This window comes from Miscanthus floridulus, chromosome 8 (assembly GCF_019320115.1).
Source record: "Miscanthus floridulus cultivar M001 chromosome 8, ASM1932011v1, whole genome shotgun sequence".
NCBI classification, from domain to species: domain Eukaryota; kingdom Viridiplantae; phylum Streptophyta; class Magnoliopsida; order Poales; family Poaceae; genus Miscanthus; species Miscanthus floridulus.
The window spans coordinates 217,256,207-217,327,196 of record NC_089587.1 but is presented as its reverse complement, the minus strand read 5'-3'; the positions used below and the strand labels follow the sequence as shown (position 1 = coordinate 217,327,196).

The window sequence follows — 70,990 nt, the reverse complement described above, 5'->3', positions numbered from 1 at the left end:
TACACATATGAGTCAAACTAGTTTAACTTTAACTGAGTTTATAATTGATATCTCTACCTAAGTTTATTATAAAAGTAAACTCCTCCCTACCCATGCATGGTTGACGCCCGTCTCAATCTGTAATGAGTCACTCCTCACGAGCAAGGTATGCAAACACTGAAGTTGCATCAGGCACAGTGATCTCTCCGGCCGCATGCATCACCCTCGCGAGCGAGTGGGCTTGTTTAGTTCGTTCCCAAACTTTAAGTCCTGTGATATTGAATGTCTCGACACATATATAGAATATTAAATATAGACTAAAAATAATTAATTATATAAATTTCGACTAGTTTACCGGACGATTTTTTTAAGCCTAATTAGTTAAGATTTGACAATATAGTGCTACAGTACATATATGATAATGACAAATTAATTAGCCTTAGTATACCATCCGACGTCCCGAAACTTTAAGGGTGCGTTTAGTTAGCAAAAATTTTTGGTTTTGGCAACTGTAGCACTTTCATTTGTATTTGACAATTAGTGTCTAATTATGGACTAATTAGGTTCGAAAGTTTCGTCTCGCGATTTCTCACCCAACTGTGCAATTAATTTTATTTTTTATCTACATTTAGTACTTCATACATATATCGTAAGATTCGATGTGACAGTTTGATGTGAAAATTTTTGGAATCTAAGGGCCTGTTTAGTTCCCTCCCAAAATGCTAAATTTTTCAAGATTCTCCGTCACATCGAATCTTTAGACGCATGCATGAAGTATTAAATATAAATAAAAAATAAAATTAATTACACAGTTTAGACGAAATCCACGAGACGAATCTTTTAAGCCTAATTAGACTATGATTGAACACTAATTGCCAAATAACAGTGAAAACTGCTACATTGTTATTTTGCAAAAAATTTCGGAACTAAACCGGCCCTAAACAGGGCCTATGTTAAGGTCCCGTTTAGTTCCGAAAATTTTTGGTTTTTGACTACTGTAGCACTTTCGTTTTTATTTGACAAAAATTGTCCAATTATGGACTATTTAGGCTTAAAAGATTCGTCTCACGATTTCTCGGCTAACTGTGTAATTAGTTTTTTTTCGTCTACATTTAGTACTCCATGCATATGCCGCAAGATTTGATATGATCAGGAATCTTAAAAATTTTTGGTTTTTGACTTGGAATTAAACTGGCCTAAACATCACCGAGAAGCAGACTACTCCTGCTCAAGGACTGATTTGACTGGGATGCTGCCGCTCCGACGAGACGCACGCGCTGACGCGCAGACGCACTCGCGGCTCGCCGCCCATACCTTGCCTAGTTGCCTGCACTGTACCCCGGCCCAGACGTACAGGCCGTGCAGCAGTGTGCTAATTGGGCGTTGCGGCGCGGCGAGAAAGACGCCGGAAACCGCATCAATCGGGAATTCGGGATCGGTCGAAACCTTCTTTCGCTCTCACTATTGCGTTTTTACGCTGCTCGTGTTTCTTTGCATAGGAACTGCAGGCTCGACGAGCCTAGTATTACTAGAGTTTACTATACGGTACTCCTACAGTGCAACACGTCATTTGGACTTCGGAGCATCTTCTTCAATGCCGTCTGGCTAAGGTACGTTTAGTTCACCCTAACTCCCAACTTTGACACTATACAAAAAGAAAATTCTTCATCACATCAAATTTGCGGTACATATATAGAGTACTAAATATTAATGAAATCAAAAACTAATTGCATAGTTTGGTTGTACTTTGCGAGACGAACGTTTTGAGCCTAATTAGTCAACGATTGAATAATTATTACCAAATACAAACGAAATGCTACAGTACATGCTACAGTGTCGAAAACTAAACATGGCCTAACTGAGTTCGGTGTCATTCAGGCCGCGCGCGGCCCGAACACGTACGTGCAGTGCAGGAAAAAAAAATGCTAGGCCTTGTTTAGATCATCTCCAAATTCCAAGTTTTTTCACTCTCTTTCTATCCCATCAATTTTTGGACGCATATATGGAGCATTAAATGTAGGTAAAAAAAATAACTAATTACACAGTTTGGTTGTAAATCACGAGACGAATCTTTTGAGCCTGGTTAATCCATGATCGGATAAAATTTATCAAATACAAACGAAACGTGCTACAGTGTTCAGATTACAAAATTTACCATCTAAACCAGGCCCTACTATAATTTGATGTCATGTCCTCGTATCCCCGAGCTTCTTTTTTTCATACGTCTGGTCTTTTCGCCGCAGAGGTCTGAAGCCTCTCGGATCCCATCTGGGCCATCTGGCACCTGCACGCCGGGCGTACGCTCGTCTAGCCGTAGGATGGAGATGATTTCGTTTGGTCTTAAATGATGGTGAATTATTTATTATTAATTAGTTTAATATAAGAGAAAAATACGCTACCTGCCAATGCAAATTGCAATACACTGAAACACGCTTCGTCCTACCTTACCAGTTACCACAAGTTGTGTACACCACGGTGTTCCGGTACTATGCCTCACATCTTTCTCTTCTTTTTTTCCTTTTGAGAAATGTATACGTATCTCACATCTGCTACACTATGGTTTCTACCAATGGTGTCAACCAATGTGTGTATGCCGTATGCGTGTTTTCTTTTGTAAAAGTAAAAAAAAAAAGATGAACGTGTGGAAGAGAAGTGTTTTCCTCATGCCTCAGCCCAGCCCACAGCCCACGGACACGGACAGGGCCCATGCAATACCTCCACACAACGGCCCTAACTTTCCTCAGGCCTCAGCCCAGCAATGGGATGGATTACTGGAGATTCAAGGCCACACCTTCCGTAGTTCTGTGCCATGAGAAGCCATGAGCTGTTGCTCAAAAAGAGAGAGAGAGAGAGAGAGAGAGAGAGAGAGAGAGAGAAGCCATGAGCTGGCCTGGCCTCATTACGGCTTCCTCACGAAGGCCGTGCACTACGAGCCGGTGCCACAATGCACTCTCGCTCCTTTACCCTTTGCCGGCTTGCCATCCACGAAGCCGTCATGTTGCACGATGACGTGAGGTGCCGGGTAACTTAGGCCTTGTTTAGATGCCAAAAAATTTGGCAAAATGCTATTGTAGCGGTTTTCGTTGTTATTTGGCAATTAGTGTTCAATCATAGTCTAATTAGGCTTAAAAGATTCGTCTCGTGGATTTCGTCTAAACTGTGTAATTAGTTTTATTTTTTATTTATATTTAATGCTTCATGCATGCGTTCAAAGATTCGATGTGACGGAAAATCTTGAAAAATTTTGCAAAATTTTTTGCAACTAAACTGGACCTTAGGTGGAGAGGAGGTGGAATGCATACTAATATGGGCTATAGTTTGGTTGTTCAATTGGTTTACTATGCAGACAGAGGAGTTGTACAACGATCAGTTAAAACTACACACATGGTGTGTCTGTATGTGTATAACAAACTACTCTCTTAGTTTCAGTTTATAGGTCGTTTTGACTTTCTTAGATACACAACTTTTATTATATATCTAGACATATAGTATATCTAGGTGCATAACAAAAGTTATGTACATAGAAAAACAAAAACAATCTATAATTTAGAACATAGGGCGATACTATGTAACTGACTTGTTAGCAAAAGAGTTGTGTATTCTTAGAAATTCTCAGCCATCATGTTGGCTCCGCTCCTGGACTTAACATTCGTCAAAAATGTTGTGATGGAACGATGACCCAACAATCTGCATTCATACACGACAATAATCTCATAAGTTATATAATATATATAGTGCGTATACGAATTTTTATAATATGGAAGAGAGAGAGGAAGGCGAGAAAGATATAACTATATCGCAGAGCAACCATCTCACAATCTAAAAAATATGTTTTTACTATTGATTTATTTTATATTATATTATTTATGATTATAAGCTTATCATCATCGGATAGTACATTTGATTACAAATATGATGATATTAAGTTTGTATTGCAATAGCTAAAAATAGTTGATAACATTATTGATAAATCTCTGCCTAATACTAAATAGCCAAAATTTCTGGGACTCCAATATTTTCGTCCTACCTAATCACCGATATTCGGTATCCTTTTTCTTTCCGTTTTGGTCCCTGTTCCTTCTCCCGCCGCTTTTTTTTTTTCTCCGGCTCGTGGGTTCCGTAAGTAGGGATGTCAGGGAGAGGGCACAGAAGAAGTCCAAATCAGAATTGCGAAAGGGATTCAATCTTTTTTCCAACCAGAAATCACATCCAATTAAAACTCCCTAAATTCATAGAGATCAAAATCATAGAGAGCATATGCGCTCCTGATGCGCGCGCCCGGGGCGCTCGGCGTGAGCACGGGCGCGCGCAGGAGACGAGCGTTGTCACCGGAACGGAGAAGGAGCCGCCGCGCGTGGCCGCCAAGGCAAGCGAGGGTGCAGCCACCGGGCATGGAGAAGCAACCGCTGGCCTGAGCGCGCGGGCCGTGGGGCGCAGGGGCGACCAAGCGGCGCGGCTTGCGGAAGCGGGAGCGGCGTGCCCGGCGGCCGGAGGTTGAAGAGAGACGCGGATAGCCGGCAGATACGCGGTCGCATGCGCCTGCGCTTCCACGAGTTCCCGGATAAGGTTGGGAAAGAAAGGAAAATAAAAGGAAGGAAGAGAAAATAAAAGAAAAATAAAAAGAAAAAAATAAAGGTACGATTTTTTCACCCACTCGGTTTTCTGGCTAGATTGTTGTTCGGCCGTTGGGTTTTTGGCCTGCTTATTTCTGCATGTTTCTCAAATCCCGTGGTGTTTTCTTTTCTTATATAAACAGCAAAAAAAAAAGACAGACACTTATAAACTATTTATCTTTCTCTAAAAACAAAAGATTTACACTATCAAATTATTGATGTAGTTTTGGGTAGAAACAAAATTTATACTTACTAAATGTAGATGGCCAATGGTCCAACTGGCGGGGGTAAGACAACCCCAGACATTATGCTTAATAAGAAGACCTTCTCACGTATGTCGAGAAAAACCCAGAACCGATGGGCAAAACTGCCAACTCAAAATCTTGAAGAGTCTATTGTGATTTTGAATAAATTATCCCAAATGTTGTGCGACAAATCTCTTCCCAACGTAATCATAGGAGGTCAAACCAATCCTTAATATATCAACAACTAACTCCTTGTCAACTTTAATGAGAGATTAGATTTACATATTATTGCCAACATTAACTTGTATTATGGTACTTAATTGTCTCGAACTCATGAGCTGTACTCATACGAGTTAGATAGCATATGTCCAATCAATGTACGGAGTCTATTCTAAAACGTATTAGAACAAATGGCACAAAGATATAAATCCCATTGCAACGCACGGATATATTTGCTAGTGATTATAAAGTTTAAATTTTGACATACACGAAATGCCTTATAAAATACTAGACATGAGGGAGGACTACACAAACCGTTGCCATACGACTTACTCCTACTACAAATTTTCCTTGAACAAATTTAGAATCCTGAAATTACACTAGAGTACGAGACAGCTAATACTCCGTATAAGCCAGCCCAACCAAGGGCAAGGGCGTGAAATCCGCAGAGATCACAAGGGAAAATCTACTCGGCCGTATCGTGGTGAGTGGTGACCCGGCACGACAGCAAAGGCAGACGTCGTCCACTCCTCCGGCCTGCCACTGCCACGCCCCATGCAGGCCGCCCAGACGCTCACATCAGCTGTGCCAGTGCCGCCGCTGCCTCCGCCGAACACCACAACCCGGCCCCGGCGGACCACCACCTGACCGTCTCTGTTCTCTCCCATTCCCAGGCTCCCAGCTAGGCTCCGCCGTGGCTCCGTCTGCCCTTCTCGCCGCCGACCGTTGCGTGGCTCCGTCCTCTTTTAAAAACAAACCAAATCCCTCTACCGACACACTACCCTCACAGTAACCGACATGTGGGTCCAGTAAACTTCCGGTCCCATCTGTCACTGGGCATCCTCGAAGACAACGAGTGGCCGCGGGAAAGACCTGCGGCCTCTGCTACCTTTCCCTCTTCCCCTAGCTTGGCACAGATTCCCAGCGCTGCCAAAAGCAAACAACGCCCTCCCCTCCCCTCCCGCCATTACTCACCGGACACCGACGCATCCTTTGCGACGTCTGGCTGGCGTGATGGCCCCACGTCTCCTCGCCCCCACACCAGCTTACATACGACGCCTCTCAGGTCTCACCTCTCTCATGCCCACAGAGGCGCAGAGTACTCTAGTAGTCACGAGCTCCACAGTCCAAGATCGCACTCGCGAGTGCTAGCAACTCTCGGGAATGGCGGAGCTGCGTGGCTTCGTGATGGCGGCGGCGGCTGTGATGGTGGTGGCCGTGCTGTCAGTGGCGCCACGCGGCGCGGAGGCGAAGACGACGATCGAGCCGTGCTCCGGGTCCGACTCCTGCACGGCGCTGCTGGGCTACACGCTCTACGCCGACATGAAGGTCTCCGAGGTGGCCGCGCTCTTCGCCGCCGACCCGGCGGCGCTGCTGGCCGCCAACGCACTCGACTTCGGGGCCCCCGGTGCGGCGCACCGTATCCTGCCCATGGGCCTCTTCGTGCACGTGCCCACCCGCTGCTCCTGCGTCGACGGCGTCCGCAAGTCCGTCTCCGTCCGCTACGCCGCGCGCCCGGCCGCCACGCTCGCCACCGTCGCCGACGTCGTCTTCGCGGGGCTCGCCTCCTCCGACCAGATCCGCAACGAGAACGGCCTCACCTCCACCGACCCCGACGCGCCGCTCGACGCCGGCCAGAAGCTCGTCATCCCGCTGCCCTGCGTCTGCTTCAACTCGTCTGACAACAACCTGCCCGCCGTGTACCTCTCCTACGTCGTGCAGGTCGGAGACACCGTGCCCGCCATCGCTGCAAGCTACGAGACCACCGTCACGGATGTCATGAATGTGAATGCCATGGGGAGTCCCGTCGCCGCGCCAGGCGACATTCTCGCCATCCCATTCCCAGGTAGGAGTACATACTAACCCCAGACGAATTATGTATGGTGAAATAGGCAACTCGATCATCTTCTGGATCTGTTTGTTTCAACTATTATAGCTCCTACCCCAGCAGTATGCACTCGATGTTGGAAGTGCATGCGAATTTACTGGAAATGCCCTCGTATACAATGTCTATCTGGTCTTTGGGAATTCTTCTGATGACATTGTGTAACTGAATACAATTGGTGTTAGGTAGTTCCAGGCTTCCAGCCTATTTCAGGTCGATGCAAGTCTGTGGACAAAATGGGAAAAGGAAGTTGTTGTGCACTGCATCGGATAGTTTTGGGCCATTTGCAAACAAGCCTGCTGGTGGTTCGGCCAGTGTGCTATGTTCTGAATAACTAATTAACGAGTAAAGTTACATGCTAACGTGGGTGACATAAGTATTTCAAGTTACAAATTGGTTGGTTTGAGGCATTAATAGTTGTGTTCGATTCATGTACATGTAGCCCAAATATATCTATTATGTCAATTATTTTGCTGCAGATCAAACCTGTTTCAAGAGTCCGTCTCAGATGGTTGTAAATAAATGTAATTAAACATTGTTCTTGAACATTACAATTAGCAAGTTAAAAAACTTTCACATTTCACATTTACGTAAGCATTTGTTGGAAACTTATCTTCAATTCTATTGTCACTCAATTCCAAAATGAAGGTGTCGTATCCTAGTGCCAGAAATCTTAGCAGCTTTAGTTTTGGAATTGGTTAGTTGGTAAGCTAGCATATTTAGCCCATTATTCTGAGTGCTGACATGTTTAGATGTTCCTTGTCCTTGTTATTCAGTTGTTGAGTTTCAGTGAAGTGTGCCCAGCACAAAAACATAAGCACCACATTGGTGAATGATCAGTTATTCAGTACATATCTGTTTGACTATTTTTTATCGACACTTGTGTTGAACTGATTATGCAATCACAGACCCTTTTTTTGTTCTTTTCTGAACATCAGCCTTTCGCAACAATTATTCTGATGATGGTTGTTTATTTCTGCATCAGCATGTGCATCTACATTTCCAAAATCTGCATTAGACCATGGACTGATTGTAGCAAATGGGACTTATGCGCTTACTGCTAGTAACTGTGTGCAGTGTAGCTGTGGACCTGGCAGTCTCAAGTAAATTTTAAACTAGTAACATTTCATTCATTCCAGTCCTTGGTTTTACTGCTGGATTAACTTCTGGAACCCGTTCTGTCAGTTTATATTGCACACCAACTTCATTATCGGGATCCTGTCCAAGTATGCAATGTCCTAACAGCAATGTGATGCTTGGCAATGTAAGCACCCATCCAACCAGTGCTGGATGCAATGTCTCTACTTGCAACTATAGAGGTTTTGTTAATGGAACTATAACTGCTTCGTAAGCAACGTGCTGCCCAATACTTTCCATTTTATTCCACCTACTAGTATTAAGGTTTCTTACCTTTTCTATGCAGGCTAAACGCAGGTCTCCAACCCAGATGCCCAGGTAATTATTGTTACTGTCCCTGCAGAATTGGGTTCCAAGGCAGTGGTAACTATAGACTCTACCTGTCACGGCAATCTATGTCTTGATATTCACTATCTGTTTTGCACCCCCTGATCATTTAAAAATCTAATCTTGAAGTAACTGATACATACTTTCTGAATGACTACATCAATAATTTAGCTATTCCATCTGTTTTCTTATGTATGACGTTGGTAATGTTGGTGAGCTCAAATTTGAACTAATCAACGCCAAGTATTGTTGGTAAGGTTGGTGCTCAAATTTGAACTAACCAATGCCAAGTATAGAAAATCATAGAGAGTACTTTAGTAAAATATCAGATTGTTCAATAATATACCTGTAGCATAATCTTTGAAGTTGAACTATGAAGAAATTGGCAAATTGACTGTAGTATATTTATCTCATGGTTCTGCTTATGATGATGTGCTATCTCATTTCAGTGTTTCTGAATGTTTCTTCATGCAGCACCACATCAGTTTCCTGCGCTGACAGATCCACCTACAACAGTGAGCCATGACTCAACGTATCTTCCTCCACTATCAGCGCCAGGACCAGCAGAAGCTGGTGGAGTCATGCCTGAACCAGGCTCTCCAGGCCCAGGCTCACCGGTGCAAGCAGGACCCTTCACGCTCCCGAAAGTCTCTACGGCCAAGGGCCCTGCTGGAAGCGTTTCAGCAGCTTCGTTGATGGATAGACCACTCCAAATTCTACCCGTTCTGGTCTCTTGCCTAGCTTTCTACTTGCAGCTGTGAATCACATCGTGATGAAATTCTTTAGTTGTGTCTTCTGTTGCATAGTAGTAAACTGGAAGGCAGGCGATTGGTGAGTGGTATCATGACGGCGATGCTTTTGAAGCACCAACCAGGGGACATCATTGATCATTCCCTGAGTTCTGACTTTCTTTCGCAAAATTTCCCGGCAATTGTGCCCTAAACAGCATCTCTGAAGATGTGTTTGTTGCTTTTGTACAAAGAGACATGGCCCTATTGTGATGTGTAAAGTGGTAACTGTTGTTCTTCTCCGCAACCGCAAGCCATCAAGGAACTGCGTTTTATCCTCTTTGATCACATGGGATGACCGACCGACCCTGGGTAGGCTGCTTTTTCTAGAACCTCTTCTTTGGCAGGTCCAGCTAGCAAAAGATATTCCTCGGTTACGGCTTTGCCTATGTGTGGTGTTGTCTAGAAATCCAAAGAGGGGCGGAAGAAAAGGGAGAAAAGGCAACAGCTAGCCTCAGTCTCAGAATGAAGCTCTCAGCTGACCACAATTTGTAGCGTTTGTCATGCGAGTATATAACTACGTACTTGGGCAGGAGCACGAGCATCACATTGTGATCTGCTTATCTGCATTTTTTTTCCATGACGTGTTTGACCAGTTCATGGTGCATTGCACATTCGTGCCAAGTGCCAGCCATCCATCGGCGCAGGACCATAGCAGCCAGGAGCATCCGAGGGCAGGACCGCAGGCGGGAGATGCCCTTTCGGCAACAGGTCACACGGCCCTAATTTTTTACAATTTGATCCTTTTTTTTAATAAAATTTACGTTTAATCCCTTGGGCGACGTAAGCTGATGTTTGGACCCTGGGGGTTGACGCCGTGGCTCTTGGCGCCGAGGTAACACGTCTCGGCGCCGAGATGCCTGGCCGAGAAAAACGGGGCATCCAAGTGGCGCTAACGTGGCAGGTAGGTCGGCGCCACGGATCCTGGCGCCGAGGTCGGAGCCACAAATATTGGCGCCGAGGTCGGAGCCACAAATATTGGCGCCGACCTCGGAGCCACAGATCTTGGCGCCGAGGTCTTATACCTATGACGCGCATCGTCTTCCTCTTTCTCTTCATCTTCCGGCCGCCGTGCGACCTCTCTCTCTCTCTCCATCGTTGTTCCAACCGCCGGCCGCGCCAGCACCTCCGTCCGCCCACGCCACCGCAATAGTCCGCGGCACCAGCTCCGAAGAGCTCCGCGCCCCTGTCCGCTCCCTCGGCCGCCCTTGTCGCCCCATCCTCCTCCGCGTGCACCGGCGGCGAGGGCGGCCCCCGCCTCTCCCTGACGTCCCCGCCGGCCGGCGCCCCCCCCCCCCCCCCACCGGCCGCCCTGTGAGGCCACCCCTCTCCCTCGGCCGGCCGTCAGCCTCAGGTAAGGTAATTTTTTTATTTTTTATAATTTTGTTTTACAATTTAGTTAGTTTAGATAGTTTAGTTAGCTAATTTAGTTATATAGTGATGTAATTTAGTTAGTTAGTTTAGGTATTTAGTGAGACAATTTAGTTACGTAGAGGTTATATATTTAGGTAATTTAGATAGTTTGTTTGATTGTTAGTTATTTATTAACTTTTGTAGGTAGTTAATTTAGTTATTTAATTTATTTGTAAGTTATATATAGGTAGTACTTGTAGTAACTGTAGTTAGTAAAATTACTTATATAGTTAGATAGATAGTTAGGTAGTTTAGATACTTATTTATTTAGGTAGACAGTGGGATATTTAATTATATATGTAATTTAGTTATACCCTTACGGGAAAATGGTGTTCTTGCCCCTTACACAGATATGCAATTGTGATTTTGCCCTCGTTTTTCTAACTTTGTGATTTTGCCCTTAACTGTTCACAAGTCAACGCGATTTTGCCCCTGGTTAACGCGAATTTGCCCCTGTTTTTTCCGTTGACCAGGGGCAAAATCGCGTTGACTTGTGAACAGTTAAGGGCAAAATCACAAAGTTAGAAAAACGAGGGCAAAATCACAATTGCACATCAAAGTAGGGGTAAGAACACAAGAGCCCCTACCCTTATTAGTTAAACCCATAATAACTTTGATGTTGTGCATACCAACTAGATGAACAACGTAGTCACCCTGTATCATGGAGAAAGTGTGGAGGAAGATGAGTTTGGAAATATCAGTTTTGTTGGAATGCAAAGGGTGCCTCTCATGTTCGATGATCGGCCGTTGTTTTCTGAATTGTTTGGTAGTGCTCGTGATGAGCTTCATTGCAATTCAAATGAGGAGGGCATCTCAGTTGAGGGGGTACTTCACTATGGTAAATCAGGCCGTATTTTAGGCGGTTGGTCCCAATTGCATCAGAGGCTCAGTGGGACAAATATGTCAAAACTGTCATGAAGAATGAGTTTCAATGTTTAGATTTGGTTGTGCGGAAGTTGTCCAATGATCCCACCCCTCATTGGTATTCACCTCCTAATGGGCATTCACCCCCTCGTGGGTTCTCTCTAGAACCGGAGAACCCGGCACCTTCTGACCCTCCGTTACCCAACCGCGAGGTGGATGTGGAAGATGTGGTTCTAGTGCCCGATTCTCAATCCGCCCTGAATGAGGTTGGAGTATGTCCTGATGTTCGTGCAGAATGTCGGTCCGATGATGGAGTTGTTGCCCCATCAGAAGATCCCTTTGACCTAGAATCATCCAAGTGATGTAGTAACACTTTCGCTTTCGTTATTCTTCCTTCATTCCATTCCTTTGTCTCAATTCTATCCATATTTGTGCTTTACATGCAGTAGACAATCCTGATAATGATGGTTGTCCTCCTGTGCCTCCATCAACCAACATGGACCCAGGGTTTATTGCCTCTAATAGTGTGGATGTTAATATTGTGGATGATGAGGAGTCTTATGGCACAACAAGAGCCGTTGATTCTGATGATGACCGTCCAGTTGCACCTTTGAGCGAACAAGAAATGAAGCTCATCAGATGTTTGTGTCCTAATCATGATCCACTAGTTCATGAATTCAACGACCTCAGTCATTCTCAACATGCTTATGGAGAAGGAAGAGATAATGAGCTGCTAGAGGCTCCTGAGGCTGGTGATAGTGTGGAAATTCAGAAGGGCATGGTCTTCAAGGACTTGCCCACCTTGAGAAGGTGGTTATAAGAATATTCTGTGAGACGTAAAAGACCATTCAAGGTGAGGCACTCCTATGTGGAGCGCCGTTACATAGTGGTGTGCGAGAATGTAGATTGCAATTGAAGGGTCTGTGCTCAGAAACAGAAGGCCACAGGGAAGTTTAAGATCACCAAAATTGTAGGTCCACACACTTGTGCCCAGAAAGATCTAAATCAGAAGCATCGACAGTTGACCTCTACCCTCATTGCCAGAAGGTTGTACACAACATTGAAGAGTCAGCCCAACTTGAAGGTCAGGACAATTATGGAGATAACTAAGGAGATATTTAAGTATAACATAAAGTATGAGAAAGCATGAAGGGCATAGCAACGGGTCTAGAAGATGATATATGGGGTCTGGGAGGAGGGTTACGAGCAGTTGCCTACAATGTTCAATGCAATGAAAGCAGCAAATCCAGGCATGCATTACGAGTACATTCCGAAGCCGAATGAATGGAAGGACGGAAGGCAGATATTATTCCATGTATTCCGGTGCTTTCCCTAGTGCGTCGAGGCAGACATACTAATTTGTTTTTGCAATGTAAGCACTAATTCACTAATAAATCATTCGCAGGTTACTTGGGAGCCGTACGACGACCAATAGTTCCAGCACATTGGGTTGAGCACCATGTGCAGCGAGGACAAAGACCTGTACCTGATGCGGTGCCCACTGATTTGTTTCTACGCGGTTGAGTTCCACCTGCCACACAGGGTTGCATGCCAGTTTGGGTTGAGGCAGGAGTGGCCCATGGAGCCATTCTCGACATCCATAGACTTGCACAAGTAAGCGTCTTCAAACTGTTCAAAAAATTATTTGCTTTTTAAGACATGCATAATGTTATCCTCTATAAGTTTATGGCCTGCTATTGATTTCATTTTGTTAAGATATCGTGTTTGGGCCTAAAAATTTACATATTCATTTATTTTACCTACAGGATCGATCGCCAGAAGCAGAAAAAGGAGTCGGACTTTGAGACCTTCCATCGTGAATATATCGACCAATGGGACCTCCTATATGAGAACTTGTACGTAAATGACTAGCCGCACACGAACAACAACTTCAGAGCGTACCTATCTTGGTACACACATGCAACAAGAACCAAGCTGAAGGGGCAATGGACCCAAGCAGACTACGCCGACATTGAGTCCTCGGATGATGAAGATACGTCCTACACTTTTTTCTTCAATTGTGGAAACCCCAGGACGCGAAGTAGTAGGATTGGTTCTCATAATTATCACATAATTTTCAAAAAAAAGGAATTTGTCGAATTTTTTTTTCTTGTTGAATAATGCCAAATCAAAAAAAATATCCAAAAATCCAAAAGTCAAAAGGAAATGAATTAGTTAATTCAATAAAAAAGAAAAGGGGACTCGCACTTGATTTTGTTGCCCAAGCGAATCCCATTCAATTGTTTACTTATGGAATGAGTCCGTTGGAAAGTTCAATCCATTTTTTTCATATAAATTTAGCCTTTTGTGAAGGATCTGTGCCTACTCTACTTTCCTATCGTATGACCTTGCAACGAGGGCAGGGACGTAGGTGGAGGCTGCACCGATCTTGGACCGAGTGGTAATGCCAACTCTAATCCCATCATTTAAATGCGAAGATAGCTATATTTTTAGAGATTTAGAACTTATTGGTAACCCATAAAGACCATGATATCTTTAATTTTAGCGAATCAACACTTAATACCAAGATAGCTATGTTTTTAGAGATTTAGAACTTATTGGTAACACATAAAGACCATGATATCTATAATTTTAGCGAATCAACACTTAATACCAAGATAGCTATGTTTTAAGAGATTTAGACCTTACTGGTACCACATAAAGACCATGATATCTATAGTTTTAGCGAATGAACACGTAATAGCAATGCATATAGACCATGGTTCCTCTAATTTTAGCGGTGTAACTGTTAATGTCGTTGTTTACAGGACAACACTTTGAAACAGTCCGTGATTGACATCGAACACTTCTAAAAAAATAGGCGTACACGATAGGGCAATGACACATAACTTTCTTATAGTAAGTTTGAACAGCAACATCCACTAGTTTGACATGCAAACCATATTGAATTGTGTGTGACTAATAAAATTTGGAACTCTAGAGGTTAGCACGTCGGCTAGGCCGTGCTGCTGCTCGTTGTGGTTGTGGGACTAGAGCGACAATGGAGGCACACGCACCAGCCACAGGACTCTCAAACACGAGTGTACGGCTCGGTACTTCTACTCACAGAGGTACTTCTTCGGGAGGCCAGAGCTCGTCCCACGCCACTGTGGATACTTTTCAGGGCCATGGAGGCGAGGACGTGGACAAGGATGAGGATGAGGACGAGGAGGAGCGTGGTTATGAGGATCTTGGACCGTCTCAGCTACAGGACACTCCGTCGACTCAACCTACGCAACCTACAGGCACTAGGCGATGCCGTCCACCTGACCCTTTCACTCTAGACACCGACGCTCTTGGCCACAAGGGTAAGGGTAAGACTAGGAGGCATTGAGGGCTTTTGGTAGACTTTGTGGTTGGCCAAGGGTAAGGATAAGACTAGGAGGCATTGAGGGCTTTTGGTAGACTTTGTAGTAGGCTTTTGTGGTAGATGTTATTATGGACTATTATGGACTTTTATTTTGAACTATTATGTGTTGTATGGACTATTATTATGGACTGTATGGACTACTATGGACTTTATAGACTATAATTATGGATTGTGTGCACTATTAATATGCTCATGTGTATGGTTTGAGATAAATGCAGTATATATTTGTATATCTGAACATGTTGTATTGAGATTATATATTGATGTCATATTTGTGTATGGATTGCATCAAAAAATAGAAGAAACTCCGCCGAAATTTTCTAGCTAAAGTACTGTGTGCCGTACACCTATAGCATCTAGTCTTTACAGTGATTTATCATGTCACCGTCGTATCGTACACAGACTTTTACAGACGCATTGATTGCGCATACGAATGTAGCCTTTTCAGTTGAGCTTTGAAATAGGCTTTTCAATCTGCCTTGAAACATTTATTGAAGTGTGAATTTGAATAGGATTTTTAGCCTGCCTTAAAACAATGATTGAAGTGTGAATTCGAATAGGTTTTTCAGTCAAGGAATCTAGGCTTTCTAGTGTCCTTCGATGTAGACTTTTCAGTGATTCTAAGTAGGCTTTCCAGGAACAGTTACAACACAATACAATGGATAGTAAACCTACCTCTATCTATATATATGTGTTGTAGGATGCATTGCTAACCAAAACCAAAACTAGTATTTGCTTTCATTGGAGTACGAATGTATGTTGGGTCGTCTAGAGGAAAGAGTTTCGACAGTGGGAGAGGAAAAGGGGGGACGAAGGGAACTCCCATAGTGTGGGAGGGGTCTCTTGGTCCTGATTCTTTGAGGAACCAGTTGATCAGTTTCCCCCCGAGAGCAAAAGTGATTTCACCAAAGAGTGCCCTCTCAGAGGATACGATAACCAAAAAAAAGATTGGCCCAAATGCATGCATGGTGAGGACTGCTTAGTGCAGATGTTCATCGAGGGGATGGATGGAGGCCGTCGTTTCTTCAAATACCCGCGAGCATGGGGAATTACTATTACTATTTGTTTGTTAAATATGTTTCTCGATTGCACTACAACTTACATGACATACTTATTGCAGTCTTCCGAGTCCAAAGAAAATTGTGGGTTCACTAGATGGGTCGATCCTCGTCCAATTTATCCACATCAGCAGTACATCTACTACCTGTAGGATCATATCTTTGAGCTAGAAAGGGAAGTTAGCAGCGGTTACAAGGACGACGAAGACGACGACAATAACAATGGTGGCGGTTCACAGGAGGCACTCTGCAATGATCCATACTACACCTACCCTAATCACAAGAACAAGGGGACTCCATCGTCACCCCCGCCACCACCACCACCAATAATGGGAGGATACTATAGAGAAGGTGCAACACAATTTGCTATGTGGCCACACTACTAGGAGGAACCTATCTTATTCACATGTCACATCTATGTGTTTATTGATTCCTTTAGTTACCTAAGGCATATTAGGTTTAGTCGAAGGACCTATGTACCCTTGTTTGGTACATGTTCTTACATACCATTTTATGTGCTTGTTGTTCGCTTCAATCACCTAAGGTATGTTAGGTTTAGTCGAGGACCTCTGTACCCTAGTTTGGCACATGTTCTCACATGCCATTTCATGTGTTGTGCGTGTCGAATTATGTAATGCACTACTTTGTTATGTTTTATTTGGAGTATGTGAACTCGTTTCACTACCTCCGCAATATAAAAATAAATATTATGACCACAAATAATGAAAACAACACAATGATAACAGAAGTAAATGCCGACAAACTAAATAACACAGTAAATAGCCTAAGTACGTCCATAATTAAAGTGCAGTACATGACAACACAATGAAAAGTCCAAGACTAGACAACATTGTTCATGAATAAACCATACAACTTGCAAGTCATGGAGACTACTGAGTGCAACGAGGACACTTTCCCTTCCTCAGGGCATCGGAATTCTCCCCCATCGCTGCTTTCGCTCGGCGCGCACGCTCAAGCTTCTTCTCCCTCTCCTCTATGTACGCAGTAACACGCCTCCTTTCCTCCTCTTCCTTGTGCTCCTTTTCTGCAGCCACCTCTTTGCTCTCCTCTTGATCAACTCCTTGTCCTCTGCCTCCCACCGCAAGAGTTTCTGCATCCACTCCTTGTCTTCTAGCTTGATCTTAGTGTCGATCCACTGCTCAAAATTACAGAGCGATGGAGGGGCCTGCAATACATTTAAATGTTACACACCAAATAAACTATGCATGACTTCATATGACACAAAATAATTATTACACAACATCAATTTCCCACCATCTTGTTAATGCGGGGCTGAAGAAGTGTAGGCTCAAAGGCAAAATTGGCACATTTCCAATACCTCTGCCTATACGTGTCCTCTTTATCGGACTTTGCTACCTTTGCAAAGATCACTGCAAAAGCACATGGGCACTTGAACACCACTAGGCAGGGGCAATGGGTCGAAGACATTTCCGGTCATCCGGCCATAACTACAAATGAACCAATTTCGTTCTAAGAACCGAAAGCAAGGACCATTAAACCATAAACCTAGGGTTTTTTATTTGTTGCACATAAATGAACCAATAATATAACACGATTGACAGAGATTACCTTGGTTTACTAGCTTCACCACGCCTTGGCATCCTACCGTTACATAATACAAAAAATTAATAATCACTTCAAACAATAAGTACTAACGTACTTAGGGTTGCAAAATACACATAATATATACCAAACCAATGTGTAAAAAATAAGGAGGGGAGAGAACATACCTTGCTCTCGAAGATCTATGGATCAAATCCAACCTTCCAAGGTCAAATTGCTCGATTCAAGAGATTGGGCGGTTTGGGGAGAGCAAAACCCCGAGAACAAGGAGGAAGAAATGAAAGGAGCCTCGGTCAGAAAAACCTTGGCGTGGGTTTTGAATCCGAGCTCGGCGCCATGGATCTTGACTCCAAGGTCGGCGCCGAGACCCATGGCTCCTAGGTCGGCGCCAAGATCTGTGGCTCCAAAGTCGGCGCCAGGGTTTGTGGCGCCGACCTACATACCACGTCAGCGTCACTTGGATGCCCCGTTTTGCCCGGCCAGGCATCTCGGCGCGACCCCCAGGGTCCAAAGATTAGTTTACGTCGCTTAGGGGGTTAAACTTAAATTCTTCTTCAAAAAAGGCAAAAATGCAAAAAAATTGGCTCACACGGACTCGCAAGTGCGCTCTTCATATGGCACATTTCGCATTGAGAGAATTACTTGTGTGGCCCTAAAAAAACTTGGTCTTTCTTTCTTGGCCTCTTTTTTTTTCGAACTTAGGCCTCAAAACTATTTTCGCTTCCTTGTATGACCTTTCCGTTAGTTTAGTTTGTCTGTTTTAAATTTGGAGCAATATTACGCATGCTGTTAAGTTTTTATAATTGCGTAAAATTAAAGATCTATTATTTTTGAACATGGAATAGTACATAATACACAGACATATTGCAAGAATTAGCTTATCAAATGCATAAAGTATATATTAGCTAGGTTCTGTCGGACATAAATAAGGTCACCAATGCATTTGTGCAATGCAGTTGTTCAGGTGCAGGTAGCTAGCCTCGATCCATGTCATTGGCTCATTGCTTGCGGCGATGCAGTGGTGCAGGTGCAGGTAGCTAGCCAGCAAGATCGAAGCCATTAGCGATGAAGGAGAAGAGACGCATGCATGACAAGGTCCAACAGTCAGCACTGGCCGTTCGACGATCTATTGCAAGACGAGACCGACATGAGCGGCCGCGTCCCGCCAGCCGAGGAAGCACGCGCCGCGGGCCTCCTTGGCGACGTACCCCTCCGATGGGTAGTGCAGCTGCACCTACGAAACCGCGAACCTCCAGGAGTTTTTGCCGACGCCACGTCGATCTCTCTGTGCCGAGGACCTCGCTCTCCACCAAGAGACGGTCAGCGCGCGCCCTGGATCCACCGCCGGGGCGGATCCGGCGCCGCTGCCGGGCAGCCCCCGAAGGCGCGGTCGTCGTCCATGGACGCAGTGGCTGCGCGCCCCCTTTTTTCCTAACCCGCGAGCTCCTGCGTGATGGATAGAAGAAAGGAAAGCAAGGACATTTCGCTTTCGCAAGCATCTGGGCTGGATTGGAACCGGTGACTCTTAGCGTGGCCCAAGATGCGCCTCTCCCATCTCAAGCGTCGCCGTGCTGAAGATAAGTTCTGAAGAATAACGCTACTGCTAGGACGGAGCACGTAACGCTACCACTGGCTGGCACGAATCGCTCCGCCGTAGAGAGTGATAAGCACGCTTTACGGCTTTAGCAAGTGCGTTTATGAGATCGAGATTCCGCCACACCACACGTGGTCGCTATCTAGATTTGGTGATGCTAGCGAACAACTTATCAACAACAAGGTGAAGCCTTCCTTCGCGGTTCTTTTTGGGTCTTCCTCTTCCTCTTCCGGCCGGTCGTTAACCTGCCAACCCTGCAATCCAAAGGTAGTACGGACGACGGCACTTGGAGGTGTCATCGGTGCGAGTTGCTTCGGATGGGACGCCTGCGTACTTGTCGACTTGCTGATGCGTTTCGTTCTCAACCGAATTTCTCTCGCAGATAGAGCGGCAGAGGGCAGGAGGCGCGTGCACGTGACGTTGAATATTCCAAAGATCGTCGCGAGTCCGTCACGAAAGGCAACACCACACACCTAGGACTAGGAGTACGTCCGGCGCCACTGCAGTCTACTACTACTACGCGTCGAAATGTAACCTAACCTACATACGTACGGCGACAGCGATTTAGTACGGAAAATGGTTTCGATTCCTTTGGTTTCTGGTTAACCTTGCCGACATAAACTCCTACTGCGGTATTGTCTGTTGTATACCATGTGCAGAGCAGTGCATAGTACTGTTTAAAGAAGTGGAAATGGCATTGGAGGTCACTGAACTTGCCCTGTATGTGCAAATAGGTTACACGCAAGAGGCTGCCAAACATTATTATAAGACAAGAACTAAAAGATTGTTGTAATGCAATGTCCATATCAGCGTGTACGGAATATCATGGCGAGATACGTGGACTGATGAAGAACTGCAACTGTAGTTAACTCTGCTGCGCGGTAGTAATCATACACCGATCCATCTGTTAATTCTATAGTATAGTACATGCGCCTTCGAAATCAAACGCAGAAAAAGAGAAGGCCAAAGAGTCAAAACTGGAAATCAAGGAGGAAGCACGCACCCCCCCGGGCTAGCTAATCTACGACTACTGCCTCTTTCCCCTCACTCTACACACCTCCAGACAAACATGGGCTCCTTCCTCACGGTCGCCGCGCGCGCGTAGGAATAAACACCTCCAGACCTGACTAGGCAGGCCGGCAGGCCGGCCGTGACCGACTGACAGTGATTGATCATGACTCATGAGGTGACCTTGGCGCGGGTGCACGGGGAGAGGGAGTAGTGTCCGTGCGACCCGCCGCCGGCGTGCACGCGGTGGTGCGAGGACGACGAGGCAGGCGCCGCCGCCTGCGTGTCCCGCTCCACGAGCGCGCGCAGGCGGAGGAACTCGTCGACGGAGCAGGGCAGGCGCAGTGGCCCCGCGGAGTAGTCGTAGCCGTAGGCGTCGCGCGCGGCCTCCAGCAGGCGGCGGAACAGCGGGTGGTACAGGTACGCGATGGGGATGACGAACCGCTGGAAGCCGCCCTCGTCGCCCTCCGCCCCGACGCGCACCGCCAGCCACCCTTTCTTCACCTTCCCCTTCTTCTCCTCGCCGCCGTGCAGCATGGCTCTTGGCTTCGGGCTCCCTCTTGCTCCCTACGACGACGGTCCTTGGCTCCGATCGATCCTTCTTGCAACCGGCGCGACAACGATCGATCGATACTACAGCCGCCGTCCTTGTATGCACACGGCGCGCCCGGCTTCTTGGCTTCTTGGCAGTGCAGGACCGGTGCAGTGCAGGCTAAGTACGGCGTTCGTACTAGCAGCGAGCGAGCACTTGGAGCGCCCAAGCAAGCAAAGCAAAGCAGTTTTTCTTTAATCCCTCGGTATGGTGCGAGGTGTTTCGTGGCACTCGTGGTGGTTTTTATAGGGGGGACTCGATATGCTGGGTGCGGTGGTGCCTAGCTAGTGGCCGGGGTGCGAGTGCACGTACTAGTACGTCCTTTGTGTTACGGAAAGGAAAGGCGGCCTCGCTTGCCCCTCCTCTGTCAGACACTCTGACCTCAGCTCCGGGTGAGACAGATCGCACTAAGCTATTTGTTCCATCCGCTAGCTAGCAGTGAACAGACGGCCGGGCGGGGTCACCGGTGCCGTGTCAGCGTCAGGCAGGCACGCACCGTGCGATCGCGTCAGGCTAGCTTGTCGTGCGCGCGCGTCAGTCGTGGTGGTGGTGGTGGCCGCGACGCCGCCGTGACGGTGAGGACGAAGGAAATGGTGGGGGAGTCAAGCAGGCAGGCGGGCTAGCATTTGTGATGCTGTGAATTTGTGATGCGCGGCCTAGCATTTGCCCGGATGGACATGGACGGGCGGATGGGTGGCTGTGGATGGATCGGAGCCGGAGGACATGGTGCGCGCCGTGCAGGCCCGGGGGTCGTCGTCCTCCTCCTGTGGAACGTGCGTGGGCCACGGGCGGGGAGAGTGGGCTGTGGTGGAATCGAGATCCCGGCGAGTGGGGGAATGATGTGCCGCCGCTGCCGCATCAGTTGACTGCTGCGCCTGCGCGCGATCGATGGCTGCTGGTGCTTGCCCCCACGATGGCTGGAGATTGAACTGAGCGCGCGATCGATCGAGTGGGGTTGGCAGGTGAGATGACGACGACGATGATGATGAAACGGCGGATCGGTCGCTGCCGATCGAGCTAGCTAGCCAAAGATACGAACAAGTCTATCCTGTTAAAAACTTAGGATCAGAGAGAGTAGATCTAGCGGTTGGGAACATTTCTAATCGGGAAAAAGACCTAGACCATGAACTTGGGAATGAGAGAGAGAGAATTGAAGTGGCTGACCATTGGTAGGCTCGGTGGAGAAGCTCGCCATGGCGACGGTGTCGGTGGCGCGAGAAGTCCATGAAGAGGTGGCAATGAAGTCCGACGGCGGTGTAGACATCACAGTCCAAGGGCGGAGAGGACGTCGGGGTTGATGCAGTGGTGGCGGTGAGTCTTTCCGTCGTTGGCAGCGCCCCCTCTCGAGATCGGATTAGGGATTTGTCGGTGGGGTCAGTGGCGGCACGGTGAACCTCGTACCGAGTGCCCCGGCCCCCACCTCCTTTTATATGGCGTTGTGCGACGGGGGCCCACCAACCATGGCTCGGTTGGGCGCCCCCGATCAGGGTGCGGATCAAGGCTTCGACTCGGTCCAACCTAACATTCTCTCCCTTAATCTCACTTTTCAATTTAAACATAAAATACTTTATCTTTCCCCATTCCATCACAGATTAGTGCATAAAGCGTGCCTCGTCACAACAGTTAGTATCACTGGATTAACAGTTACAATACACCTCTCTGTTTTGAAACAGATTCTCAACTAGCCCCTTATTGTCTAGGAATCATAGGCTTTCCTGTAAACCCATGCCGGCTAAGTGTTCTACGAACACATTCGGCGGTAAGCCTTTTGTAAGCGGATCTGTAAGCATTTTCTTTGTACTTATATGCTCGTGACTAATAGAATGATCCCAGACTTTGTCTTTCACAACATAAAACTTTATATCAATGTGTTTGGCAGCACCACTTGATTTATTGTTGTGAGCATAACATACTGCCGGCTCATTGTCGCAGGACAACTTGAGTGGTCTATGAATGTTGTCGACCACTTTCAACACGGGCATAAATTTCTTTAACCAGTTCACTTGCCCTGTGGCCTCATAACATGCTACAAACTCAGCATATATCGTGGACGATGCAGTGACGGTTTTTTAGAGCTTTTCCACGATATAGCTTCCCCTGCAAGAGTAAATACATAACCTGATGTGGAATTTCTATCATCTACATCTCCCGCAAAATCTGAATCTGAATACCCTTCTATATGTAGAGAATCAGACCTTTTGTGCCTTGCAAATAACGTAAAACTTTCTTTACCATTCTTCAGTGTTCTATTCCTGTGTTACTCTGATATCTGTCAAGTATTCCGGTAACAAAAGCTAAGTCAGAGCGTGTACATACTTGAGCATACTGCAAGCTTCCTACAACTGAAGCATATAGAACCGCTTTCATTCGATCGATCTCATATTGGTTCGTGGGACATTGGAATTCCCCAAAACTATCGCCCTTGACTATAGGAGCAGGTGAACGCTTACACGCATGCATACTGTATTTCCTTAGAACCTTTTCTAAGTATGCATTTTGCGATAATCCTAAAAGCCCCTTTCTTCTATCTCGGTGAATCTCTATCCCTAAAACAAATGAAGCTTCATCGAGATCTTTCATGTTAAAATTTGAGGACAAGAACTTCTTCGTCTCTAGTAGTAGATTAACATCACTACTAGCGAGTAAGATGTCATCCACATACAGGATTAGGAAAATAAATTTCCCATTCTTGAACTTTGTATAAATGCAATTGTCCTCCACATTCTCTTTAAACCCAAACTTTCTTATTGTTCCATCAAACTTTAAATACCACTGTCTAGAGGTTTGTTTTAAGCCATAAATAGACTTCTTCAGGCGGCATCCCATATGTTCTTTTTCTTTCATGACAAAACCTTTTGGTTGTGCCATGTAGACATTCTCATCTAAAGACCCGTTAAGAAAAACCGTCTTTACATCCATCTGATGTAATTCTAAATCGTAATGCACCACTAACGCTATTATGATTCTAAAAGAATTCTTGCATGAGACTGGAGAAAATATCTCATTATAATCTATTTTTTCTCTTTGTGTAAAGTCTTTCGCCACAAGTCGCACTTTAAATCTTTTCACCTTCTCTTTGGAGTCATATTTAGTTTTGTAGACCTATTTACAGCCTACTATCTTGGCTCCTTTAGAAATTTTTTCTAAGTCCCACTCATTTCATCTTGCATGGCTTCAAGCCACTTTGATGAGTAAACGCTTCTCATGACTTCTTCAAATGAGGTGGGATCATCCTCCATTTAAAAATTTTCACATTCATAGACTTCGTAGTCATCAGGAATGGCTAGTTTTCTGGCTCTTTGAGACCTTCTGGGGGCCTCATTCGTTGGCACTTGTTCCATATGGGGCTGTTGTTGCTCTTCCTCATGTGCGACAATGGGTTCTATAGGATCCTGAATGACAGGTTTCTCATGTTCATTTATCGTTGCCACGGGAGAGCTAACAACATGTGTTGTCACTATAGTGTCCTGTACTGTTGGTGCAGCAGCAACAGGTAGCGAGAAAAATGGCTCCTGAACCATCGGAGTGGCCATGTATACCCACTTCTCCTCAAAGTTAATTTCCCGCTCTACCATGCTTTCTATGACCATATCATCCTCCAAGAACACAGCGTGTCTTGTTTCTATAAACTCCGTATGTCTGTCAGGACAGTAGAAACGATAACCTTTTGACTTGTCTGGATAGCCAATGAAATAGCAACTGACTGTCTTGGAGTCTAGCTTCCCAATGTTTGGGTTAAATACTTTAGCCTCAGCTGAACAGCCCCACACACGTAAGTGATTAAGTCAGGGTTCCATTCCTGTCCACAACTCATATGGTGTTTTGGGCACTGACTTGCTTGGTACTCGATTGAGAATATGAATGGCGGTTTTTAACGCCTCCATCCACAAACTTATCGGTAAAGTGGAGTAATTTATCATACTTCTCATCATATCCATTAAGGTACGGTTGTGTCTTTCAGCTACTCCATTCTGCTGAGGCTCGTTCGGTGTAGAGTACTAGGCAACTATACCATTTTCCTGTACGAACTTTGTAAAAGGTCCAAGAACTTGGCCATATGGGGTATGTCGACCGTAGTACTCCCTTCACGGTCGAATCTTACTACTTTAATCTTTAAATTGTGTTGATTTTCTACTTCAGCCTTAAATATCTTAAATATATCCAATACTTCTGATCTTTCCTTAATTGGATAAACATAACGAGAATAATCATCTGTGAATGTTATAAATGAATCATAGCCATCCACACTTTTCACAGAAAATGGACCATAGATACCTGTGTGGATTATTTCCAAAATTCCTGCGCTTCGTTTGTCGTCTTTCTTTATTTTCTTAATGTACTTTCCTTTAATACAATCAATATATTGTTCTAAGTCTAAAAATTCTAATGGCGGAAGAATTGATTTCTTAATTAATCATTCTATCCTTCCCCTCGAAATATGGCCTAAACAACAGCGCCATAATTTCGATGATACATCATGAATTCTCTTCTGCTTTTTACTTACATTCATAGACGAGGAGGCATTCTCATTCTCAGTGCTCACAATATTCACATTCTTAGAAAGCTCGTCTTGTCGGAAGGCAAGACAAACACACTTATGATTAAACATAATCTTACATTGGCCATTACCAAAATGGCAATCATATCCATCATCGTCTAAACGTGAGACACTTATTAAGTTTCTACGCAAAGAGGGTACATAAAGGACATCTGTAAGCTTAAGTACAAAGCCATCATTTAATTCTAATAGGAGTTCTTCAATGGCTTCTACTTTAGCTTTGGCTCCATTTTCCATCTTAATGTGTCTTTCTCCTCTTTGCAGGGTCCTCGTATGGAATCCCTATAATAAATTTGCAATATGAATAGTTACACCTAAATCAATCCACCAAGTAGATTTTGCATAACTTAAATACAATGACTCATCTACAAATATAATAATGTCCTCACCTTTTCTGATCAGGTGCTTCAGAAACTCTAGACAATCTTTTTGGTAGTGTCTAGTCTTGTGGCACCATCTGCAGGTGTCCTTGTCCACCTAAACATAGTTGGATTTCTGATGGTGATCTTTTTGAGGGGCCTTTCCTTGTGACTTAGAAGAGAAGCTATTGTTCCACTGAGGTTTCCCTTGTGGTTTAGCATTCTTGTTGTTAAAGTTCTTCTTTTTATTTTCCTTCACATGGTTGACAGAGTCACCATGTGAGCTCTTAAGCCTCTCCTCTTTTTGCACACACATGGCAATGAGCTTCTCAATGTTCCACTTATCTAGCTATAAGTTGTAATTAACAACAAAAGTCTCATACTCTTTGGGCAAAGATACAAAAGCCAAATGAATAAGGAACTCATCCTTGAGCCCCAAGTCCATTGGCTTGAGCTTGGATGCCGTGTTGCTCATCTTCAATATGTGCTCTCTAATCCCGCCACTAGTGTATTTCTCATTGACTAACTTCTTAATAAAAGTGCTTGCATAAGCCTTTGAAGAGCCAGTAAACTGACTCTCCACCTTCTTGAGATACTCAGTGGCGGTGGTATATTCTGGGATCGAACCTCTTATTGGATCCTCAATAGAGCCTTTTATCACCATCAAACACTTGCGGTTTGAACTATCCCACTTCGCACGATCAAGATCGTACTTCATTCTTACTTCTGCATGGTCATGCTGTCGAGTAGCGAAAGCTGCATCAGTCTCATTTGCTTCCCTCACCGGGTCCACTGGCTCAGTGGGACACGGAGAGATAAGTGCTAAATCATTGTCTGACAGCGCAAGTGCTATCTCAAGCTTCTCTCACCATGTGTTATAGTTGCTCCCATTGAGAGGCGGAATGGACGAGATAAACGTCATTGGGTTGTAGCCTAAAAACAACGTCAGAGAAAGTGAGAAACATTTGATATAATAATTGCATGCCTTAATTTAACGTTGGTCAAAATAAAAATATGCAATGTGCTTCTACATTAACTCTACATCACCGTTGGGCAGAAATAGAACTAATGTATAAAATCTCATGAATAAAAAATTATAATATTGCTATCATCAACTTTGGTCAGTAAATAGCAATATCATAAAAGCAATATTCTTCCACATTAATTATATATCACCTTTCAGCAGAAATGGAATTAATGCATGGAAAAACTCGTGGACAAACTTATAATATTATTATCACCAACGTTGGTCAGAAAAATAACAATACCATAATTTAATTTAAACATATATGACTACTCCTCTAATTAAATTTTCCCGTTTATTCCAATTTAATGAGAGGATGAAACATTTACATAGCAGCAGAAACATGCAAAATAGTCTATTTTCCAGGAGCATTTTGAGTACTTATCTACTCTCTAAAGATTGAACACGTTGGTGCAAATTTATAGAGATAAAAACTAGATAAAACATATTGATAAAATGCTACAGAAAAAAGGAAAACTTAAAGTTGTTATCTACTGTTCATTCAGCCCGGGAGTTAAATCGGCCCACGGTCTATTCGCGCGTTGTGCGTTTCCACGTCCCAGACCGCAACCTGGGCCTGGGCCAGGATTCTGCTCTCCCGCCTAGGCCAAATCGTGATCCGACGGTCGTGCATGAGGATCGGAGGAACAAAACCCCCTCCCGGCCGCTCCCCCAAACCCTAGCGCTCACTCTCTTCCTCTGCTTCTCTCTCTTGCAGCGCTACACACCACAGCCGTCGCAGCCGACTACTCTGGGATGGGCGTGACGCAGGAGATAGCGCCGCTGTGGCACCCCTCGCCGGCGCACGCGTGCGGCCGAAGCCGCACGCGGCGCTGTCGAGCGGCACCGCGGTGGTGCCCTTTGGAGCCCCGCGCTCGTGCACGCAGAGCGCCGGCAAGCCGGTGGCTCGGGCTTTTCTTCCCGCGTGCTGGCGAGGCAGCGATGGGTCCTTCTTCCCGCTCGCGGCGGTGTCGACGGTGGTAAGGAAAACCAGGTAGGTTCCTCCCCCTTTCCATCCTTTCCCCTTCTAGGGTTAGGGTTAGGTTAGACTGTTTCTGCTCGATTCGAACCAATCGATTCATCTCCTTCTACTTTCTACTCGATTTCTACCCTAAGAACTAGATCTACACCTAGAATAGGTTCAATTGATACAATTGTTAAAAACATAGGATCACTAGGAGTAGATCTAGTGGGTGAGAACATTTCTAATCGGGAAAAAGTCCTAGACCATGAACTGGGGAATGAGAGAGAGAGAGAGAGAGAATTGAAGTGGCTGACCATCGATAGGCTTGGCGGAGGAGCTCGCCATGGCGATGGTGTCGGTGGCGCAAGAAGTCGATGAAGAGGTGGCAGTGAAGTCCGGCGGCGGTGTAGACGTCACGGTCCAAGGGCGGCGAGGACGTCGGGGTTGATGCAGTGGCGGCGGTGAGTCTTTCTGTCTCTGGCAGCACCCCCTCTCTAGATCGGATTACGGATTTGTCGGTGGGGTTAGTGGCGACATGGTGAACCTCGTACCGAGTGCCCCGGCCCCCTCCTCCTTTTATATGGCGCTGTGCGACAGAGGCCCACCAACCATGGCTTGGTTGTGCGTCCTCGATCATGGCACGGATCAAGGCCTCGACTCAATCGTTGGACTGAGTCGGGAGGAGATCAACCTAACATATCCGCTTTTTGGTTGCTGCTAGTAAGTTGGAGTAATGCTCTAGGTTTGGTTATTTTTTCGATTGATCAATGAGGTTGGTGTCCGCTTCTAGTTGTTTCTTACTGAGGTCGGTCTCAGTGGGTGTTTCATGAGAGTTTCATTTATATTTAATAGCCTGCCACATATGTATTTTTTATTTAAGACATGGCGGTGTTTTAATGAAGAGAGAGAAGAAATAAGTTTCATGGGGATGAAACTCTCTTGACATGATTACCAACTCTATGTGAGTCATAGAATTAAATGTCTATGAAACTATGAAATGAAACTTAGCATTAAGAGTAGGTGTTTTATCCAAGTTTCACTTCATTCTCTATGACATGACAGTCTTGGAAACAATGCAATGAGACTCTCCACTGAGACTGGCCTTACAGTACAAGTGTGTGTTTACACTCCAACATCACTAGTACATCAATATTCAATATTTGTATGGCGATGAGTGGTGATCCGCAGATATTTTCTGTCGATATATAGACAGCAATATATAATGGTGATCGATGCATGCAATTTCCTCATGGCCGCAATTTCAACTTTTTTTTCTCTCCTCTCTCCCGCGCGATATGTACTCTCTCTCCATCCTGAAATACAGTGCATTGTGACTTCTAAAATATGTACTATATTACATTCAATATATGACCATGTAAAAAATTGACAAAATTTGTTAAGAAGAAAACCATAATTTGAGAAGTAACTTCTTAATAGGATATAATTCATGCGTACATGTGTCATTAAATCGTTTTAAAATGTTAGAATACACTCTGTTATAGGACGGAAGACGTACGTCCCAATATTCTAGGCGACGGACATAGTGCAGTGTGCGTCAAGCACGATCGAAGAAGAGTTGTCACAAGAAACGTCACTTGATCGACTCGAGGAAAAGGCAGGAACCCGCTCAAAAAATCCCGGCCGTTCTACGCTCGAACAGCCAGAGACGACGCAGCCGCTGAGGCGCCCATGCCACAGCCACACACGCACGCACCGTGACCTTTTTCCTCCCGCAAGCTAGCCGGCCGCACCCGCACACCGCACCTCCGGCAGCATAATCCCCGGCCGGCGGGGCCAAGTGGCTGCGCGAGCGCGTTGCGTGATTCCACGCCCCAGCGCAACGCATCGCGAACGAGCCACGCAAGCCGCACCAACCGCGCGCAGCAGCAGCCCCGCTTCCCGCGCGACACGACCACCGCGAACGGGGGCCGTCGTACGCCCGTCGACCGCCATCCGTGTTGCCGGTACGTGGAGATAAGGCAGGCATGACGAGGCGGGGGCACGAGCGCGATGGGAGGACGACGACGCGTGCGTGCGTGGCCGTCGCGGTCGCGGACCCTGAGCCCCGCAGCAGGCCGATCGAGGGGAGCCCGTGACAGCGAGCGCCGGGCTTGTGTCTGTGCTAGGCTGCTAGCACTTAGAGGGGCGAAGCCAACTCTAAATTTATGGTGGTGCACTACTAAGAAAACATATATTAATCTTGTAGCAATACATGATGATAATTTATGTAGTTAGTGGTATATTTTTTTTACCCTGGTGCATGGGCACCAGGCAAGATCAACATGGCTTCGCCCCAGCACTTAGCGCGCTTCGCCTCCGCTTCCCTGATGGACTTGCCGGTGCCCGGGCATTTTTCTCTCTCGCGTCGGGTGGCGGCTGATGACTTCTGGTGGTGCTAGACTGCTAGTACGTACGTGTACGTCTAGTAGAAACGGGTCCAGCGTGCCGAGTCGTACGGACGAGCGGGACGTGGGTTCTGCAGGCTTCTCCTATCCGATCCTTCGGTTGACTGATTCAGAGTACTAGGATTTCTCGAAGCGTATAGGATGTCGGTCGTCCTCCGGGACTGGTGTTTTTGGCCGATATATGGCGTGTTTGGATGGAACAAGTTTTAGTTGTTAGCTCTGGCCAAAAATCAGCCAACTGAAAATTAACTAGCTAATTGTTAATCATGTCTGTTTGGATTCTTAACGAATAACTCCATACATACCAACAGATGTATTAGAGTGCATCTAACTTTTTCTCTCTTTTCCCTCATCTGCACTGCATGTCTCTCCACCAGAGGCAACGTTGCTATGGGCTATGGCCGTGGCAGAGAGCAAGGACAGAGGTGGCCAACGATGGAGGCGAGGCACCCGATGACCAAATCGAACGAGGGATGCTCTTCTTAGTGGTGGGTCGACGTCGGTCCAAGGCAAATCGACCGCCAGCAGCAAGAGCACCGCCACCGTGAATGGACACAAGCATGAGGCGCACCCTCTCTTGACTGCAGCCTGGCGTTGGAGGCGAGGTGAAGGCAGGCAATGGTTGCAAACGAAGAGCGGGGTGGGGGAGGCGGGCAATAGCTGTGCCGGAGGCTAGTCCATGGCGTAGCCGTGGCGGAGAGCGAGGAGGAGGAGGCCGGTGTTGGGCTTGCCCTGCCGCCATTCATGCCACAGAGAGAAGAGAGAAAGAAAGGGTAAGCGAGCACGAAAAGGTGGGCTAGGGAGAGGGAAAGGAGAAAGAATAGAGGTAGAAGTGAGTTTGTTGAAGCAGTCAGGACTTTTAGCTCTCGTTAATTGGGTATGGCGAACTAGTTGGTTAACAACTAGTTCGAACTTTGACTAAAAATTAGTCTACTCATTAGCCTTTCCGTTAGGATCCTCAAGGGTAAAAAGAATAGCTTGAGATCCAAACAGGCCCATGCGGCTATCTATCATACCAACTCGGGCATTAGCTCTTCTCTAATCTCCTCATGGCCGGTGAAGACAAAGCAATATCTTATACATTTGCCTTCACTTGTGTCTTTCATCTCTCCACTTCTAGCGTCCTTTCCATCTCATCTCTTGTTGAGCCTTTGCACCACATGATCCTTGCCGTCTCCTCTCCGTGGCTTCATGTTTGCTCAACTGGCTTGTCGACTAAACTTCACCTTTCATCTTACGTATGAAAACATTAGTCCACACATGTTTTTTAATTACCAAAACCCAAACATGTCTCAGCCCCCCTCCCATCTAGGTGACATCTGGGTCCTTTAATTTCGATGCCTATTCAAATGCACAGTACCATCGGTAGATCTAGTAATCGACTCATTTGCAGATGTAGCACTTATCATACCTGACTTTGTCACTATTTTCATCCTTGAAGATATTCTCGAAATCATTCCAAATAACAAAAGTGGACATCTTGGTCCTCTTCAGTCTTCGCCCTGGTGGAAGCGATCACGGATCCGGAACCCAATGGAGCCCCAACAATAGTGCCATCGCCATCACCATCGCCCTCGTTAGGGACATTGATAGGTGTAACACTGATGCCGAACAGGTCCTCCGCACTCGGGTCATGGATTGTCCTCCATAATTGGCTCTCCAGTTTCTCATGGCAAGCACGGTCTTTTTTAGATAAAGGATATAAAAAAACCTCTATATCCACTTGGGATATATCCGTTGTAGGTCTTGTTTGGATGCATGTGTATTCACTTAAATCAACATGTGTTGGAGTGGAATGGAATGTAATTTAGTTTAATTCTACTCCAATCCACTTCAACACATGTGGATTGAGATGAATACATGCGCATCTAAATAAGGCCGTACTTGCCATATGCTTGTATCCAAGAACCGGCCAATGGCTTGCAAAATGAAGAAGAAGCCTACAAATCGTGCCAGCACATACACAACGATCTACGCGCCACGCTGTGTTTGAGCCATACCTCGTACAACTCATTTGGCCCAGCACTTTTGGCCATCTGTAAGCTAAGTCAAGTGATTCCGCAAGCACGATGCCAGCTCCACACGCGGCATGGGCACGCGGTGGCTGATCCGCGCTCGCGCACATGGGGGGCAGCAGCGACGAAGCTAGGAATCGACGAAGCCAGGGCTGGCTTCCTCTTCTTCTTCCTCCAGCCCCTCCTTGCCTTCTTCTTCCTCCTCATGGCGGTAGCCCGGGCTAAGTCCGGGCTCCATGTAAATCATGGCCGTAGGGGGGGCTGGAGCACGGGTAGCCCCCCCGCTGGCTTCGTCGCTGGGGGGCAGCATATCTCTCGCCCCCACGCGCTAACGGTACTACTAGCACGTAACATGCATGACTATGTGTGAGGTCATGTTTTTTTAGATCGAGCCTTGGCATGTTTTTCATTAAGCAAGAGTAGAAATTTTTGTTACAAAACTGTCAAAGTTACATTAATCCAAAAATTATCGAAACCCACAGTCCACGCCTCTCACACTACTCGCACGCGGTTGTGATTACACAAGATATAATTTTGCGACTAAGACAAGGATACACCTCAAACCTCGTCCATCCCAACCATATCCAAGTTCATGGTCAACGGGTCAAATTCCCCACCGAAAAGAAGCTGAAGCGCTTCCTGCTTGGAGGCCGATAACGGTGCCTGGAAGGTAGATTTGTACTTGCGCACCATCTAAGAGTCGACGGTGGGCGAGCTTGCTATGACTCCTAGCTTCTGCATGAGCACGGACTGAGCCTGCTTGGTGGAGTCCGCCTCGCTTGGCTTCGCCGCAAGGCGCTCATTGCGCTGCAACGATCGAACGAAGACCGACGTCCTAGGCCTACGCAGCCTAGGCGGTCCGGGGATGAGGGGCGTCTGCAACGGAAGGCAAAGCCACGCCTCCAGCGTTTCGACAGGCTCTGGCGACGCTGGCCTAACCGCGTCGTCATCGCTCGAGGAGTCCCTCGACGCACCCAGCATCTCCACTTCTCTAGGCGAAGTCAAGACCGGCTGGACATCTCTAGGATCGTCGACCACGACGGTGGCCATGTCTTCATAGCCTATTTCTGAAGCAGAGCGACGGTTTGGTGGCGAAACTTGGATTGCCACTTTCAACCAACTTTAGGTCCAGCGACGAGTCAACCACGGGTGGCAGTGGCCTCTGCCGGCTCCACAGCACCAGGTCCGCCTCAGCCTCAAGACCAACTCCTTCGCACGACGAACTAGGGCGGCCGCCCAGCCGACGCTCGCATGCGAAGTTGCCCTCGAGCCGGGCACAGACGCTGGCCGCGCCCTCCGACACCTCGTACGTCGAGGCAAGGTGTGCCCAAAACTCCTCTGGCGAGACAGCTGGCTAATTCCCACCAACGAGCGCGACAAGAACAAGGGAAAAGTCCGCTTCAAGCGTGGCGAGCTCCGTGTTCTTCAGGACAATGAAGACCTTGATCTTGGGACGGCTATCGGCATCACCCAGAGGTGGTGATAGTGGCAGGTTGTTGTTGTGGTGCTGTTGCGGCGATGACGACGACGTGGTCGACTGTTGCACACAACGAGGCGACGACGGCGTCGGCGCCTAGCCTGGCGCGTCGCAACCTCCCGGCGACAGCCTTGTACCAGTAGGGCGACGCGCCTTGTCACCCCGACCGAGGCGATGCGCCACCGAGGACAAAGGCTCGCGCACCGGCGAACGATCACGCTTGTCCCGATGGTCGGTACCCCGGCAGCTGAAGCAACGAGACGGGGAGCGACATTAAGCGTTGAGGTGGTCGTGCGCGAGGCAGTTGAAGCAGAGATCCGCAAGCTCTGGCGGGACAGGGCGGTGGCGTTTGGGTGCTAATTTCCCTGAGTAGTGCCGGTGACGACGGCTCACGATAGTCTAGAAACCATCGGCATCGACGATGGGCCCCCGATGGGGCTGCTGGTACGTGTTAGGCACCGACGCCCCACGCCACGGGTCGAGACACTGGTGCACCGGGACTCTCGCCACCGGCTGCGAACCAAGGCGGCGCGTCGCATGAACTCGCACGGCGTTCAGCGGTGGAGTTCCATGGCCGTCAGGTGCACAGGTCCTGTGTCGACGGCGTCGCTTCCCCCTTGCAGGCACTGAATGTGTTCCCTCCGCGGCGACAGCGCTCTGCGTCGTGTTCGGAGCCCCAGCCGACGGTGGAGGCATGGCCCGGAGGGCCTTGCGAGCGGCATCCAGATACGACGGGCGCGTGGCTTCGTCGTCAGAGTTGCCCACGCCGGGGTCTTCCTCCCAACGTTGGAACTTGCTCCTGCCAGCTGACCGACGGGCGGGGAAGAAGGGGGGCAAGCGCGGAGAGGGAGGATGGCAAGGACCTGCACGAGCGCGCGACATCCTCATCCTCGTCCTCGTCTTCCGGGACGTTCTCGATGATGACCAGCGTCTCATCCTCAGTCCTTGCATCTATGGCATGCACAGGCAGGACGGCGATGGAATTGGGCCCAGCGGGGGCAGCGACGTTGGGTATGGCCGCCGGAGCCGGGGCGTCAAAGGTGGCCGGCGGCACCAGAGTGGCTGCCGGCGGGCTGTGGAAGGGGGCGGAAGTCGACCCGGTGGGCACGCCAAGGAGCGTCGTGGTGGCTACCCCATCCCCATGGATCGATAGATCCGGAAGCAGGGCTTGGATCAGGGCTTGAAGGGGGCTAGTGAACTGCAGGGAGGTAGATTGACGGAGGTGCGCCGCCGGCGTCGTTGGGGGCAGGGGGCGGGTCGGGAGGGTGGACGAGGTCCACACGGGCTGAGCCCAACTCCATGGTGGCCGGCGGCGTTTGGAATGGCGGCAGCCCAAAGGAAGCACCATCTCCGATGGCCATGGCGCATGGCCCGGAAACAAGCAGCGGCGACGGCTCCTAGGTGGAGGCGCATCCCGTGGAGAAGAAGGCTACGGGAGGGGCTAGATTTGCGGGCTTGGAGGCTGTGGGGAGGGGAGGGGAGGGGAGGGGAGCGGGGAGGCGGAGGGCAGGGCCGCCGGCGCCGGTATGGCTGCCGGCGGCAGCGTCGGTGGCTGGGGGCGGCCGCCACGGGGTGCCGCTAGGGTTCTGCACGGCTAAGGCGTTCCGTGAGGTCGTGCTGTGAATGTAGATCCATGATCCATCATCACACTATGCGTTCGTGACACCAGTTCCTAGCTTGCTGAGTTGCGCCGGGCAATGCGCAAGTTGTCTCTTAGTACTAGTTTATATTTGCATTACAGAGTTGTCTCTGTTACAGGTGATATTGGGGTTGCTTTAGGAGTTCACACCACTAATTGCCATGTTTGTTTGGCTGATAAGTCATGGCTGAAAGTATTGTTTGCTGATGTATGGTGGGAGAAAAACAATGTTCGTTGTTAAAAAAGTACGGCTTATAAGCTAAACGAATAGGGCAAATAACTGCTTACTAAATATAAATAAAATATCTTCTCTATATAAAGGTGAGTACTACACATATAAGATAACTTCGTATCAGTTGCGAGTACACCTGCTTGCTTTGGGACTTGCTTCGATGTAGTGCCACTGAGTGTGAAAGAACTGCAATCAACTTCGTGTATATCATTACAAACTGCGTGAGCTTTTCGAAAATCCAATGAGGCGACGATATCGTCGCCCGATCCTTTTCGGCCCTGTTCGCTGCGAGAAATTTACGAGAGAGTAAACAGTAAATTTTAGTCATAAACAGTAAATTCCAGCTGAAATTCACACCAGCCGAACGGCCCGAAGGCTCCACGCCTCTAGCTACCTCGTTCCACTAGCTAGTTCTTCACGTACAAGAAACCGGCCGCACGATTACCACCGTGTCCATCCCGTACGGAAAAGCACAATAAAATATGTAATCCCGAGCAGAATCCTTGCGTGATTAATTTCGCAGCTCTCAAATGATGATTAAGCAGCACACGACACGAGTGTGGAACTCCAGCATGCGAAGCTGAAGGTAAATTGCTTCTGGGACGGGTAGAAAGCGGCAGCAGGGATGAAGACCATTCGTCGACGACGAGTCAAAGGAAATGCCACGCCAGCCGCGTGCGGTGCGGAGGTGGAGCCGAGCATCCCCGCTAGCTCGACAACTTGTGCACGCGCAGAGTTAGGCCTCGTTTAGATCCCGGTTCGGAGGTGTCACATCGGTTGTTATATGGAAGCGTCGTATGGACTATTCGGATACTAATAAAAAATAAATTACAAAATTTGTCAGTAAACCACAACACGAATTTATTAAGCATAATTAATCCGTTATTACCATAGTGTTAATATAGCACTTTATTGTCAAGTTATGGCTAATTAGACTTAAAAGATTCGTCTCGCAAATTAGTCGTAAATTATGCAATTAGTTATTTTTAGTCTATATTTAATATTTTATGTATGTGTTCAAATATTTGATGTGACGGGATGTAAAGTTTTAGGGTGAAAACTAAAGAGTAAATTACATGGTCGGTCCTTAAAGTATTAAGTGGTTTTCATCTGGATCATCAAACTATAAAATCGTACGTGTGGCTGTCTAATGTATTTAAGTGATCTCACCCAGGTCCAAAATAGACATGAGGAGGGTTAGAAACTGACGTGGTCGTCCACGTGGACATGATTTGAACATAAAGACCTGAGCCGAGGGTCCCACGGTACCCAGTGTTCACTCCCACGGATTTGCATGAGCAGGTGCTGCACTTGGTCACGCGTTCCAGCCACGCGTCCTAGAGCGCCACGGCCCAGCAGCGGGTCCGCCCGGCGTCCCGCGCGAGCGCCCAAATGAGCGGTTGCAGCGTCGCCGCTGCTCTGGTCCTCAACGGCACGGCGGCCAACAGCACTGCCGCGTCGCCGCTGCTCTGGTCCTCCAGGAGTCCCTCGGCGTCCACCATGTTGTCCGCGCAGGCCGCCGTGGCCGAGCACGGCCGCTCCGCCTCGTGCACAGGCCACCGCGGGCGAGCGCCGCTGCTCTGCTCAAGCGCAGGTCGCCGTTGGGGAGTGCCTGTGCTCGGACTAACGGAGGAGGTCGCGACTTGACGTCCGTGTACGCATAGGGAAGTGAACACCCATGGTGGCCACCATCATGGCCTACTACGCCATCCCGCTCGTGTCCGTCATGTTCACCGGCCGCCTCGGCGACCTGCAGCTCGCCGCCGCCACGCTGAGCGGGTCACTGGAGATGCTGTGCGGGCAAGGGTACGGCGCGCGGGCGTACCGGACGATGGGCGTGCACCTGCAGGCTTCCCTGCTCACCTCGGCGCTGGCCTCCGCCGTCGTCTCCCTCCTCTAGCTCTACTCGGAGCCGCTGCTGGTCTTCCTCGGCCAGGACCCGGAGACGTCGCGCCTGGCATGGGCTGCTATGCTCACGGCCGACCGCGGCTCGCGTGGGCTGCTGAACGCCCGGTACTACATGACCCGTTCGTCATCTTCAACAACAGCACCGGCACTGCCGTGCTGGAGTACGCCGACGACGCGGCGGCATCCTCCGGTGGGGCGGCACCGGGCCCGGAGTTCCCCGTCCTGCCGGCCATCAACGACAGCGTGGCGGCGGACGCGTACGTGATCGTCACCCTCGCGGTCGCGCTGGAGCTGCGGGGGCACGCTCTCCTCGCGCTGCGACGCTACAGGGACGTCGCGGAGATGCTCCGCGATTACATCCCCAGCTGCGGCAAGTCGTGCTCTGGCGAGGACACCTCTTCGTCCTCGTCGGCGTCCCTCCTATCCACCGGCTCCGGTGACCTCAGCACGATTTCCCGTGCCAAGCTCCTCTCGCCCGACCGACACCGCTCTGACGACACGGAGCCTGACGCTCGCCCTGTCTGCTCCTTCCGCTGCTTCGACATCTCCGAGCTCAAGCGCCGCGTCCTTGCCGGCCTCTCCAAGAACCCAAACACGGACACCCAGTGGAGGTACGAAAGCTTCAGCATTGTACGAACTGGTGTCTTGATTTCGCGAATCCGACTGGTTTCCTAATGGTTGGTACCCATCTAGAGGTACTTGGTCCTAGGGCAAGCATGCTTCCACCTCGGCCTCATTGAGGACGCTATGGTGCTGCTCCAGACCGCCGCGAGAGCGTGTGCTGGCCGAACGACAGCTTCTCGTCGTCCGCCGCCGCTGCCGTGGCTCCCTCCGCCCCGTCCGGCAAAACATCCAAGTCCGGTTCGGCACCGCGCGGCTGCCATGGCCGCGCTGGACGCCAGCCTCCCCGCCGAGGCTGTGCGCCATTTCACCAAGATCCTCGAGGCACGCCGTGGCGTGCTGCCGCACCCGTTTGCCGCCGCCTGCCTCGTCGGCCGCGCCGCCGCGTTCCAGGCCGGTGGCCGTCTGGACGACGCCATCGCGGACTGTAACCGCGCGCTCGCTCTGGACCCTGCCTACATCCCGACGCTCCGTGCCCGCGCCGACCTCCTCCAGTCTGTGGGCGCGCTCGCGCGACTGCCTCCGTGACCTTGACCACCTCAAGCTCCTGTACGACGCTGCGCTCCGTGACGGCAAGCTCCCGGGGCCCCGGTGGCGGCCGCAGGGCGGCGTGCGGTACTGTGAGATCGCCGGCGCGCACCGCAAACTGACGGCCCGCATCCAGGGGCTGCGCAGCCGCGTCGCCGCCGGTGAGGCGTGCAACGTGCGGCGCGGGTGCACGCGCTCCGAGCTGTCGTTGCATGTCCAGGAGCACATGCTCGTCACCCTCGCGGTGAACGTGATCGCGTGCTCGCCCGACGAGCACTGCCAGGGACCCAGATGGGGATGTTGCATGTCTCATGTGTTTTCTGTTCAAATCATGTCCACGTGGATGACCACGTCAGTTTCTAATCCTCGTGTCTAATTTGGACCTGGATGAGATCACTTAAATACATTAGGTAGCCAAACGTGCGATTTCATAATTTGGGGACCTAAATGAGAAACGTTGAATACTTTAAGGACCGGCCGTGCAATTTACTCAAAACTAAACAAGTGGGAGGAAAGATAGGTACCGCCGTACCGGTCCTTCCCTCCGGTGCACGGCTCACGTCCCATCCCAGTTTGGCGCTAGTCTTGGACGCCATGAACGCCGCCTGCGACGTTGTCTCGGCGCGGCGCGGCGGGCGCCACCTCGTCATGCATGCTTCGATCGCAGCCAGAGTCAGGCAGCCAGCCAAGAACGCGAGACCAAACCGCGCGTACGACGTACCGGCCGGACGGACCTGTACGATCGATCGTGTTCGTGTGCCGTTAATTGTTGCTTGACTGGCTTCCGAATATCCAGCCTGTTCGTTTGTTGGTCTCAGCCAGAATTTATTAATTATAGTATAGTATTTTTATCTAACAACAAACCAGCACTAATGGAACTTATTAGTTCAGAGACCATCCCGCGAACATGTTAATCACGTAGACGATGGAGGTAGGCCGGGGGCGGCACGCGGGCCACCGAATCTGCGGGGCTATCCTATCTGCCTCGCTTTTGCGCTGAGGGCGACGGAGCCACCACACGCGACGACGACGACCGGCGGGCCAAGGGGGTGCCACCATCCACATCTGCGGCGGGAGCAAATATTCCCTCCAAAAGCTCTGTCCAACTGTCCTGCTATGGTCCTCGCTAGTCGCTGTTGCCAATCGCCTTGCCCGGCACTGTTCATCGGCCCCAGGCCCCCAGCCAGAGATACCAACAAAGCCGGAGGCACCAAGGACAAACTGGCCTTCGCTTGTGCTCCGGGCCTTTTTGACCACCCTCGCGGCCCCAATGAGCTGGGCGGCAGTGCCCGGCCCTATCCAGATCGCAAATCTTGCTTGACCAGGGACACCGCAACGGACGGACAGTGGCAGTGAGGCGGGCAAGCAGGCCGCCGGAAAGTGATCTGACGATACGAGATCTGTGAGGCTTTTGCGCTTGAAAGGCGGTGCGTGGCTTGGCTGCGTCGCCGTACACAGCCGGTGTACCTGCTTTGTTTTTCTCCACGCGCTGTAGCGGTGCCTTTCGGCCGCACGACGGCAGGCTTGGAACGGAGTCGCGTCGCACTGTCGCCGACCTGATTTTGTGCTCCGAAGGTTCCGTTGATATTTCTGTCCTTCTGCTAGGGGTACGTGGCTGGACTAGATCCACGATCCAGCATTCCAGCTCTTACCTTCGAACCCTTCCTACTTTCATCACACTTGGAAAACGAAGGTGCTCCGTACATTCAGGAAAACGAAACCGACTCGACTCGTGATGGCGTACGGTTTGCTACGGGTTGTTCCCTCGGTCGTTCCTGTATGGCTGTACCAACTACTACCATGGAGCGTGGATGCTACTCGATCGTATCGTCTTACTGTATGCAAGGACGGTGTTAAAACTTGCACCCTTCTCGCTTGAACTTATCAGCTATGATATAGTATTTTTCTCTCACAACAAATCAGTTTCAGCCTGCTTACCAAACGCAAAAACTATCAGCTGAACAGGGTCTAACTTTCACAGGTGATGTCACAACAATCGTCAGTGAGAGACCCGGACGCCGACCAAAGACACATGCTGGCACGATACTCCCCAAGCATTTCGTTCGTGTTGAGAGATCACCGTTGCAGAAAGCTAAGGGCGTCACAATCCATTGGCGATCTTCAAGCTTGCCCTTAGGTCTATTTTTCCGCATACACAAGTGTACGCACATCCTCGCAACAGCCAAGTATACCATTGGATTAAGTTTATAGAAAAAACACATCAACACCTACATCTTGATAGCGCATTTATTTAAATTTGTGGATGTTACTTTTTTTTCCCTAAAATCGAGATCAAAACTAGAGAAATTTACTAATAAAATGCTATAACTAAGAACGGGGTGAGTATTTGCAACAATCACCACAGCTGAATATGGTATCTCCAAGTCCTTTTCACAACAAAACTATTGGAAATACCCAATACGTTCCAAATATAGATCACTTGGGTTTTGTGGTAAGTCTAATTCCCAAACTTGGACAGAGTTTATTTATAAGAAAATAGACCATCTATAAATTCAAATTAGTTTCTTTAAATCTTCCATGAAATGTCTTAATACCACATGTATTATAGCTTACCAATATCACAAATGGTTGCCGTAACAAAGCTAATGTGACCTATAATTTGGAAATGAATTTTGTATGTACTCCCCGTTCCAAATTATAAGACGTTTTTGCTTTTACTATACATCTAATATATATATTTAAGTGCATAGCAAAAGCTATGAACCTAAAAAAGCCAAAATGTCTTATACTTTGGAACAGAGGGAGTCATAACGAGCAAAAGAATTGAAAACATGAACCGCTACATTCTGAACAAATTACTAAACATGCCCAACCAAGGTTATAATCTGGACGGCAAGCAGAAAAAAGCCTGTCTCAGATACAATATACCCCCATATATAAATTTAAAAAATCAGCTATCATACCTTCTCAACCTAAGAACTTACAGGCTAATTTCAACATTGTTGCTATCTTGACATCTAAAAACCAGTTGACCAGTAAAGAGACCACAGTTTCCCGAAAACAAAAGGCCTCTCGGAAAGCCACCGGCGACAATTAGCTAAAACAGTGTCTCGATCTGCACGATACCACTTCCCAGTTAGCACCAACAAATAGTTGCCGAAAAGCAGTGACATGACCTTATTTTTGGCACCTTCACCATCCTTACAGAGTACATGTATCAAGCAAACACTTCTGCCCAATGTTGTTCGCAAGCACCACTGCATTTTCTTCTGAACCATGATAAAGAACCAAGCTAATTTCTTTTCTTATCCAACCAAAAAGGATTTATAATTCCTTTTCTCCTGCACAACTAAACTAGCATTTGCAAAGGAAAGAATGTACAGGGCAATTTTACAAAATCTGTGCACTAATAAAACTCATATTTACAGTTGGCACGCTCTTTGGTATAGCACAGGTAGGTCAATTCACCCATATTGCTGATCATTCGAGTTACCTGGGTGGGGGGCAGCCTTCTTGTTATGGTGCCATGCCATACATTCACACAAACTACTCAGTCTGCACCATTTTTCAACTTGGGTCCAACATAGATCACGGATTGGCTGTAACCCTTGCGGCAATAGAACTGGCCAGCCCTGCTTGCCGCTTGTCGTTTTCAGTTGCAAAGAACAAGCTTGCACAAGTTTTTTATGGCCTTCCTCGAGAGAAATGAACCGGCTTGATTTCAACTGATCCTATCCACCAGGCTCCTGTGGATTATGGGGCTGTGTATTTCGATTCCATAGCTTCTCTTTAGATAAAGAGTCCCGAGGAACATAAACATATCCCTTAGGAAGGAGTTGATTCTGTGTAGAAGCTTGATCAGATGTCATAACGAGCTCCTTTTGAAACATTTCTCTCTGCTGCATCGTTATCTGCTCCACGTATTAGTACAGTGAGGGAAAGGAAAAGAAACATAAAAAGAGTAGAAGGTACAAACCTTCTTATCAGTTGTCTTCTTGTCTTCATCTTCTAGTTTCTTTGCAGCGGTTGGCCTCTGAGGAAGTTGCTTACCAGCTCGTGGTCCCCTCTCACTCAACTTGCGTTTGAACGATATCAATGTCCTTGAGCTGTCAGCTGTGTTTCTATCAGCATCTCTGTTATTCAGAGAAAACCTTATGGTCTTCTTCCCAGAGATAGTACTATCTACTGTGACATCATCAGATCTTTGCGCTGCTCCACTGTACGACCTGTTATGAACTGAAGTAGTTGCAGATTCTGAGCTTGCTCCGCACGCAAGGTAGGAGAAAATAACAGTGTCCTTTGTTTTGGCAAGTATGTCATGATCACACATAACCGTCTCTCTCTGACATAATAAACAACAGAGTGTTAGGTCATGAAGTCAGATAAAGGTATGTGGACAGAGACATCCGGTTAATGTTCACAATACAATTTTTTTTTAAAAAAAAAACTCAGTTCAACTAGTAAGTTCATCTGTACGACTGAGCACCGGAAACTACCTTATCAAAAACATTAAAACCTGTCTGGATTCACAGTATATAGTTTTAAAATTAAGTAATGTACAAGTCCAAAACTGACCTAATAAACAGTTGCCTTATTTGGAACCAAAGAACCATTAATGGGCTTAGCTGCATACGCAATAAAAGAAATCGTTGATGAACTAAACATGTGGGGCTGCATTGGTGCAGCTGATTAAGCTCCATGACATGGAGTGGCCTGCGCTGAAATTCAACTTCCCACATGTGCCATTATAAAAGGCAAGGACTAAGGCCCTATATCTAAAAAAAGGATATCGCAATACCGACAAAGACCTAAGGTGTCAGCTACTAGATACCGAGTTGCTGACGCAATCTCATGGTGGTGTCATTGAGCTGTCAGTAGCTGGGTTTGTTATGAAAACAAACTGGGTAAATTAAGGATAGCGCGAACGAGCTCTTGGCTCAGTGGTAGCGCTGGCAGTGGCCAGGCTGCCCACCCATGTTCGATTCCTGGTCCGGGCGAACGGTAGGTGTCGCACCGGGGATTTTCCCCAGAGGGGACTGTTGGCGTGGGTGTGTGTATAGGGTGTGTGCCACAGTAGAAGCGTTCTGAGATTTCTCAGGCAGTCTCAACTGCGCTTGAGCGCGCGGTCAAGCGTAGTTGCCCAGTTAGTCTTACATGATATGCCAGTGCTCCTGGCGTATTTCAAAAAAAAAGAGGATAGCACCACTTCTCTGTGTCCAAGGCCAACAAGTGTCCCAACCCATGCCCTTAGTCACCAAATCTCCCAAATTAGACAAAGGACCTCTGATTGGTCAAAGGTTGGTTGATAGTTATTCCATCCTCTGGTCTTTTCAACATGTATTGGACATATGAAAGCACCACATATGAAGAAGGTTGCAACAGTTGAGTAAAACAAATCAGTGGGGAAAAATAATACATTATGTCCATCCAGTATTTCTAATTCAAGCATGGCCATATGTAGCTCAACTTTCGAGGCAAGACGTAAGTTGTAAAATTGCAAACTAAACATACCTTCACCTTCTCTCTCTTAATTATCCTCTCACACAACAGGCGTAGTTTTTCCAATTCAACCTGCAAAAGGATAATATGTGTACTTATAAGAACTATAAAAGAAAAGGGGGCATCCTTTGTAAAGCAAAACTTCTACTAGTAACAACACCCAGTAATGACGGGTAACATAGATGTCCGACAAGTTAGCCAAGTGTATATGCAAGAATCATGCGAGCGGTACAGAAATGTACTAAAGTATTGTGATAGCAGGAGAGATCATTATAATCCTCGATTTAATCTTCATATAAATATATAATTATGCAATATGTTTGATACTGTGATTATATTGTGCATTGTGTTTTCCACCTAACGTATAAGGATGGCAAAAAAGTCCCCACGGATGCGGCGGATCAAGCCTGCATGGGCCGGAGACGCGGCCAGAACTTCCCCTGCGGGGCCATAGGGGCAGGGACCCGAAATCATCTCGAGGCGGGGCCAGGCCCAATGTTCTCACCACAGAGCTCCACGGCGCTCCGAAATTATGTGTGTTTCTGTATGACTCTGGCCCACGAAGGATATGGCCCAGCATCTTCTAACCCTTACGTCGAACGCCCAAAGCTAGCACCCACCAGACACCAGGCAGCCAGCACTTCCACTTCGTCATCTTTTCAGCACCGCCCTCGCCTTCACATCCTGCCGCAGTCCATCCTCTCCGGATCCAGCATCCTCCATCTGTCCATCTCCACACCATGGGGCTATGGCGATCTCGTCTCCGCCCCTATGGACTCCAAGCAGCCATCGCTCCACAGGACGCGAAGCGCATCCGGTGGGTCCATCCATGCTGAGGCACAGGTTCTTTTCCAAAGAGCCAAGTCCATCCGTTGATTATTTGCTTATTTGTTGTTTCCATTCTTGATGCAGTGTGGTGCGAATTGAAGATTTCCCTGCTTATTGTTCCAATTCTTGCCAGTATGGTGTGAATTGCAGAGCTGCAGTGTTGTTGGCTTGAAGTGATTGTTGTTCTATTGGCTGTCAAAAAAATTATGTGTTTGATGTTAAAGTTTGCTTGTTATATATGTTCTTGCTACACGTGTTTTCTGTTCTCGCTATTCCCAATCCTTGCACTGCTATTGCTACTCATTTGAAGCTCTGTGGGGGCTCCAATGGGGATCAGGGATCTGTCGGGAATGGGGACAGGGTGAGCTTTTGCCCCATTATACATTTTGGGGCCATGGCGGGGCTACAAGTTCGGGGATTGCAGCAGAGCTGTGGCTTCACCCGTCCCCGCACCGTTGCCACTTGCCACCCCTAACGTATGGCGAAACACTATTAAGTCATGATGGCAAGAAAGCAACGCTCTGGAGACACAAACCACTCTGCAAAAAACAAGCCAGTAAATGCATACAAACTTTTACAATGTTCCTTCTTGCCCAATATAAAGTTCAGCCAACTTTAGACAAGTATAAACGTACACAAAAAAAAGCATCTATGGATAAAGATCTGGTATACCATATACCTATGAAATCCTATGAAAGCCATACAAATGCCAAGCCTTACATAAGTTAAGCTTCTCGAAAATCATGGGACAGGAGTCAGGAGGATATAGAGTCTAAAAGGATACTTTATGCAACTTCACTCGGTGTTTAATAACATCCAAACAAACATGTAGTGCATGTCACATGAGTACAGGAATTCACGAGGTTGGTTGCATAAGAAAAATAATTCCTACATATATTGTTTCCTCTATGAATAATGACTGATGAGATCTGCCCCATGAAGTGTTGTGGCGGCATAATGTATACCCAAACTGTAAATAGCTAACTCAAAAGATACAAGCAAACCACGGAGTTTTCACAAGGTAGCTAAAGATAATTTGTTGGTTTCAGACTGATCTCTTCATAAGTAGCAGTGAGTAATGAGCTCTTGCATCTGATACTTCAAGAAAGAAAAAACATTACAAGCCATTGTCTGGAGCAAATGTTAAGCTGTATAAATAGTTGAAGAGAACCAATGGCCATAATTGTTTAGTGATTAAATAAAATAGAACGACAGCTAAATGTAGATGTTCAAACGCTTGGAGCATTTGAAACATTCTATAGAAGCATTTGCATTAAATTTCTAGTAACTGTGCAAACATTCTATGCTACCAAACACAGGAAAACAATATAAGGTAAATGTGACATACTAACCCTCATTCGTTTCATGCTCGTGAGCTCCTCAGGTCCATATTGCTGCGCATCAGCCTGCACAGAATTTCCAGAAAGATGTTAAGAGACAGAAGTAATAGCAAAACAAGCATCATACAGATCAGAGTGATTATTACTTCAAAAATAGCTTAGTACCCCTTACCTCTTTCTGTTCTACGCTGTGTTTACCACAGTATGCTTTGTGTTGTGGTGTAGTACCGAACCCTTTTGTGTTCATGTATAAACCAGAACTTCTAGCGCAAGTAGGATGAAAAGTAATGTTGCAATCCCCACTGCTACACTGCATATTGGAAGAGACAAATTTAGCAAGATTCTCAGTTGTCGATTTTCCAGGTCTAGGTTAGATAAGAAGGAATGGAGAATAATGTACCCTTAAGCACATGCCAACATTGCGGAGGCAGACACAACAAGTGTCTTTTCCCTCTACAAGGCTTTCCTGATAGTAGCATTGAACAGCCAAAAAATGAGATGGTACAAATGAAATGTCACAACAACAGAATCAGATACTGTCAACAAATTAACAGCAAAAACAATTGCCAAGGCTCTATTACTTCTGATAAACTAAAACTAAAAGAAAGCCACAATAGCGAACAGATTTACATACCATTCCTTCTACAGGGTTATCTTGTCCCCTTACATACTTGGTGTCCAACAACCACTGCAAAATATTTGAAAAATTATAGGACCTAACAAGAAAGCCATTAAAAGGATATTATTATTTATAATTACCTCAGCACAGAAAGCATGAACCCACTTCCCATCTACAGTCTTTCTAAAAGCACCTGATGTGCCGTGGCACATGCCACACTGTGCAAAGGGTAACTTCTTGCCATTACAATGTGATTTATCGCTAACAGTTGCAGCTTCTGATGAAATGTCTTGATCTTCACAAAGTTCACAGTTCCAGGGCCCAATAGAATTTTCCAGATTTCTGTAGCAATCTATGTGCACAGCAGCCTGTTAAAAAAGTCCAAGTTAAGAACAAAATATAGTATAAAACATGAGAACTTAAAACAAATCCAAATCACCTTGCATCTGGAGCAGACAAATATTCGGTTCAACAGAGTTTCAGTTCGCATGCATACATCACAGTGTAACCCATTTTCTTTCGAGGAAATTGGCATATGAAAACTTCCAAATTTGTTATCAGATGACTTCGATGAATCATTAATCCATAGCAATGAAGAAGTCCGTTGCCCAACCCTTGAAGATCCAGCAACAAGTTTTGGAGAACTCTACACGCAAGAAAAGGTAAGATTTCTAACATCTACATGTACTAATTTCACAACTGGCCAATCAAAACACAAACAAACCTCTGGTGCATCCTCCTTTGCATCTTTTCTCATGGTTGAGTTCCGTGAGGAGGATGCAATAGCAGCTGCAGCTGCAGCTAGTACAGCTTGGGCTTCCTTATGTCTCTTTTCTTTTCTCCCACGTTTCTTAGCTTCTCTAACATCACGAAGGAACTGATTCACGAAAATAAGATCCCATTTTCTTTTACTGAAGACATCCAGCTCGCGAGAAAGATTTTGGACAACCTTAGCTATCAATTTTTCTGCACGAAAGAAGAAGAAGCGATTTCAAGAAATTAATGAAACGACAGCTGCACTCATGGGAAAGTTTCATGCACTGTGTTGAAGTTCCTGAAGAATCAAACCACTTAATTTGTGGGGCGGTTTCATGGACAGCATTAAAAGTGAGAAGCTTGGAACAAGAGCAATGGAGAAGGCAAAGAGGTTTTAGCATTCTTTATACTCAAATATTGAAGTACATGAGAAAAAAATACTCTTACCATATCTGTGCTTCAGAACAACAGCATTGTCAAGCAGCCTAGATTGTAAGTATACCATCTCTCCTTCTACTTCATCATCAGGTGAATGCTCGAGAATTTTTGAAGACCTTGCTTTCAAAACTTGACCTGTTGCAGTTGTATCTGCTGTACCCTCTACTTCTACCGAGGAATTAGTTGGTATTTCCTCATGGGAAGGATATGGTGACTCTTGTACTAATGTTGGACAGAAGAAAAAAGTACATCAGTTAAAACTTGACATGCAAAAATATATTTGCAACATTAAGGTGCAAAAACCGAAACTTGCTAACAAGTAATTAGCTTAGAGAAACTAATAAGTACTTACTATAGTGATTCAGAGCTTCCTTATTCTGATTGAAAGTAATGTCCCAATGATGAGATATCTTTTTCTTAATGAATGGATGAATATAAGAATGTGAATCATCAAAGCTGCATACAGCAAGAGAGGGGTGAACAATTGCTTCCAGCAGCGGCTTATTGGTTAAGGACTAAAGAAGCAGATCAGTGAAAACAGCAGAAAAACAAATTCAATCAAGTATACATGTGCATGTGCAACTTACTTGAAAAAAGGCTGTCCATGAGAGCAATTTGAACCACAATCACGAGCGTTGAAGCTATTTTCAACTGAATATACCCCATCTCTACAATTATCACCCTGAACAAAACAATGATCATGTGAAGATACTCCTTTCTCCAAGCATGGGCCCAGTTCAACCTCAGTTAAGTGATTAATTTTTCTTCCAAGTAGTGCACCTGCTCATAACATAGTAAGACCCCACGTAACTGTAAATAACTAAAAGAAAACGAATGAAGAATACCATGCAAATCGAATACGACGCAAATGACTTCTATTTCACAAGACCATAAGATTAGATCAACGTGATCCAGGTTCATGAAAGAGGTGAAGAATAATTCCTAAGGATCTACCGCAAGCTGAAATTGCTGCATTTATTATGGGCTTTGCGCCCGCACAACAGCACATTGGTAGCCAGAAGCAACAGCAGCATGGCGCAGCTAGCTTGTATGTATTGGATATAAAAGGAGATCCTGACCCCCCATCCCACCCCCCACCCCCCGGGTTCCCTCACACAGTCCCCTTTGACGGCCTTCTCGTTGACATCAGAACTCCCTCCAATGGACATTTAGCCAATAGAAGCCAGTCCATATCGATAGCTTTGATCAGTAATGCTTCAATTTCACAAATTGTTTGTGTACTTGATCATTTGAGGGCTCCAACCCACAAAGAAAAATGAAATCATGAATACTATAAGGGCAATGAAACATTGGCATTACTCCAATATCAGAGTTATCTTAGTATTCAAAACGCAGCAGTGGGGAAGTAGAGTCCGCTGAAGCAGAATGATCAAAATCAACAGTTAAGTGGATTAGTCAACCAAAAAAAAATAACTCCTTATTAAAAAAAAAAGTAAAGCACCATGAGCAAAAGTAATGTCTACAGTTTCTCCTATTTTCAGTTCAGTGTTTAATTCTGCATTACATTCTTTTCCAGAACACGCAAAAAAATTAATGGGTGCAGTTTAATTACATCAACCTTGACCCTTATAACAGATGGCCATAGCTTCAACTGAAAGTTTTAAGATCATGCACCTAAATCCTAAGGTGAGTTAGCCCGCCAAATAAGGCACACTACGTTGCACAAGGAGCAACTTGCATCTATCTTAATCAAGACATATTGTTAGGCACAGACAGAATATTTGTACTTCTTGTACACAGCAGTTTTGAGTGATAAGGTGTGATTGGATGACAATTGTTAGCAATGGTATGATAATTTCTCCTGAACCGGTGGAAGGGCAATGAGCTGCCAGAGCACTTGTGTCCCAGTAACAACCGAGAACAATCATTCTTGCCATTCAAACTGGGATTCTGGGAAGACGTCAACAATACATTTAACCAAAAAAATAGCACTGCCAGACAAAAGTTAAAACCTAGATTGTCTAGGCAACCTTTTCAACCAGTCACAATTAGTGAATCGTGATTCCTCTTCAAGAGTTGTAGTTCCAAATTAACATGTGAGATAATAATAAAATCTTCATTGCTTGATCGTGGTTCCTCTTTTGAATGGCCAGGTCTAAGTTAGTTTTCTTTATAGTGGCAGTGCAGAAATTCATCTGTTTTATTTGCTTTTCCAAATAAAATAACCCAGAACCTAGAGAAAGCAGGATCACCCAAAAGAAACTAGATATTATTTTTAAAAATCAAGTACTTAAAAAGTCAGAAAAGTTCACAAAAGATTTACCTTGGTTCTCATTTGGTATCTCTGTGGAAGTACCAAAGTCTTTGTTTCCAGAGGTGTCGTTCAGTATCTGTCACAAGAATGTGAATCAAATTACATCCATGATAAAAGATTACTTCACTAGGACCATTAAACAATGACAAGACAGCACACCTCATGCAAGATAAATTGGAGTGCAACAAGTTCAAAAAATTGGGAGACAGTTGATAGTGGTGAACAAAGCTTAATGACATCAGTTCATTATATAGTTAGCCCAACTACTTGCCATGGAAAGAAATAAGACAACTTTCAAAAAGAGGAAAGGTCAGGTGGGTGGGCGTGTTTGGGGCGGGGATGAAGGGGGGCCTTCCATCACAGGCAACTGATGGTTCCATTACACAAGGCAAGTTTTCCTTAATCCCGCCATTATATATTACCAAAAAAAAAACATTAAGGTACCTGACTAGTAGAATTTAAAGTAAAAAAAATCATAATGGGGCAACAAAAAAATTATATCTACTCTCCTTGAAGATCTCTATCATAGAAGTCTACAACAACAACAACAACAACATAGCCTTTCAGTCCCAAGCAAGTTGGGGTAGGCTAGAGTTGAAACCCACCAAGAGCCACAAGTCACGGTTCAGGCACTTCAATAGCTGCTTTCCAAGTACTCCTATTCAAACATAGATCTCTAGGTATATCCCAAGCTTTCAAATCTCTTTTTATTGCCTCCCCCCATGTCAATTTCGGTCTTCCTCTACCTCTCCTCATATTATTAGCTTGGCTTAGGACTCCACAATGCACTGGTGCCTCTGGAGGTCTCCTTTGGACATAGCCAAACCGCCTCAACCGATGTTGGACAAGCTTTTTGTCATGTACGGAAGACCCTACGCCAGGCGTAGACGCACCCGCGACATCAGGCGCGCGGCTGAGCGCGCAACTGCAGGCGCGGGATCAGCATCAGGATCGGCATCCAGTGGCTAAAGATAGGAAGTTAGTTGTGATTGGCTGATAGATTGATTGGTGATTAGATGATTTCCAATCCCTTAAGTCTAGGAGTTGCCTGCCTATTCGGTTGAGGCCTTTGCTATTTATAATTGTACTCAGAGTCGGATTAAGGAATAAAGAAAGTTATCCCATTTCTCATCTATTCTCTAAGCCTGCGGTAGAGGGGTATAACCTCACCGGAGAAGACGGCCGACGGCTACGAACTACGTAGTCGCGGTCCGGCAAGCCAGGGGCTCGGTGCCCTTGACAACCTGGTATCACGGTCACGTCGATCCTCTTCCACCCGATCCTCCCAGCCCGCCACCGCAGCCGCCCACCCCGATCCCGCCGCCCCTGCATCACCCACCTCCTCCACAGCCGCCTCCTCCACGACGCCGCAGATGGCTGAACCCTCTGCCGCCGATCTCATGCTGGCCATCAAGGCCCTCACCGACGACCTGGCCACCATGAAGGCCGACGTCGCCTCGCTGAAGAAGGACAAGTCCGAGTCGTCCGCCGCCGGCAGCGGCCACGGGCGTGCCGAGGGGCAGTCCTCGGACCTGCCGCCCAAGCACAAGAAGTGGGACTTCCCGCGGTTCGACGGCACCACCGACCCCATGCTCTTCCTCAACAAGTGCGAGTCCTACTTCCGCCACCATCGTACCATGGCGGAAGAACGCGTGTGGATGGCCTCCTACAACCTCGACGACGTCGCGCAGCTGTGGTACAACCAGCTAGAGGAGGACTCTGGCACGCCGTCCTGGGCGCGATTCAAGGAGTTCCTGAGCCTACGGTTCGGGCCGCCCCTCCGATCGGCGCCGCTGTTCGAGCTCAGCGAGTGCCGGCGCACCGGCTCCGTGGAGGAGTACTCCAATCGCTTCCAGGCACTCCTGCCGCGCGCCGGGCGTCTGGACGAGGAGCAACGCGTCCAGCTTTACACCGGGGGCCTTCTTCCGCCACTCAGCAACGCCGTTCGCCTCCACAACCCCGAGACTCTGTCCGCTGCCATGAGCCTTGCGAGACAGGTCGAGCTCATGGAGGCAGCACGCCCTGCGCTTCCGGCGCCGCGAGATCCCGCGCGCGGTCCTCCCCCAGTGGCGGCTGCTCGACCCGCCCTGGCCGGTCCCCCTCCGCTCCTCGCTCTGCCTGCACCGCCAGCGGCTGCCCAGCAGGGTCGCGGCGAGCCCAATCAGCGCCGCCTCACCAAGGAAGAGATGGCCGAGCGCCGCCGGCTCGGGCTCTGTTTTAACTGTAACGAGCCCTATTCCCGGGGCCATAATCGCTTTTGCAGGCGGATTTTCTTCGTCGAAGGGGTGGAGGTCGACGATGTCCCGGAGGCCGCCGACGAGGCGGAACCCGAAACCGAGGCGCCCTGTTTCTCCCTCCAGGCGGTGGCCGGGGTCCCGGTGGCCGGCACCATGCAGTTGGCCGTCACCGTGGGCGCAGCAGCCCTCGTCGCCCTCCTCGACTCCGGCAGCACGCACAACTTCATCTCCGAGGCGGCGGCGCAGCGCTCCGGCCTCCCCCTACGCTCCCGGCCGCGCCTCACGGCGTTGGTGGCCAATGGTGAGCGGGTCACCTGCGCGGGTGTCATCCGCGACGCGCCCCTACTGATCGACGGCGCCTCGTTCCCGGCTGACCTCTTCGTGATGCCCCTGGCCGGGTACGACGTCGTCCTCGGCACACACTGGCTGGGTGTACTCGGCCCTGTCGTCTGGGATTTGGGCAGCCGGCGCATGTCTTTCCACCACCAGGGGAAGCCGATCACCTGGACTGGGGTGGACACGCCTCCTGCACCGACCCTGGGCGCCACCTCGATGACCGACTCCCTCCTCGAGGCGCTGCTGCACTCGTTTGGGGGGCTGTTCGCTGACCCCGTTGGTCTGCCCCCCAAGCGCGCCTACGACCACCGCATCACGCTCAAGCCCGACGCGCTGCCGGTGGCCGTCCGCCCGTACCGGTACCCGGCGGCCCACAAGGACGAGCTGGAGCGGCAGTGCGCCGCCATGATCGAGCAAGGGATCGTCCGCCGCAGCGACTCGCCGTTCTCCTCGCCGGTCCTCCTCGTCAAGAAACCGGACGGCTCCTGGCGCTTCTGCGTCGACTACAGGGCGCTCAACGCGCTCACCGTCAAGGACGCCTTCCCGATCCCGGTGGTGGACGAGCTCCTCGACGAGCTGCACGGCGCCAAGTTCTTCTCCAAGCTGGACCTCCGCTCCGGGTACCACCAGGTGCGCATGCGGCCGGAGGATGTCCACAAGACGGCGTTCCGCACTCATGATGGCCTGTACGAGTTTCTGGTGATGGCGTTCGGGCTCTGCAACGCCCCGGCGACGTTCCAAGCACTAATGAACGACGTGCTCCGCCCATTCCTCCGCCGCTTCGTCCTGGTATTTTTTGACGACATTCTGATTTACAGCAAGTCATGGGCGGACCACCTGCGCCATCTCAGGGCAGTCCTCGATGAGCTCCGCCGCCACCAGCTCTTCGTCAAGCGCTCCAAGTGCTCCTTCGGCGCCTCCTCCGTCTCCTACCTCGGCCATGTCATCTCCGAGGCCGGCGTCGCCATGGATCCGGCCAAGGTGCAGGCCGTCGTGGAGTGGCCAGCCCCCCGCTCGCCCCGGGCCGTGCGCGGCTTCCTCGGCCTCGCCGGATACTACCGCAAGTTCGTCCACAACTACGGGGCAATCGCCGCGCCCCTGTCGGCGCTACTGAAGAAGGAGGGCTTCGCCTGGGACGAGGCCGCAGCTGCGGCGTTCACGGCGCTGAAGGCGGCCATCACATCTGCGCCGGTACTCGTCCTGCCTGACTTCACCAAGCTGTTCACCGTCGAGTGTGACGCCTCGACTGTCGGCTTCGGCGCCGTCCTGGTCCAGGAGGGCCACCCGGTGGCGTTCTTCAGCAGGCCCGTGGCGCCTCGCCACCGTTCGCTGGCTGCGTACGAGCGGGAGCTCATCGGCCTCGTGCAGGCCGTTCGGTACTGGAGACCGTACCTGTGGGGGCGGAGGTTCGTCGTCAAGACCGATCACTACAGCCTCAAGTACCTCCTCGACCAGCGCCTCGCCACGATCCCGCAGCATCACTGGGTCGGTAAGCTCTTGGGCTTCGACTTCTCGGTGGAGTACAGGTCCGGTGCCTCCAACGTCGTCGCCGACGCCCTCTCCCGCCGGGACGATGCGGAAGGCGCGCTGCTGGCCATCTCGGCGCCGCGCTTCGACTTCATCGACCGCCTCCGCCACGCCCAGGCCACCGATCCCGCTCTCGTCGCCATCCACGAGGAGGTGCGCGCAGGCTCCCGCGCCGCACCCTGGTCATTGGTGGACAACATGGTCGCCTTTGATGGGCGTCTGTACATCCCCCCGGCGTCGCCACTGCTGCCCGAGATTGTGGCTGCCGTCCACAATGACGGCCACGAGGGCGTCCATCGCACCCTCCACCGCCTCCGTCGAGACTTCCATTTCCCCAACATGCGCCGGCTCGTGCAAGATTTTGTGAAGGCGTGCTCTACCTGCCAGCAGTACAAGTCCGACCACCTCCGGCCGGCCGGTCTACTCCAGCCACTTCCGGTGCCGGCCGCGGTGTGGGCGGACATCGGCATGGACTTCATCGAGGCGCTGCCCAAGGTGCAAGGCAAGACGGTCATCCTGTCCGTGGTGGATCGCTTCAGCAAGTACTGCCACTTCATCCCGCTCGCCCACCCCTACACCGCGGAGTCCGTCGCCCAGGCCTTCTACGCCGACATCGTACGCCTACACGGCGTGCCGCAGTCCATTGTCTCGGACCGCGACCCGGTGTTCACTTCGACGTTCTGGCAGGAGCTCATGAGGCTCACCGGGACCAAGCTGTTTATGTCATCGGCGTTCCACCCGCAGACTGATGGCCAGACGGAGGCAGCCAACCGCGTCATCGTCATGTACTTGCGGTGCTTCACCGGCGACCGTCCCCGGCAGTGGGTCCGCTGGCTCCCGTGGGCGGAGTACACCTACAACACCGCCTACCAGTCCTCGCTCCGCGACACACCGTTTCGTGTGGTGTACGGCCGGGATCCCCCGACCATCCGCTCTTATGAGCCGGGGGAGACTCGCGTGGCGGCGGTGGCTCAGGAGATGGAGGAGCGCACGGCCTTCCTCGACGACGTTCGCTACCGCCTCGAGCAGGCCCAGGCCGCCCATAAGAGGGTCTACGACCAGCACCATCGACCGGTCTCCTTCTCAGTGGGTGACTGGGCCCTCCTGCGTCTCCGTCAGCGAGCAGCAGCCTCTCTGCCCCGCCCGGCCACTGGGAAACTCAAGCCCCGGTACGTCGGGCCGTATCAAGTCACTGAGCTCATCAATGACGTGGCTGTCCGCCTGCAACTACCTCCCGGTGCTCGCCTCCACGACGTGTTCCATGTCGGCGTCCTCAAGAAGTTCGTGGGCACCCCGCCGACTACAACTCCGCCGCTGCCCCCGCTCCAGCACGGCGCAGTCGTGCCTGCTCCCGCCGCAGTGACCTGTGCGCGGCTAGCTCGTGGTGTTCGCCAAGTCCTCGTGCACTGGCAGGGCGAAGCTCCCGAATCGGCCACCTGGGAAGACTTTGACGACTTCCGCGCTCGCTTTCCTTCGTTTCAGCTCGAGGACGAGCTGGATTTCGAGGCGGGGGGAGATGTCATGTACGGAAGACCCTACGCCAGGCGTAGACGCACCCGCGACATCAGGCGCGCGGCTGAGCGCGCAACTGCAGGCGCGGGATCAGCATCAGGATCGGCATCCAGTGGCTAAAGATAGGAAGTTAGTTGTGATTGGCTGATAGATTGATTGGTGATTAGATGATTTCCAATCCCTTAAGTCTAGGAGTTGCCTGCCTATTCGGTTGAGGCCTTTGCTATTTATAATTGTACTCAGAGTCGGATTAAGGAATAAAGAAAGTTATCCCATTTCTCATCTATTCTCTAAGCCTGCGGTAGAGGGGTATAACCTCACCGGAGAAGACGGCCGACGGCTACGAACTACGTAGTCGCGGTCCGGCAAGCCAGGGGCTCGGTGCCCTTGACACTTTTCTTCAATTGGTGCTACCTCTAGGCGATCACGTATATCATCGTTCCGAACTCGGTCCATTCTTGTGTGACCGCAAATCCATCGCAACATACGCATTTCTGCAACACTCGGTTGTTCAACATGTCGAATCTTTGTAGGTCAACATTCTGCTCCATACAACATAGCCGGTCTAATCGCCGTTCTATAGAACTTGCCTTTTAGCTTTTGTGGTACCCTCTTGTCACAGAGAATGCCAGAAGCTTGTCGCCACTTGATCCACCCTGCTTTGATTCTATGGCTAACGTCTGCATCAATATCTCCATCCCTCTGTAGCATCGATCCCAGAAACCGAAAGGTATCCTTCTTAGGCACTACTTGACCTTCCAAACTCACATCTCCCTCCTCCTGTACAACTCCGCCAAAGTCGCATCTCATGTATTCGGTTTTAGTTCTGCTCAATCTAAAACCTTTAGACTCAAGGGTCTGCCGCCATAGCTCTAGTTTCCTATTTACTCCCGCCTGGCTTTCGTCCACTAACACTACATCATCAGCGAACAACATACACCAAGGGATATCCCCTTGTATGTTCCTGGTAACCTCATCCATTACCAAGGCAAAGAGATACGGGCTTAAAGCTGACCCTTGATGAAGTCCAATTTTAATCGGGAAGTAATCTATGTTATCATCGTTTGTTCGAACACTAGTCACAACATTGTTGATGAGGGTCACGTACTCAACTAAAAAAATATATAATGAAAAATATACCAACCATGCATTGAAACTTCATGATCAAAGCCAGTTAAGACGCAAGAAACCAGGCTTGAAATAATGCTCTGAAAGTCAAAAGTCATATTTCTTACCAATATTCCATGTTCATCCTTTAAAACATCCTTGTTGCTGGTTGGAGAAAACTCCTGAGTAGATTCGTTTGCAAATTCTTTAGCAGAGCACTCAGGATTAGAACTTTCTTTAACCATGTTCTTTTTTCCATTTTGCAAAATAGTCACACCAGTTGCACATGTTGCATTATTTTCTTTCAATATCTTACTGTTGCTTTTAGATCTTGTTCGTGCAGGTTCAGTTACAGCGGAATCCGGCACATCAACAAGTACACCCTTGTCATGATCTAGGACCAATGCATTTTTCACATCAACAGTATCTGTGGTGTCCAATCCATCTGATTTGTTATCTTGCACCACCGCTGAGCTCCCTTTACAAACATTTCCTTGAGCACCATGCATATGCACAGAATTTTGGAGCCACTTGATAATTTTCAGTGTCAAACCATGGGAAAATGTGGTAGTTTCACCCTGGCAATAAAAAAATTAGCAAAATAGTTTGTAAATGAAGTTGGCATAGCAAATATACATAAGGTATATGCATGACGTACCACGAGAGCAGCTTCCAAGGATTCCGAAGAAATACCAACATCAGATGCTATATCACTAACACTAACTTTTCCACTGTCAATTAGCTGCAAAACCAGTGCAGATATTAATGCTTTTACTTCACAATGGTTAGGAAGGATATTCATTTTCTCTATGCAAATATTGTATGGGTAACAGTTACCTTTCTAAGCACTACAGCAATATCACCAGAACTTCTCATATGATCCCCACCAGCAGAGGGATGATCAGCACCTGTTTCCCAGATTCGAATAGGTTGAGTATTTGCATTTCTAACTGTGTTAGCTAAAGCACCTTGCTCTATGGTCTTGACTCTGATTAGGTTACCAGAACTAGAGGTACTGGTTCCACAATTGATGAATTTGTCCTTGTTTTTGCGTGTGAACCTTAGTATTGGAATTTTACCAGAATTGAGGGTGGTATTGTCTGGGCCAGATTTTCTAGGATTCTGTTCAGAAGCAAGGTTACTGTTCTCTATAGAACTGGTGTATCCAACTGCAGAATGCTTTGAGCAAAATGCTCTCAACTCAACCTACAAAAGGGAAGCAAAGAAACAAGAGAAGTGAGCCATATTGACCTCAGTAAGGCTAATGGCAACCATAAGAATAGAAGGCCTAACATTAGGGTGTCTGGATTTCCCCCATATCTCCATTTGATGCTCTGACTCTCTTGCACATATAGGGTGAAAGGGTGTCCGACACGTCCCTGAAAACCACACGAAACTTAGTAAAAAGTATTGAAAGACCGTATTCCTTTGAGTTAGAAATTAGTTAAAACTAAGGTCACGTAATGTTTAGAAGAAACAAGCTGAGGGAGATCAAAGGAGTTTGAAACTGAACATGATTCCATCCTAAAAACTATGATTAACTGTTGAGATAGAACATACGAATATTCCATCTTGATTTGCTCTTCAGAAAACTGGCTTGTAGCCAGATATCCAACAAAGATCATTTCTCAAGTTAAAAGGAACTCAGAGTACCAAAAAATTGTGATATCAAGCTGTAAACCATTGTTGAAGATACATCCATCAGGATGACAATTTTTTTTACCAAAACAGGTTATGCATCATTTGCAGAAAGCATTCATTTATTTGAAGGCTCCCACAAACAAATGAAGAGCATTGTTAGAAGATGCAACCACAAATAATTAAGTTGGCAAGTAATACCAACATTTTCCATGAACTAGTTTTCTGATGACAAATGCAGAAAGCATTTCCTCAGAGAGCACTGGATAGTATTTAGCTGGCATATAAAAATGCAGCATATATGTAATATCATAGCTCCGTTGTTCTCCTTTTTTTCATAACGGGCTACATCAGATTCCATTACTTAAAAGCAAAGAAATTACAGTGTTTTTTTTAAGAAAGGACCCAGTCAGCCTCCGTATACCAATTGATAACAGGCACACAAACGAAATAAATAACAACGTTCTCATCAGAAAGCAACTATATAACATAGGATTAAAGCATTTTTTCATGTCATGGGTTCAAGATAGTCATGAAGTAACAAGGAATAAATAAACTATCACAAAGTCAACAAGGTTGATTAACACAAAAAGCAAATTAACACCAGATTCTACCACATATATTTTAAAATAAATATACACACACATATAAATTACACCATACTTTAAAAAGTCAGATTAACACTTGATTTAGATTTGTACTGAACCGTGGGCTACACAATATCAATTATTGCTTTATTCTTGGCAACACGTCTAATTTCTAAGCTGGCATATTAAATTGATGCATGCATAGGTGTGCGGATACTCAAAAACAAGATACAAAGGTTAAAAATTTGCTTGCTTGAAAAAGCCATGTCACAGATTCTCCACAAATATTGCACGATAATTCAAACTCATTCTATAGCTACAAAAAAAAGGTGAATTGGTGTGTGCCAGTTTTGCCTTCCAAAACAAAATCCAATCCAATTCTAACAAAGTTGCATAGTTGCATAGAGTTAAAATTTATGAAAAATTCCTTCAGCATGTTAAGTCAAACCTAGTTTTGAAATTTTGCCCTTTACACACTGAAAACCAGAATGGATTGGTAGGTCAAATTTGAATTCATGATTGAAGAAAGACAGTTGATAACACACAAAAAAAATAGTCTAATACAGCTGTAGAAATTGTACATTTGCTAAATAGCAGTAGAATACACTTTCCTAAATCATGATAGCATATAAACTGAAACATAAGAAGATATATGTCAGCTTTTCACAATTCTTTTTAACAGAAGCTGAAAACATGGTGTGAAGAGTACATACCATGACTACATCGGACACATGCACCATGCTTAATCTTGCAGATACTGCACGTCAACTTCATCCGATTCTCTTGGACATTTTCAAGGCTAAGTACAGGTTCCATTGACTCCATGTCCTCAACAAAAACCTCTGGTGCCCAGAGACTACAGAACAAGTGCACAAATTTTTGGTGCCCAACACCCGCAACTCGAGTAGGCTCCACTTTAACAGGTTTAAGAGCCCCTTTCTCCTTTGGGCATAAAGCACAAGGCATCGACTGGGTGCCGCCAGCATCTTCATTCAATGACCACCCTGTAGACTCTAGATATGTACACCGAGCACACAACCATTGCCCATCAGGCACAGCATGCAAACCATAACACCTCTGGTGTACTGACACCTTGCAGTTGCTGCAGTTAACTATCCTATTGGACTCCATGGAACTTTCTCCAAGACAACAAACATCACAGCTTGAAGATGCCTCAGCCCCTACGCGTGGCAGCAGAACAAGCTGCTCTAACCCAGCATCGGCACCCAGAAGCTTTCTCTTCTTGTTGGGTCGCTCTGAAGTGAGAACAAACCGGCCTGTTGCTCCTAGCAGCCAATTAAGTGAAATTCCTTCCTCCTCAACACATTGTGCTAACACAATGCCACTGCTGCTCCCAGCTTGATCCACTCCAAATGATCTCCCTCCCAACTGAACAGAAACTTCTTGTATGCCCTGTCCCCCTCTGTGCCTATTAAGCTCTTTGTCACTGACCATTTGTTGCACAACCACATCATGTATGTCATGTTCAACGCTTTGATCATTCCACTCTTTCTGACTAGCCAGATGCACACTTTGCACGCCGCGCTCCCGGTTAGTGACCACTTCTTCGCCACCAACACCTAAATACGAGGTTGTTTCAGCCACAGCCACGTCATATGTCTCAGCTTGGTTTATTAACTCCTTGTCACTGCCCAGAAATGGTATTAGCATACATGAGTCGACCTTGCTGTAGCCGAATGGGAGCTTTGGTCTTAACATTTCGACATCAGCCAATGTTACAGGACGGAAATAAGCCTCAAACTGGTCCCACAAGCCAACCTTCGCAGCGGTGGCTACAGGTGACTGTGGTGGAGGCTCGGGAGCAGCATCGTCCGGAGGGGGAGGCAGAATCTTCTTGTGCTTCTTCCGGGCGTCCCCCGGCCCTGCCCAGCTGACAAGCCGCGCGGGCAGCGTGGGAACCCTGGGCGCCGCCTCATCGCCCTCGAACGGCGTCCGCAGGGACACAGCCTTGGTGGCCTGCGCATACAGGTCGACACCGAACCCGGGGGCCTCCCCCTGGGGCAAGGCCTCGGCGCGGACCATTTCCCCGCTCATAACGCCTCCAACAGGGAGGGGCGCATCGCCACCGTAGCCCCCGGCGGAGGCTGCGTCGCTGGGGAAGACCTCCGGCGAGGAGGGACGGCGGAGGGGCGGGCAGAGCTAGGGTTAGGGTTTCGTCTCGAGCCGGAGCCTGTGTTTCCCTTCCGAGCGTTCTCTTTCCTGGCGAGTTTTTTCCGGCCCGAGTTTTTCGCGTGGGTCTCTCGGATCCAGTGGGCGGAGGAGGTGAGGGTGCTGGCCTGGTGGGACTGCGAGCTGGGAGGGGAGGGAGGTCAGCGCCGAATTTTATTTTATTTTTATTTTATTTTTTGTTTTTCAGCCCTTTTTCTGAAACATTTTCATAAATACGCTCTGGTATCTTTTAAAAAATAGACTCTGACCTCGGCGCCGTAACAATTGGCGCTGAACTTACACGTCCGAGGTTCAGGGTCATTTTCTGCGTATCGTTGACGTGGCTGCTTGCGTGGCGCGAACGCAGCATGAGCTCGGTGCCATATTTTCTGGCGTCGACCTCGACGCCACTTTCTCTGGCACCAACCTGCCTGACATGGCTGGGTCTAACGTGCATGTCTCCGTCGGAGTACTATTATGTCTGCAGTAGAGCCATGTCCTATTAGACTAGAGGGAGTAGTACTAGCATGGTAAACTATACGAGTACTAGCTCGTGAATGAATGCCCAAGCCAAAGAGAAACGTCATGCATTATCTGGGCTCACATCCCGATGCGGTTCACGGCAATTTCAAGCTATAGTGTGGACAGTACCTGGCTGTAGCAGCAAATTTCCACTTTCTTTTTTGAAACAAACTCTGACTGAACAACGCACGCGTAATAGTCAGAGAAACAGTAGCCCTTCAGAGTAGTACTCTGTCTAAAAAATAATGCAATTCACGACTTGCTAAGGAGTCAAACAATTTCAACTTTGATCAAAATTATACAAATAATACTAACATTTTTAATACAAGATAAGTATCAATAGATTAGTGACGGAATATATTTTTGGAATAAAACTTATTTCAGACATAAATGTTAATACTAATCACTATAAATTTGGGCCCTGTTAGCTTAAACTTAGCCATGGTACACTATTTTTCTCTCGCACAACAAATCAGCGAACAGTATTTTTCAGTCTGGTTTTTCAGCTAGGCGAACATGGCCTTGGTCAAATTATAGACAAATTGACCGACACGAATCCTATAGTTGCGTTCTTTTTGGGACGAAGGTGGGCTGACCCAGCCCTTATTACTCCTTTTTTTTCTTTTTTTCCCTTTATTTTTCCACTCCATGCTGTTGTTTTGCAACTTGTTATATTGGTATGACGTCGCCTTTCCTCGTCTTATCATTGCCTACGTGTTGCCTAGGCTTATAGTCACTGCTTTAAGAATCAGCCCACCCCACTGCCTAAGTGATCTAGTGATTTTTAAGACATTGCTTACTGTAACCTAAAAAGTCTGAAATATTCCTTCGGTAGTCTTTTTAAGAAACCTTTCTGTTCATATACTAGGTGGTTGGGTTTTTGGGGTTTTAAAAAAAGGATATAATAAATGGTAGGGTATAACCATACAACAGATATGTTGTTTCTGTCTTACTTGCCTTGAACGAGCAGGACATCTGATAAAAGAAGCAAATAGTCATATACATAAACCTGAAATTAGGGACGTGCTGGTTGATGACCAAGTAACTGTGACCCGGTGGTCCAAGCGACATGTAACACGAGGCTCTGATAAGAGGTCAACAAATATCGTTGAATGGAGGAAGAAGACTGTTGAAACACGAGCTCCATCTTTTAATGAAAAAGATAGAGAAAGATGCATGTCAAAGTAAGATATTGCCTACATCTGCCCATCTGTCCAGTTTTGAATTGGACTAATGCAAAAAGAATATCGCTCCAATTCTCATCTTGTAACTTCTAATACTGCAAGCTGCCGTTGTCCTATTTCATGTTTACTAAGATTCTAAGAAAAGACAGCTCAATGTTGAAGCGAAGCTACTATGGCTGTAATACCTGGGCCTTGTTTAGATGCCACCAAAATTCTAAGTTTTTTCACTCTCTCTATCACATCAATTTTTAGCCGCTTGTATGGAGTATTAAATGTAGGTAAAAAAAATAACTAATTACACAGTTTAGTTGGAAATCACGAGATGAATCTTTTGAGCCTAGTTGGTCCACGATTGGACAATATTTGTCAAATAAGACGAAAGTGGTACTATTCATCGGGCTGAAATTTTTTCAGCATCTAAACGAGGCCCTGTTCAAATTGCAGATAGTGAGTACACTTGAAATATTTTGTCAACTTGAGTACTAGTTGTCCATTTTCATCCTGCAGCTAGCGGCACATACAGAATATCACTTACATGGGGTTCATTATAATGAATTGAGAACCGAGCAATTGTTCGTTTATTAGAGTGCCCACCTGAGCTCGAACCCTGGTGTTCAAAGACTCTGGATACCTCACTTTCAACTGGTTTCGGCAAATTTCCTGGCCAGCCAGGGTCTGTTACTCCCTTCTTTTAAGAGGAACACAAGCGGAGAGTGGGCAGAGGAGTATTAAGGGGGTGTTCGGGTTCATGGACTAAATTTTAGTCCATGTCACATTGGACGTTCGGATGCTATTTAGGAGAACTAAATATGAGTTAATTATAAAACTAATTACATAGATGAAGACTAATTTACGAGACGAATTTATTAAGCCTAATTAATCCGCCATTAGCACATATTTACTGTAGCACCACGTTGTCAAATCATGAACTAATTAGGCTTAAAAAATTCGTCTCGCAAATTAGCCACAATCTGTGCAATTAGTTATTTTTTCGTCTATATTTAATATTTCATGTATGTGTCCAAACATCCGATGGGACAGGGACTAAAATTTTTCTATAGGAACCAAACACCCCCTAATATCCATCAGCCTTCGCGTCCATCATGTCAACAACTATGCGCCATGACATTTGCATACGGAGTACTATCTTCGTCCAAAAAAAAAGAACCTAACTATAAGATTCGTGCCGGTCAATTTATCTAAAATTTGACCAAGGTCTTGTTCGCTTAGCTGAAAAGCCAGACTGAAAAATATTGTTCACTGATTTATTGTGCAAGAGAAAAACACTTTACCATGACTGAATTCAAGTTGGGCCCAAGTTTAGTATTAACATTTATGTCTGAAATAAGTTTTATTCCAAAAATATATTCCATCACTAATCTATTGATACTTATTTTGTATTAAAAATGTTAGTATTTTTTATATAATTTTGATCAAAGTTGAAATTGTTTGACTCCTCGGTAAGTCGAGAATTGCATTAATTTTTAGGACGGGGTACTACTCGGAAGGGCTACTGTTTCTCTTACTATTACGCGTCCTTGTTCAGTCAAAGTTGCTTGTTTCAAAAAAAGAAAATAAAAATTTGCTGCTACAGCCAGCTACTGTCCACACTATAGCTCGAAATTATCGTGAACCGCATGGGGATGTGAACCCAAATAATGCATGGAGTTTTTCCTTGGCTTAGGCATTCATTCACGAGCTAGTACTCGTACCGTCTACCAAACTAGTACTACTCTCTTTAGTCTACCAGGACATAGCTCTACTGCAGACATAATAGTACTCCGGCGGAGACATTCACGTTAGGCCCAGCCATGTCAGGCAGGTTGGCGCCAGAGAAAGCGGCGCCGAGCACGACGCCAAAAAATACGACGTCGAGTTCGGCGCCAAGATCCACGGCGTCGAGCTGAAAGCACTAGTTTGGTTTTGGTGAATTGATGAAACCCTAAGTGCTAATCTAGTTTATCAAGTGATCATAAGATAGGTAGCACACTCCAAGTAGTGAAGCAAATGAAGATCATAACATGATGATGATGATGGTATGGTGATGATCAAGTGCTTCAACTTGGAAAGAAGAAAGAGAAAAATAAAAGGCTCAAGGCAAAGGTATAAATTATAAGAACTATTTTGTTTTGGTGATCAAGACACTTTAGAGAGTGTGATCACATTTAGGTTTGATAGCCGTACTATTAAGAGGGGTGAAACTCGTATCGGAATGCGGTTATCAAAGTGCCACTAGATGCTCTAACTCATTGCATATGCATTTAGAATCTAGTGGAATGCTAATACCCTTGAAAATGTTTGTGAAAATATGTTAACACATTGCACAAGGTGATACACTTGATGGTTAGCACATTTGAGCAAGGGTGAAGAAGATAGAAGTAAAAAGGAGTAAGTGTCGCTGGTTATACAGTGACCGGACGCTGGCCTCTGGGGGACCAGCGTGTACGGTCATGTGTAGCAGTGAAGACTCCAGTGTCGGTTCTTGATCGGACGCTGGATCACTCAGCGACCGGACGCTGAAAGGATGTGTCCGATCGTGTTGTCAGACAGCACAGACAGAAGTCAGCGTCTGACCTGACGCTGGCAGGGTCTGGTCGGCAAAATACGTTTCTGGAACCTTACTAGAAATGATCGGACGCTGGAGGCTCAGAGTCCGGTCAGTTGTAGTGGAGCGTCCGGTCAACAGATGACCGTTGAGATCAGACGACTCCTGTTGAATGCAGTGTGACACATGGCTGACATCGGGCGACCGGACGCTGGGTCCAGAGTCCGATCAGTATGACCGGAGCGTCCGGTCACCCGCGTTTTACCTAGTGAAGGGGTACAATGGCTCTATTTCATGGGGGCTTCTATTAAGCCCCATGGCCGGTTCAAGCTCATACTCTTGGCCATTTTTATTGACATAGCAACCTTGTGAGCTTAGCCAAAGTCCTCTCACTCATCTCCATCATTGATTTATCATCTTTGTGAGATTGGGAGAGAATCCAAGTGCATTGCTTGAGTATTTGCATCTAGAGGCACTTGGTGTTCGTGCTTCGCTGCGGGATTCGCTTGTTACTCTTGGTGGTTGCCGCCACCTAGACGGCTTGGAGCAGCGAGGATCGTCGAGCGGAGGGTGATGATTATCTCCGGCTCCGATCGTGGTGATTGTAAGGGGTTCTTGACCTTTCTCCGGTGGAGCGCCAAAAGGTACTCTAGTAAATTGCTCATGGCTTGTGTGATCCTCATCTTGTGTTGGTTGTGCGGCACCCTATTGAGGGTTTGGCGTGTGATATCAATTAGCGTGTGAACCTCCAAGTGAGTGTATCGCCACAACAAGGACTAGCTTGCCGGCAAGCAAGTGAACCTCAAAAAAAATCATTGTGTTCATCATTTGATTCTGAGGTGATTGGTCTTCCTTGTTATTCTCTCTTGTGATTGATTGGTTCCTTCATCTATACGGCGGTATAACTTTCTTGATCACTCTCTTTATATTACCGCAAACTAGTTGTCAAGCTCTTTAGTGTAGTTAGTTGTGAGAGCTTGCTTGCTTGGTTGGTGTGGCTATTTAGTTAGTTGTCGGTGTTTCGTACAAGCACCGGCAAGTAAATTTATAGTAATACGCGTTAGGCTCGGATGGTGCGCTAAAGGACACAAGATTTATACTGATTCGGGCCGAATGTCCCTACGTCCAATTTGTTGCTGCTCGTGTTATTAGCACCGTGAACGGTTCATAGTAGGGGTACAAACGATCAAGAGAGGGACTGGTCCCAAGTCTCTGATGGAAGGGTTGAAAGGAGGTCAAGAGCTTGGTAGCGGCTTGACTGTGTGTGTGTCTTGTATTGTTCGGTCAAAAGTCCGTCCCTTTTATGGAGGAAGCGCATCCCCTTTTATAGATGAAGAGGCTAGCTTTACAAGGGTGAGGGCTTTAGGATGTGTACTCTACTTAGTCTTGTGGCTCACGTCTACCTAGCCTGGTTCTTCATTCTGATGAGTGCGAAGGAAGATAAGCGCCTACAATACTATCGATGTCTCTGTAGAATGTCAGGTTGGTTACAGAATGCTACCCTGCACAGGGTATGGGCCGTAGTACAGTGGTTTTGACTTATGAGCCTCCCCCAGCCTTGCTCCGCACGCCTTCTGGTTCCTATGAGTCTTCGTCGGAGGGACGCGGGGTTGGGGTCTGGAGTAGCGCCGTGGCCAAGGTCTTCTGTCTTGGTGGACCTGAGGGGTCAGGAAGCGGGCGCCGCTCCCTTGGGTCCATAGCGTGGTGACGGAATATCCATCATTCGTGGAGATAGCCAATCCTTTTCTGGAGCATAGCGGTTGTCGTATATCTTCGTCGGGTTCCATGTCCCAGAGCTGAAGGCGGCGCCTACAACTCTATAGGGCGAAGAGCACGCACCTATAACACCTTTCGGGCTCTACGGCGCCTGGAAGGGTCTAAAGCACATGTCCCGTCGTTCCCTGGCAGTACTTTTCCTGCCAGGGCGCAGGGTATGGTCCTTGGAGCCATGGTTGACCCGAACGTCTTGTCTTGCCCTGTACCCATCATCATGAGGGAATGGGGAGAAGTTGTCAGGTAAGATGAAACCAGTCTTTAGATATCGAGCAGGGCGAGGCTCGTTCCTGGCCGTCGGGTGAAACGGAGACCAATCCCTATCTCTTGGGCGAGACCGACCCCGCCCCTCTGGGGTCGGGCGAGGCGGAGTCTATCCCTCAGCCCTCGGGCGAGACCGAGCCGCGCCCATAGGCGTCGGGCGAGACGGAGACTAGCCCTAAGCCCTCGGGCGAGGCATAGCTACCTCAAAGGCGTCGGGCGAGGTAGAACAAAACTCCTGTCATTCGAGCAAGGGACGCTACGGTGCCCTTATCCGTCTAGAAGTTTTTATCGTTCGGTGGTTATTGGTTCCACCTTCTAGGGTACCCCGGTATTAGGTCCCCGATAGTAGCCCCCGAGCCTCCAGGTGATTCGGATAGAACCGCCTGGAGGGTGTTTTCGATTTTGTCGGAGTTACTTTGCCAGAGGGTGCGCGCGAGCGCACCCGATGGGTGTAGCCCCCGATCCGAATCACCTGGAGGGTGTTCTCGGACCCTTCGTGGGTAAGGCTGAAGGACTTAGTTTTTCGTCAACTGGATATTTTTTGAGGGGGTCGTGGTATCCCGTTCACGGGGATCTCATTCCGGGCTGACCTAGCGGGGGCTTGACCATGGATCGAGACCTCAGTAATGCTTGCGCCCTTGATTTCGGATCGTTCGTGGACTCATCCCCAGTTGGGGCGGTCGCCGAGCTTCTGGGCCCTAGGTGGGCCAAAGAGAGAAAAATCTTCGTGACCTGCGTTTCCCAGATGGGTAGAGAGTCCGGATACGCCTGGGGAAGGCGAACCGTCCACCGCGATTTTTGGTGGGAGAGGATAGGGACTGCGGGCGCGTGTCCCGCACCGTGACGCGGCGGTGCGCGTGGCAGGCCCGAAGATCGAGGCGGACGGTTGCCCTTCTCGTGTCCGTCGCCCCTATAAAACCACGAGGTTTGCCCCCAAGGTTCCATATTTCGCTCCCTTGCCTTTGCGTTTTGAAACATCCGCCGCCAATTGCCCCAGCCTCCTGCGCCCGCACCGCCACCATCAACCGGCTTGCATCCGTGTTGCAGCCGCCGTCAAGCTTGCGCCTGCCCTATAGCCGCCATTGAGCTCGCACCCACCTTTCTCCCCAATTGCTTTAATGGAGTTGTGGGATAGATCTAGCATCACCTCACGGCGTTTGGAGGGCCTCGTCCGCCGTGGCCTTCTCCGCCCGCTGTCTGCCATCTAGGAGTGGCTGCTACCTGGTGACGAGGGTGAGCCGGTGCCGCCCGAAGGGTATGTCGTTTCTTTTGCCATCTTCCATGAGCAGGGATTTGCGGTACCCGCGCATAGATTCCTTCGGGGGCTGCTGGATTATTATGAGGTGGAGCTGCAGCATCTAACTCCCAACAGGGTCCAACATATGGCGGCGTTTGTTGCCCTGTGCGAGGGTTTCCTGGGGATCGACCCCCATTTTGATATGTGGCGGTATTTCTTTATCGTTAGTTTGTCAAAGAGGAAGATTGGGGGGAAAGATGCGAACGCGCCGATGGGATGTGCTAGCGTTCATCTGTGCCATACCCGGTCGAGGGGTTACCCATTCATGCGTCTGGCGACATCCAACAAGGGATGGCACTCGTAGTGGTTTTATGTCAGGGATGATGTGAGTGCCACCCTACCGTGGTACACTGGGCGCCTTATTGAAGAGGCTCCGGAGTCGTGGGGCTGGGGCGTCCAGTCCAAAGATAAGAAACACCTCTCCGACCTTCTTTCCGCCCTCCAAGCCCTGAAGGAACGGGGCATAAAGGGGACGGGGATTATCGATGCCTATCATGCGAGGAGGGTGGCGCCACTGATGGCGCGCGTGCTTCCCTTGCATCGGATGATGCCCGGGATGTCGTTCGAGGGGACGGTGCTTGTTGACAAGGCGCTCCCTTTTTCGGAAGTGGCGCAGCGCATTAAGGAGGCGATGGAGCCGATGAAAGATTCCAAAGGCAGCGTCCTCGACATTGTGTATCCCGTGCCCAGACATCCCCCAATGCGGCCGGAACCTGGGTTCTTCGAATTCGTAAGCCGTCTTCTCCCGTGCTTTTTCTTTTTCCTGAATCCCCATTTTTTTATACTTGCTTTTGCGACATTGGGACCAGCCTGGGGGGCTAGTCTTCAAAGACAGTCCGATTCCACTACCAAAGGACAAAGCCGTGGCGGCGGCGAATCGACTCGCGTTCGAGCGGGACAAGAAAGCAAGGGAGCAGATGAAGAAGGCGAAACGTCTAAAGCAGGAGGCACAGGATCGGGGGGAGGACGTGAGCAGTGATGATGACGACGACGATGATGATGATGACGACGAGGTAGTCGTCGATGTGGATTGGGGTGTCCTAGAGGATGAGGACACGCTGACGAGTGCCCACCCGTCCGTGTAGGGACCCTTCCCGTTCCACGCAGAGGGAAGTGAGTCGGTGTGGTCAGTGGAGGCCGGAGAGTCCGCCGCTTCGTACAGCGTGCCGGCTGAGGATCGGTGGATGGGGGAAGGCAGGCCTACCACCGCCGACCCCGAGGTGATGGTGGAGGGGAGTGGCTCTGGTGCCGCGCCCCATGAGACGATGGAGGGGAGCAGCTCTGGTGTCGCACCCCACGAGGTGAGGGAGATGAGCCCCCCTGCCTCGGAGCAGGGGGCAGGCTTGAAACGGTCTCGCCCAGACGAGTTGGGGCAGGGATCTGGGGATCCGTCCCCAAAACGCTTCCGACGGCTGAGGGCGTCAGCATAAGCTACTGATTCCCCTGTTTTCATCTTTTTTCCATTTCTATTTTGACCTAATGGGTATTACCTTTGTGTAGGTTCTTGCGGACGGGTCACCCCCTGGGGCTGGCGCCCAAAAAGAGCCTCGCCATATAGGTAGGACGGATGGCGCTGCCCGACGTCGCCCCTGTTTCGGGCAGGAGCGGCGCCGATGTTGGGGCCACGTTGGCCGATCTGACGGCGCTTGTGGTGGCGCCCACGCCCTCGGTGGTTGCCGAGCGGGGGCACCTTTCATGGTGGGCGTGGCACAGCTGGCCGAGGGTCAGGTGACGCCGATGGAGGTGGTTGCGACCGCGTTGAGCCAGGCTCAGCCGGACGCCGCTACGGTGGTGCTTGAGGGCGCAGTGCAGTCCGAGCCACCGGGGGCCCAGGTGGATCCGCCCGTGACGCTTGAAGTGGCCCAGATGAAGGAGGGTCCGGTCGAAGGGTCCTCGAGCGCGGCGATGGTGCCACATAGGGTCAGGAGGGAGCCGCCCCCGGTCCCTTTGTCGGGAGGAAGCCGCTCCCCCGCGCGGGGGGAGCCACCGCTCCAGTGGATGGCCACCTAGGATCCGACGTTGGCTCTTTTCTCGCTCGATGATCATGCCGAGAGCATGGAGCGGGAGGGTCTTGACATCGGGATCTCGACCATGCTGGATGCCCTGGACCAGGCCAGAGGAGCCCAGCGTGAAATCGTTGTTCTTACTACCCAGGTACTCGCTTGGTTTT

At 48.2% G+C, this 70,990-nt stretch overlaps 4 protein-coding genes and 1 pseudogene across 6 annotated transcripts; 2 read left to right on the top strand and 3 right to left on the bottom strand.

The window, feature by feature from the left end:
- Positions 1-4,537: 4,537 nt before the first annotated feature.
- LOC136474968 (lysM domain-containing GPI-anchored protein LYP6-like) lies at positions 4,538-9,397 on the top strand. Of its 2 annotated transcripts, XM_066472525.1 has the most exons (6): positions 4,538-4,614; positions 6,123-6,902; positions 7,927-8,044; positions 8,127-8,288; positions 8,365-8,396; positions 8,880-9,397. In XM_066472525.1, exons 2-6 carry the CDS (start codon positions 6,221-6,223, stop codon positions 9,164-9,166), a joined length of 1,281 nt encoding a protein of 426 aa, XP_066328622.1. In that variant the 5' UTR covers positions 4,538-4,614; positions 6,123-6,220; the 3' UTR covers positions 9,167-9,397. The 2 variants fall into 2 exon arrangements, with proteins under 2 accessions (XP_066328622.1, XP_066328624.1); XM_066472527.1 differs by lacking the exon at positions 4,538-4,614 and having other exon boundaries at positions 5,542-6,902; positions 8,127-8,205; positions 8,880-9,065.
- A 10,564-nt stretch (positions 9,398-19,961) lies between these two features.
- On the bottom strand, positions 19,962-20,906 carry LOC136474967 (auxin-induced protein 15A-like). Its single transcript, XM_066472524.1, has one exon. The coding sequence runs from the start codon at positions 20,619-20,621 to the stop codon at positions 20,256-20,258; it is 366 nt and encodes a 121-aa protein (XP_066328621.1). The 5' UTR covers positions 20,622-20,906; the 3' UTR covers positions 19,962-20,255.
- A 5,036-nt stretch (positions 20,907-25,942) lies between these two features.
- Positions 25,943-26,311, bottom strand: LOC136470644 (uncharacterized). Its single transcript, XM_066468414.1, has one exon. It carries the CDS (start codon positions 26,309-26,311, stop codon positions 25,943-25,945), a length of 369 nt encoding a protein of 122 aa, XP_066324511.1.
- A 10,997-nt stretch (positions 26,312-37,308) lies between these two features.
- On the top strand, positions 37,309-38,803 carry LOC136470643 (uncharacterized; annotated as a pseudogene).
- A 2,369-nt stretch (positions 38,804-41,172) lies between these two features.
- LOC136478166 (uncharacterized) lies at positions 41,173-61,346 on the bottom strand. Of its 2 annotated transcripts, none has more exons than XM_066476512.1 (19): positions 59,780-61,346; positions 58,135-58,220; positions 57,679-58,047; positions 57,500-57,583; positions 56,970-57,419; positions 50,132-50,198; positions 48,435-48,627; positions 48,200-48,303; positions 47,857-48,069; positions 47,378-47,619; positions 47,093-47,299; positions 46,794-47,021; positions 46,669-46,722; positions 46,435-46,500; positions 46,207-46,344; positions 46,047-46,100; positions 43,879-43,938; positions 42,344-42,709; positions 41,173-42,266 (listed from the first exon to the last, which is right to left on the bottom strand). In XM_066476512.1, exons 1-19 carry the CDS (start codon positions 61,119-61,121, stop codon positions 42,099-42,101), a joined length of 4,491 nt encoding a protein of 1,496 aa, XP_066332609.1. In that variant the 5' UTR covers positions 61,122-61,346; the 3' UTR covers positions 41,173-42,098. The 2 variants fall into 2 exon arrangements, with proteins under 2 accessions (XP_066332609.1, XP_066332608.1); XM_066476511.1 differs by having other exon boundaries at positions 41,173-42,278; positions 59,780-61,345.
- Positions 61,347-70,990: the final 9,644 nt, after the last annotated feature.

Coding starts and splice junctions, on each gene's coding strand:
- LOC136474967 (XM_066472524.1), bottom strand. CDS start 20,621: ATGCTGCACGGCGGCGAGGAGAAGAAGGGGAAGGTGAAGAAAGGGTGG.
- LOC136478166 (XM_066476511.1), bottom strand. CDS start 61,121: ATGAGCGGGGAAATGGTCCGCGCCGAGGCCTTGCCCCAGGGGGAGGCC. Junction 57,420..57,499: donor CCTTGGAAGCTGCTCTCGTG/GTACGTCATGCA, acceptor TTTTATTGCCAG/GGTGAAACTACCACATTTTC. Junction 42,279..42,343: donor AGAAGACAACTGATAAGAAG/GTTTGTACCTTC, acceptor TACGTGGAGCAG/ATAACGATGCAGCAGAGAGA.
- LOC136470644 (XM_066468414.1), bottom strand. CDS start 26,311: ATGAAGTACGATCTTGATCGTGCGAAGTGGGATAGTTCAAACCGCAAG.
- LOC136474968 (XM_066472525.1), top strand. CDS start 6,221: ATGGCGGAGCTGCGTGGCTTCGTGATGGCGGCGGCGGCTGTGATGGTG. Junction 8,289..8,364: donor AATGGAACTATAACTGCTTC/GTAAGCAACGTG, acceptor TTTTCTATGCAG/GCTAAACGCAGGTCTCCAAC. Junction 8,397..8,879: donor TCTCCAACCCAGATGCCCAG/GTAATTATTGTT, acceptor TTCTTCATGCAG/CACCACATCAGTTTCCTGCG.